General features: G+C 34.6%; 1 protein-coding gene across 1 annotated transcript; it reads right to left on the bottom strand.

The window, feature by feature from the left end:
* Nucleotides 1-32809: 32809 nt before the first annotated feature.
* On the bottom strand, nt 32810-36312 carry LOC131856671 (replication protein A 70 kDa DNA-binding subunit A-like). The gene is made up of 3 exons (XM_059208534.1): nt 36107-36312; nt 33213-34054; nt 32810-33105 (listed from the first exon to the last, which is right to left on the bottom strand). Exons 1-3 carry the CDS (start codon nt 36310-36312, stop codon nt 32810-32812), a joined length of 1344 nt encoding a protein of 447 aa, XP_059064517.1.
* Between the last annotated feature and the right edge of the window lie 35777 nt (nt 36313-72089).

Consider the following 72089-nt stretch of genomic DNA (forward strand, 5'->3'; position numbering starts at 1 on the left):
ATTCGGTTGATTACCAAATGTTTTATGATGATTGTATGATGATAACCAGTTGGTTTCTAGAGGTTCTAAGACAATAATATGATCTATTTCTATAATCTTTCTATATTTTATTATTGCTTTCGTTGTGTTACTCTTGCTGCATAGGCCGATCAGTTCTATTTTGAGGGTTTATTGGTTATGGTTGCATCACATTTCACCAATGTGTACATGGTGTTTCATTTCAATGGTCACATGCACAACACCACTCTCTATTGATTCTAAAAAACCAATTTTTTTTTTAGGACTGAATCAACTTCATCATTTTCTTCCATCTCTGCTTAATAACTTCACCATGCTTTGATACCAATTATAAATTCAAATGGGCAAAGATAACATTTAAATAACCCAAAACAAAAGAAAGTAAATTAGACAACCACAAAGACATGGACATAAATTTATAGTGGTTCATCATAAAGGCTACATCCACTCTCAAGTAGGGAAAACTCTTTATTAATCATTATATCAATACACTAGTACATAAGGATTTATACATTCATATGTAGAAGCGAAAAGATCATGGGAGAAGCCAAAGGGTCATGTGACTGTTGCACTTCACATTCCCAACAGAACATGTTTTCTTTGTTCCATAATTCCCATTGTCCACTACTAAAAACCAAAGCATGAGTCTATTATGTAGTGAAACAGGACAAGGGCTTATCTTAGGTGTAACAAATGGTAAGGAATTTAAATTGTTTGTTTATAAATTAGAGATTTTTTTGTCAAGAAATTCAAGTCCATGATTATTGGGGCATCTTCAAGCAAGTATTGAGTGACACTCTAAAATGTGTAACTTTTTAAGACTTTTGCACATAGAAGATCCTACAACATACATCATTACTACCCAGAATCCAAAAAATAACTATAAGGGATTAAGTCACATGCGAAAACAAAAAAAATACATAAAAATCCGATATACCATTTAAAATATTTAGATATGAAAAGTAAACTATAATGACTACTAATATACTTCTCCTATATTTTTTTGGCTGCATAAATGTTTCCCATTTTATACAGGGATAACTTTAAGAAACCCCCTGGGTAAAGGTGTAAAATCTTGGCGATTCTTTCAAAATTTTGGGGGAAGATATTAATTTTTTTGGCGATTTTTTTTAAATAGGGGAAAAATGTTAAATTTCGTTGGTGAATTTTTCTTAGTTGCGTAAGAATTATATGAAAATTATGGCAAATTTTTCAATCTTTTTGGGAAAAAATATCAATTTTATTGGTGAATCTTTTTCTTTTGCATGAAATATTTTGAAAAATTAAGGTGAATATTTCATTATTTTTGGGGAAAAATGATATTTACATTGGCGATTTTGTTCATATTCCATTAAAAATATGGAAAAATTAAGGCGAATCATTCATTATTTTTGGGAGAAAATAATAATTAAGGCTAATATTCCATTTTTAATTGGAGAAAAAAACTAATGTAGTAAACACATCACATCTTAGCTATAAGTGTCCTACATATCCATATGAAATCTTTTAGAAAGCCGCTTTTTGGCATGTATGAAATCTTGATCGAGGATTCTCTACTATCCTTTTGCATAGAAAACTCAAAACACTGCATGTGTTAGAGGAAGAATAATACGAAGGATAGCACAAATTTAATATTAAATAAGAAGCTACTAGTATTAATCTGTGTTGAGGTTTGTGAGTCATGTATAGGTGTTAGGACTATTGGAATGAAATATTTCTCGTGGAATGGAAGAAAAGTACATCTCACACAGATTAATATGGTATATGAAATAATCCAAAGTATAGACCTGGCAGTCAATTGCTGCCACTTCACAAATTGATAAATAGGGTCATTATTTGCATGTGGTATTTCAGAATGTAGAGGATAAAAGTTATATCATTTGCATGCTACATTTTAGAATGTAGAAGATAGACATTTTCTAGAGATAAGTTTTTAGGAAGTGTTGTTGTTTTTCTTGTAGAGCTTTTAAAATCAAGTGCATAGAAGGTGCAACTAAATTTTGGCATAAGGAGATATGGCTAAAGGTTTGCAGATGCCATGAAGTAAAGAAAATTAATGACTTACCCTGTATCCAAAGGGTTATTAAAATAGCCAAAGATAACTAGAGGGTTATTAAAAGGCTTGAGTGCAACTGTAGGCTTCACAATAAAAGTCCTATTAAATGTAGAATAATTAAGATGCATCTTTCGCATAAAAATCAAAGTCCAATTAAATGTAGAATAATTAAGGTGCATCTTTCACATTTTTTTTTGAAAATAACCCATATAGAAAGTGTACTGCATATCCATTGGAATTAGAAATGTACTTTTTAGCACATATGAAATCTTCATCTCAGATTCTAAGTGATCTTTTCGCATAGAAAACACTCCTCCTATCAAAGGACTTTATGCTTGTCATTTTGATGAAGAGTTGCATGGCTGCGAATGTTAGCTTGTTCTTAAAGAAAATATTGAATTGGCAGTTAAATGATTATAGTAGACTGGTGAGTTTTGATCCTTTCATTAGGTGGCATGAAGAGTTGCATGCCAACATGGAGAGTTCTGATTCTTTGGAAAGGCAAAAAGGTGAAAAGGAATATTTAGAACTTCTAAATTTAGAGCTTCGAGGTTTTTCATAAACTGGTAGCATTTGAGTTGATCAAGGAGCATTATAAATATTTCCCTCTACACTTGTTCAAGAACAATATCAAAAATGGAATGCCCATACGTAGATTTTTCTTGTGTGTTCATAAGATATAGGTTTAATGGCATTGGGTGGAGAATATTTTAGGAAGGCTATGTTTATAGCAGCACAACAGATTGCTTTGTAGCTAAAGGGACTTTCAAGTCAGAGGAGGTAGATAAAGGGATTTCAAAGGCCATCTACAGCTGTAGCTGACCTTTCCCTAGCTGCCTACATTTTCCCCCTCGTCTCTTGAAGCCTAAGAGCGAGAGGGAGCGGGGAGGAGAACAATGAGGACAGGGAAGAGTCAGCTCTAGCAAAGAGCCTATTTAGTTAAAATTGATAACTAAAGTCAGACCCCTGTTCTGATTATAATACCCATCTCTGGAGCTCATCCACTAGTTTTTATAGCTAAAATCTTGCATCTGTAAAACTACTCTAGTTTTTATAGTTAGAATCTTGCATCCATAAAGTTATCAGCAATGCGATGGTGGTGCAGCTCAAGCAGTTTAATTTCAACATTATTTTATTTCTCATAGTGGTCCATGATAGTTTCATGATAGTTTTAGTCATAAGGTTTGATAAGTTATCATGTTGTATTTTAGGTTTCATATTGGGAATATATCATTTCCATGCATATAAAACAAACATATGTCAAATGAGAACATCACAGTTGTATGTAGCTTGAAGCTTGTTGCATTTCTTGCTCTTATAAAAGGAATTCCAAGGCTGTAATTAAGAGTTTTTTTGGGAGGGAATCTTGGTCTCTTTGGAAAAGGGTATAGTAGTAGTGTCTAAGTTAGAATGTGGAGTCTTCCACAGTGAAGAATGCATATACTTCTTCAGCAATATTAATTAGTTTATGATCTGTCATGACAATTACTATAGATATAGTCTATAGAATGTACTTCTTGATCTCACATGAATAATAATATCAATGGTTTTGTTATTTGCCTTTGCAAATATCTTGTGAAAGTGAAATTTTGTTTGTGGGTTTATGTACTTGTATCAAAAATTAGATATATATACAATTAAAATATATCATGCAAGGCAACTTATGGTAAGTGTACATTTAATGAGACATTTATGCTAAAGCTGACTAAATGCCTTTAAATTGGGCATTAGGGTATTGCCATATTTTCACATTACATGTTCGAGTTGGAAACACTAAGGTGGGAGTGATGGACATGTCAATTATGCTTAGGGCAATGAAACCATGGACATCATTTGTAGGTGAAGTCACAGATAAATGGTTAGGCAGGGTCTTGGTGAATGGCCACATGTACATAATGCATGTGGTCAAGACAGTGCTAGGGTTGGAGTTTTTTATGGTGTATCACAAGCATAGGGTCAGTTTGGATATTCCAACCTTTTTTCTTGCCATGTTGTTATATGTCAGGTTTTCCAAGGAGTGGGTGAACAAACTCACCCATATGGTGTTCGAGCATGCATATTTGTGCAACATTGATGTGGTCATCAACAATGTGGATGAGAACCTCCTCATTCCCCTCCCACAAAAATATTACATTGGAAGGGTTTTTAAATTTATGATTGTGCAAACACAAGATGCATAGTTTTTGCAAGCACAAAGGAATGGTATACTATGCAGTATCAATTTCCTATGTATGTAGCCAAAATCAAGGAACCCAAGGAGGACAATTGGCATTCAGACTACCCGACCATTGAAGGGTTGGTAGATGAAGATGAAATTGATGAGGAGGATGGGACTGAGATTGTAGGGGCACTGGAGTTGGGGAGTGGATAGGAATGGATTGAGGATTATAGACATGGTGTGGAGGAAATTGCAGTAGGTGAAGCTCATGCTAAGTGAGGACATGGATCGCCAAGAAAGTTAGGGAGGAACGTGAAGCTGTGGAGGCGGCAAGATGGACTAGGAATGTTTCCTAGCCCTGAAGTATGGTGCAGATGCTTCATTTTGTTTTGATTCTTGAATTTTGTATTATGGTTAATGGGTTGTTATGGGTGATCATTGGAAATGCTACCGGGAATGTATTTTCAGGTACAAGCCAAATACTATTCTATCTTTTTTTAAAATCTTACTATAATGGGTGCTAGCCCTACCTAGCTATTCACTTATCAAAAAAAATTGTTCAAATGATTTATTTTGGTGAATCTTTCATTATTTTGAGGGAACCAAAATATATTATAATGGGTGTTGGCCTTGCACAACTATTTACTATTAGGGTTTATCGGATTGTCATTTTTCTGGACCTACTAGTAGGTAATATGATATTTTATTGATTTAAAGCTTCAAAAACAATTACAAAAAGATTGGAGTCATCAAATAACCTCCATCTAATCCATCTATCTATACCCACCACCACTGAAGCCAATTCTAAAATAAACCCTAATACCCACCTCCCATCCTCTTCTTGTGAGCTCTCTGCATCTCACCTTCAGCTCATCCTTTTGCCAATGAACAAAGGGTAGTGGGTCTGCAGGCTCCACTGACCCTTCAGAAATAATGAAACCCACTCCTGGAAAAACCCACTCCCATATTGAATCCATCCCTTGTAGGTATTCTGCAGCAATTAATGTTTGCAAGGCCCTCTTCACCTTGTCAGCATCCTCTTCAAATTCTAATCCCCATGCTTTGCCCTCAATGTGTTGTTTGAGCTTCATTCTATAATCAATCCACATGATTTGACATTAATTCCACCTCTATAAGTGCGAATGAGGCACTTTTTGATTTTAAATTTATTCATTAGTTGGATTTAAATACTAGAATAATTTATTCACTTGTAATATTAAACTACATTAAATTTTATCTTTAATTTTATTTCGGCTATCCATACAATGAGCTGCAAGTGCTAGTTAACTATAAGCCTGTAATTAATTAGTCAATCCACTTAATGACTGTTGGATGATCTCTTATTAACGACATAAGCTCTATTTCAGCCCAAAGTTCTGAAGGACAAAGGTTTCTTGAAAAATTCCCCGAAATAGAGATAGGTCTCAGCATTGTCTAATTAACTATTATAAATTATATTCTTAATTAATGAGGAGGATAGATTGGGCCAGATGTTTCCAATGTGTCCTTTGAACTCCAACATACATAATTTTATTGGTCCACTTAAGAAGAGTCTGACGTCAGCAGGGCCCATGTGCCATGTGTGCAGCGGGGCTGTGAAGTTAAGGTGAAAGAGCATCTTGATCTGAATGCACAGTCGCATGGAGATCTGGACCATTGATATCAAAGGAAGTATATGACAGGGTAAAATATGAAAGTCATTAATTTTCATTTTAATTATATTTATATTGTGAGTGTGATTCTCACCATGGTTTTTCCCACACTAGGTTTTTCGGGTAAAAATTATGGTTTTCATGTGTTTGGTATTTTTTGTTTCATCTTGCATTGATGTTTAATTTGTTAATGATAATTGATAAGTACTTGTGATTAAAGAAGTTTAGGATTTGGTTTAGACTAATTCACCCCCCTCTCAATCTTGTGGCGTTTTCAACATAATGGTTAGGTCATAATCCATAGCATCATATTCACAAGAATATGGATTAAAATTGTCAAATACAATCATCATAAATACATCCATAATCATCTATTACATCATAGTATAAAAATGTATATATATGTAACAATCACATAATAGGTACATACATCTATGTATGCTAAATATTGACCCATTTGTAAACCCTAAAGATCCAACCACTAACCCTAGATCTACAAACTAATACAAAAATTAACCAATAGAGAACTAAAAATAAATGCAAATAAAATGAAATAAACAAAGTATAAATTTATTAATTACTTAGATTTAAATATTAAATTAGTCAATCAACTTAATGACCATTGGATGATCTCAGATCAACGATATAAGCTCTATTTCAGCCCAAAGTTCTGAAGGACACAAGTTTCTTCAAAAAGTCACCGAAATAGAGATAGGTTTGAGCATTGTCTAATAATTAATTAATTATTACAAATTGTATACTTAATTAACTCTAAGTCTATACTTAATTAATTTTAATCGACGACATAAGCTCTATTCCAGGCCCAAGTTGTGAAGGAAATAGGTTTCTTCAAAAAGTCCCCGGAATAGACTTAGAGACACGTGTGAGCACTGTCAGGAATGAAAGGTTTTAATAAATGAATGTTTTTAATAAAATAAAGAACGAAAAAGAAACCAATTTTAACCACGAATTTTCCCTTTTAGGAAGCTATTGAAATTAAGGGAGATAGGTGTCGTGGAGGGTGGAGATTCATCTCTACTTCCAAGGCAGGGGATTGGTTAGCATCAACCATCCACAGTTGTTTTCCCCGGAGGATATGCTCAGGTTCAGACTGGAGAATAGGATTGGTGGAAGTCGGGCAAAGATGATCAAGTATGCGTAGGATTTGGACAGGGGATTTAGTTAGATAAGGAATAATAGTACCCCTATGGCCTTTCCTATTTTTGATAGTTGTATCATGAAGTTGATTATGGGCAATTTGGAAGGGATTTATCTAGATTTGGGTGTGCAAGAAAGTCATTTCAAATTCAATTTTTTTAGTATGATCCTAAGACAAATATAGAATGAACTCAACAATGCAAACAGATAGAGATGAATTCAAAATAATATTATAACACTTCAAAAATATGATCACTTACCTTTAGGTCACTAGCAGTTTCCAATGCAGTCAGCAACAATGGTTGTTCCTGGTCTGAAACTTTGCTAGTGATCCGAATCAAGAGCTTAGATTCAACCAAATTGTGTAGAGATAAATATAATCTTTGACTGTATTTATACCAATCCTTTTTTTTTTTTGATAGGTAATGGGCCGAAGCCGATAAAGTGTACATACCCTACCCCCTTGTGGGATTTGAACTTCTGATCTCTCTTTCAAGAGCACAAGTTCTCCACCACTAGGCCAACTCGGGTTGTACATATTTATACCAATCCTTATTTGGCGATTTCGACAGGAATTTTATATGGTATACAAATATTTGGCAAATCACACATTGTATATAATTTTTGAGATGATTATAGGTCATCCAATTAATTGGAAATTATAATAGAGTTGGCAAAATTTGGGATGAATTGAGACACGCTTCCGCAAAATTCTATGCTAATTGGGTTCTCTTGGCCAATAAATCTTTATATGGCTATTGGCGAATTATTGCCATCTATTAAGACAACCTCAGAAAGTGTAGGCAAAAATATTGAATTTAGCGTGTGGAAAAAAGTGAAATCTTGATAGAGATACAATTAATTACATACAACAATGGGCGATTGGGCCATGCATTTGATGGATATTTATAAAGTTCGGGCCCGATCGATACAATATATTTGCCATTTTCTAGATTGTCGACGTGAAATATTCGCCATTGGTGAATATTCTCCACTAAAGTAAACCCTGGTTTCATATATCTCCTCTCTTATAGTCATTCTCCAATAAAGTGATGTCCCATTTATGCCTACTACCCATTACTATTGACCGAGCTCTTAAAGCATGTGGGGGATGGGAATCTGAGATGAGAGAGGCTTGGTTCTCGGGGCACTCTAATCCAATAAATAATTTGCATATTCTCATAACAGGTACTTGTTGCATCTCGTTCTTTTCCCCATCTTTGTGAATTAAGCACTCAATCGTACAAGTACTCAAATAATGGGTAGGAAAACCTTGCTGAAGATTTTATCTAGCTAGGTCAATAATGATGGTTGGTACTATGTCTGTCTCTATTCAGAGTTGTGTAAGGAAAGTTACCCGCACACAGAGAATGCTGACATGTTGTGCGATTAAGAAAGTTGACTCGAGCGTACCCATTGTCTCAACCTTTCTCTTTTCTCAATGAATTTGGACATCCTGTCATCAAGGTAAAATAATAAAATTTAAAACTATAATATCTTTTCTCTTGCACCCACATTGCTATTCCACATCAGAATGATATCTATGCATAGGACGACCTATCACCTAAACCTGATAATCTGATGCCCTTGCATTTCCTTTGAGTTCCAAACAAAGTATATACTAGTAGTTGTAGGGGGAGTGCCTACAACAGAAGGTTGATAGGTCTGATTGCAAAGGCATTATAGCATTAGAAGTAGGTAAAGTAAATTTTGCAAGGAATTAGACTTATAGAAAAGTGTTTTGTCTTTGTAGAAGAATAATAATGAAAGAAAAAAATTGATGGAAAATATGAGTAATATTTATAGATTTATAGAATTGTGGCTGTACATAACCCAACCAATGTTTATAGTTGTTCCCAGAATATGAAGTCCACCACCCACCATCCCCCATGTTGTTGAATGTAGCATGCTGTACAGTATGAAAGTACCATTAAAAGTAGTTATTACAAATGGTTTGTATTTTAGACTGTATAAATCCCAACCAATACTATTTGTTGGACCCACAAAACTTTTGTTATCCACCCTCCAACCCCCATGCTAGCAATAAAAGCATGTTATACAGCCATTTGATGTATATATTTGCGATGCACAGAACTGATGTCATGTTAAACCTGTGAGAAATAACAATGTATTAGGAAATTGTAAATGTATGAAAGAACTTGTAGATTGAAAATAATATGAAAGGAAGGACTTACAATAGTTATTGATTTTGTATTGTCTATATGTGTTTGTTTTATTTTGTAGGTTGATTTGTTGCCTGCCACTCCATACCTATGGGAAATAACATTGTATTCCAAAACTTGAAGTGTATTAAATTACTACGATACCCTTGTAGGTTGTGTTGTTTAAAATGATGTCTTCTTTGATGCCTTGGAAGTAGAAGAAGACCTGCAAGTAGAAGAAGACGAGAGAAGTTTAGTAACCATTAGAATAAGCATAATTTGAAGGAAGGAAAATAGTTGAGAAGATAGTGGATGGGATTTGTGACCTGTTGTTCAATGAATGTGAACAGTAGTTAAAAATGCTTGTTGAGATATAATCGTTTACATTTCTTGTTGATCCTACAAGGCACAAGTGTTGTAATTAACTGAAATGAATGACAAAAGATATATGGAATGTAAAATCACATGGACGTTGTGTTTGCAGTACTTGCATTTTTTTCTTTTGCAAGTAATTTTCTTTTGTGATCTGAGAAAGCTTCAATAAACAAGCTTCTTCATTCTTTCTTAAAATGGTCGATGCACCACCTTGCAATTTTGAGTACCTCTAGTAAGTGAAATCTGAGTGAATCCGCAGGTGGTTAATTGATTTTACTTGAGAAAGTGTTGTAAATGTAAGACCTTGTTTCTTTGTTCTGCCAATGTCAATTGTTGCAAAGTCTAGTGTCAGACCCTGTGAGTTATGAATAGTAATACCCCATGCCATCGTTAATGGAATTTGTGTGTGGTTTCCTCTAGTAATTGGTGGAATGGGAACATGTTTTGGATTTGTTGGATCCCATCACTAATACATTTGGGGTCAAATTCTGACGGAGGTTTCTGATGGACAAGGAGCATTATGTGAAAATTTGATTTTTTTTTAAAAAAATGCCAGTGTTTGTCGGAATTCCGATGACCTCGAGCATTTTATTAAAAAAAAAAAATACAATGCATTTTCATTTTGAAAGCAAATCTTGCCTCCCTACCCCCCCCCACCAGAGCGATCTCTACACAAGCAAGGTAAGAACTCTTTGTTTTTCAATTTCTTTCTTAACTAATTTTTTCGCAATTTCATTTTCTTTCTTTCCCAGTGTATTGATGTGTCTACTCCCACCCGGTATTACCTGTCCTCACCCCCAGATGGCCGATCGAGGAGTAATGTGGTTGGGATATGGATTGACCCACACTGACTAGTATAGTTGACAGTAGGGAGGGCTTCTATTCTTGCTCACGGAGTTTCTAGCTACATCCGAATGGGCTTCTGTTCTCGCTCGCGGGGTTTCAATGAGAAAGAAAGCAGTTAACCCCGATGGAGCACCCCCAGTTCGAGTCCAATAAAATCCCCTCCCCTAATTAACGAGGCTGAAACCTACCTTCATTTCGCATGGGAAGAGGAGGATGGTAACAGTAGTATAATGAATGGTCCTTGCCCTCTCGATAGAGTAGGATAAGCAATATTCAGGAGTTGTCTTGTCCTTGTGATAACTCTCATAAAAAACCCCCTTTGATTATGCTTTGATGCTTGGACTTCTATGAAGAATAGGTCGTTGAATTTTGGGTGTATGGGTGTTTGGGCTATGGATGTTGAGGCCAGATATCGGGCTCGTTTGATGGTGGAGTGGATTTGGCATTGGAATTGCTTGTTGTGGGGATTGTGTGTGGTGTTTGAGTTGGGTCTGCACCTCAGAGTTAGGGTGAGGGCCGAGGAGGGAGGAGAGGATGTGTATGTGAGGGGAATGAGGGAGATTAGTAGTATGAGGTTTAGGGTAGAGATTTGTTGAAATTGGAGAGCTTGAAGAGATTTTAGATTGATCATGCTTAGATTTGTTGAAATTGGAGAGCTTGGATATATTTTCTCTATTTCAAGTTTATGGATCCAAAGATATTTAAATGAATAATGTATGCATGGACAAACATGTCTCTTATATGAGACATGATTGTATATGACAAATTATTTAGGGTGTGTGATTAAAAGTAGTTTACATTTGTTAACGCTCTCCCAAAAACTTTATTTTATTACACAACTTAACTAGATGATGGATGCCATCTATGAAAAATAGTTTTATTAGATTTCCATGTACAAATGGAGAACATTTAAGAAAAAAAACCTTCTCCAAAGTATACAAATGTAATCTTGTTTTAACACCCTTGATTATGTATTTTCATATCTTTCCTTTCAGAACATTGTCTTTCAAAATGACCAAAATAATTATAATACTATAAAGCCTTTCTTTTTCTTTGCTCGTCAATTATTCATAAAAATATGTCTTTCATAGTTTCATCAATAAAGAACATGATATTTGACAAGAGAAAAGTACTTTTCATCCAATGATGGCTTTCTTCAAAGTTGTCACCACCAATCAACTTTGTAGCGATAACAATCAATATACTATTTACCATTTGGAATGATTAGTGTAATAAAAAATCATAGATTTAACAATAATCTTTATGATCAATGCTACAAGTTTTTAGATTTAACAATGATCCCTACAACCAACACAATATTTTTTTAGATTTACCACCAATCTATGCGATCGAGCTACAATTTTTTTGGATTTAGCAACATTCTTTATAGTCAATGCTACAACTTTTTATATTTATCAATGATTTCTTTGATTAATATTATCTATTTCACATATATAATTACTTCAACTACAAATTTCATGCCTCCACATGGATATAATTCAAATGGCCCTTATAATGGTAAAACTATTATAAATTAAATTTTATAATTTTTAGTAGGATATCTACCCTTGCATGCTTTTGATGCTATCATAGACTTCACTTGTACAAAGAAAGAAGAAAATACAATAGAATGAATGGAGACAAGGATGACTAATATGGCCAAACAGTAAATCATATAACAATAATATATATTGCAATTAATTTTTTAATTAAACCTTCATAGCTTCTCAAGGTTGATCCTAGGCCAATCATGAATGATTAATATTGCAAGCTTCCTCATATTACAAAATCTAGATAGTCTTTTGAAATTATAACAACTTTATAGAATTATCAAATGTGATCATACTAAATGTAGGCTTCCTATTCAAGTTAAAAGGGGGCATTACCTAACTAGTTTGATGATTAGGTCCTATTTATGCCTTATCACTTAAGTTTACTTAGGTTTCACATGGGATACTTATCACTTTACATGCGATATTATCTTATCTCTTTATTTCTCATATCATAAGATTAGTACACTTGTCATAATCTTATGATATCTTACTCCTCATCTTGGCCTATATAACCAAGGGGTTTCCTTTGTCATCTCATTTTTATTTGCATTCATTGATAAAATATAGATTATTCTTGTCTATGAGTGTAGTCATCTAAGGATAGGAAAAATTCACCATTTGCGTAAGAAAGATGGATAAGATAAATGATTTATGTGAAATAGATTCACCTAAGAGAAAGTAGATTCACATAAGGATAGGTGGATTTTCCTAAAGATGAAGGGATAAGACTTAACAAAAAGAGGACTTAGGATGATGACAAGGAGGATTCATTTAAGGATATGGCATATTCACCTAAGGGATAGTGTATTCTCCCAAGAATATGGAAAAATTATTGATTGGTGGAATGACATACTAGATCAAGGAATGATACAAGGGTAGATTCACCTAAATATAGGGTAAATTCAGCTAAAAGGGTACCCACGAGATTGTGGTACTGAGTACCTATCTATGGATGGTGTATTTGGATACAAGTATGATGAAACCATGCTTGTGTATGATGAAACAAAGTCCAGATCTCTATTATAGGTCCAACATAATCTCTATTATTTGAGACACCATTTTATTAGCATATCCAATTAGGGTAATTTATGGGTTTAATTATGGATCATGTTGTCTATTTCCATGCACCATTGAACTTATTTGGATGTATTGTGATTATTTTAATTTTGAAGTTATAAATAAATTATGTTTGTACCTTAGAAAGGGTAACTCCAATTGATATTTGGGCAGTTTATTTGAAAACTTATGGTGATTATTGCCCTATGTTATGTAATGGAGTTATTTTTACACTAAGTAATTAACTAGAAAAATGAATTTGTATTGTTGTACAAGTATGATGAAACCATGCTTGTGTGTTTACATGTTTGTGCATCCTATTGAGAACCAACCTCGTTGTTGAGGAACTCAATAAATGTGGTTTTAAGTAGAAGATTGGAAAACTCAAGAAGCTATGGTGACATATTGTGGCATTAGTAGGGATTATCTCTATTGACCACACCTTTCAAAGATAGTATCCCCTAGTTCTCCTCATAGAATGGACCATTGGATGGCTCATAGTAATATCCTATCCTACATTTAGCTTGTTGGCATTGCCAATAGTTGGTATGTGGTTCTTGGTACGGGTTTCCTCTTACCCTATTATCTTATTTATATCTTTGTTCCAACATGTGGAGATTGATTTTTGTCATGCTATGATGATTTTCATGTTTGCATGTGTTTTGACATTATGCAAATAGATATGATGTCACACCATACTTATGTTTTGATATAGTGTAGGTGATGGTTACATGTTGTTGATGGTAGTGATTTGGGTTCAAAGACACAATTCCACACACACACACAAATATTTGAAGTTGCTTTTTATATTATTCCTTCTTAGTGGCGATTAGTGTTGGAAGATTTGCACACATGTAGAGAGGAACTCATGTTAGATACAATAGGTTGTGTTTGATAACATATGAATGTGCCTCATGATGTATACATATAGCTTTGGTGTGTGATATGCATGCACATTTTTCCATAAGACACATTGCTATGTGGCATGTGCCCTATGCATGTCTTCTTTGTGAGGCACGTTGCTATGTGCAATGTGGCCCTAGGTGTGTCTTCTCGATGAGGTGTATTGCCATGATATGTTAGGATTTGTAGTGTGCAGGCCACAAATGTATGCATGAGGGACTATTATTATAGTCATGTTTTTTGGGCATGTAGTGATAGGGAGGTAGGGCAAGGGGGTTGCCAAGTGGCTAGAATGTTTACTAAGTGATAGGTCCTTTTCTGTTTCAAGGTGTAGTCACCAAAATCAGAGTGCAACAAGTTTATAGGAAACCTAACAACTCTCCTTGTTCCACCTCCCTAAGTCAAACACTCCCTGGTTGCTCAAGGGCTTCAACTCCATTGTTTTAGTAATCCTTCACAAGTACTACAAAACTAACATATGGAGTCAAACTCACAAAATGTGTTTGATGCATGCAAGAACAACTTGTTTCAACTGGATTTGATGGGTTTTATGCTTTACAACCTTCCTTGGTATACCCGATTTGACAAAAACCATGTAAACCTCATTGTAATTGTACGAAGCAGGTAAACCTCATTGTAATTGTACAAATTAGATAGAACCAAATTGTTACATTATGATCTTTTCTTGAGTGTTTTTAAGTAATTTTGATAGTGTTAATTATATTCTTGTCATAGACAGATGTTCGGGATAAGGGAAATGAACCTGCAATACCTCAACACCTCCATAGGGATGTGGGGCACTCGACAGTGTTATGCACTGATGACATCGCACTTAGCGCAAACCCTATACAATTGGTACAAAAGAATATTAGAAAAATTGTCCAAGAGATTGTTGATTTGGAAACCATAAGCCCTCAGACTGATGAGATAATAGAGAGGGTGCAACTATTGTTGCGGACAGTGGAAAACTTGCAAGTAAGTAGTAATGAAAGCTTTAATCATAACAAAAGTTTAATAATGGTTTATATTTTTTTCTTTTTTATGTCATTAACTAAAATATGTATGTGTTGTTTTTACAGAAATTTATAAGGCCTTATCATCCTGGTGGTGATGATCAGGGTATTGCGGGTAGTTCAGGTGATGACCATGTTCTATATATTAAAACCACTCCTTTGGACTTGTGAACTTGCTTTTTTAATGTTTTACATATTTAATGTATTACTCTTCAGGTGCTGACATGGGTCCGAGGTCGACCCCAACTATATTACCGACTGCAATGTCGGCAACACGTAGCATGCAAACATTGTCTGTTGCACTGGCTCGTGTTGACCCGCCCACTGGTGGTAGATCCCTCTTTTTCTCTCTCTTTTGTTATGTGTTTATTACCCTTGAAGTGTTCTTTCTTGGAGGCATTTCATAGTGGATTCATTTACTGTGGCAGGAGATGCACATGAGGATGCGCCAAAGGCAACTACTGGTGATAACATACCATCATTTCCTAGATCTTCCCGTATTGCTAGTACAGGAATGTTGCAGGCCACATTGGTGGTGAGCGACAAAGAATTGATTCCCTTGAAGATACAGAAGGTTCTAGGTACTTTAAAATTATTATTATATATAGTCTAATTGTAATTTACTTACTGATCACTCATTTTGGACTAATGATCCCAAGTTTTTTTTTGCAAGAAATTATATTTTTTATAAAAATCTTAATGACATTACATTGCAGATATTTGGGCCCACCATACGTAAAAGGTGGAACATCATACGTGAACTAACCCTTATCCACTATTTTGATTTCATATCATTGCTAGAATAGTTTTCCTTTTATCCATTTCTTGAACTGTATCAAAGGTAGCTTCAGTTTCTTTCTAAATCTAACAGGTTTGTTTTTGCTTTAAAGGTGGAATGACCAAGAAAAAAAGTTAAAAGATGAACTCACAAACCGTATGGTAGGGTTGTTTGGAAATGACACATTCGACAAGACTAAGCTCCTGGAAAAAGCTGGCACATATCTAAAGTATGTGAGGGACCAATACAGGACACATTTAGAGAAGAACGTAAAGTATGAGCATCCCCCCATGATTCCAGAGAGGGAGTGGAAGGACCTGATTTTGGATGCAAAGGAGAGAATTGAAAGGAAAAAAGGAAATACACCACCAGACACCAGAAGAAGGTATGTGATATTATTAAGAATGTGAATATGTACTAATTATTCATTATTTTTTTATAATCTAACATATTTCAAACTTTTCATAGATTGAGTGACACGTCAAAGTCAACCAAGGCAAGACAAGAAAAGCATGGGCAACACAAACTCGGCTCTGGTGGTTATATGAAACTTGCCCCATGAATTGTAAGAATCAGTAAATTAAGTATCACATCAAAATATTTATAAATTGTAAACAATTGTTTTTTTATCAAACAATATAAGCAAAATTCACAATACTAAGCAAAAATGCAGGGCTCTGAATTCAATAGAGCACCCACAGAAGATGACAAGAGAATTGGCTACCAGCAAGGCTATATAGCCGTGGCTGAACAGCTATGAGAATTGAGTCGGCAAACATGAGATTTTGATGCATCTGTCATAACGGTAATTAAGCTAAATGAAAATTATTTCAAATTGAATACTTAAGCAATAATCTATTTGATGTTAAGTTTCAACATAAAGTGACTATTTTTTTTAAATAAGCAAGCAATGATAACACTGCATGTGACATTGGAATGCAGCATGATAATCGTGGAATAGAACCTGTACATGAAGGTCTGGATGTGCATCCTAGTAGTGGAGGTATTCATTTGCTATTCAGATTTTTTTATGTAATTATTAATACAATTAAACATCTTAAATTGAAAATTAGTGTAGTAATTAATGTAACCCTTATTGTTAATATTTTAGAGCATGTAGTCGGTGGTGACCAAGTGGAGCATGATCCGGGTAGACAACATTAGGAACGTGATGTTCCCTAATCAGGTAAAGAGGACCACTGTTATTCCTTTAAACAAATTTAATTGCAATTGGTGTATTGATTAATGTAATGTTTCGTATTTCAACTCCAGAGGATCTAGAGGGTGTTCAGCATGTCAAGATTGAGGCTAGACAAAATGATGTGGAAGATGATGTGGCCCCATCAGGTAAAGAGTGTAACGGTTGTGTTCTTTAAATTAATAAAATACTTGTAACAATAATAAAAAAATGTTTTGAATTTAACCCAATTCTTTGTTATTGCAGAGGACCCCCCTTTGGTTCAGCATCCTCATCCTTTGTATAGGACTAGGCATACATCAAGAGCATGAGAAGAGGGTAGAACATCCGAAGATGGGGGAAATGATGAAGAAACTGATGTTCCACTTAGTCTTTTCATAGCTTCAAAGAAAAAACAAAGAAAGAAATGATTGTAATCTACCTTATTTGATAATGACTGATTTTTATGTGTTAATGAATGTAATTATGTGCTAATGAATGTTCATGAATGATATGTGTTGATGATTATTGATGAATGTTGAGTTTTAATGAAAGTTAATGAATTTTATGTGTTAATGAACGTTATGTGATAATGAATGAATGTTATATTTTAATAATGGATGAAAGAATGAATGAATGTTAGATGTTAATGGGGAATTTAGAGTGATGTTAGGGAGGGGGGGGGGGGAGAGGGGCCAAATGAGGTTCCACCTTCACGTGGTTGGCCCTGTTAAGTAGAGAATATTAAACTATTCTCGAAACAAAGCGAAGCTCAATAAGATAACACACTTTTCAATATTTCATTATGTTGCATAGTTAATCTTATTGAATAATGTAAGTATATTGAATCTTAATTGCAGGGTCCAACAGAGCCAACACGAACAACACCATGGTGTGACTGCAAAAGTTGTGAACATGCCTCATCATGAATAAAGATGAATTAGCGCATTCTCTGTAAAATCTCAAATGCTCTATACTTTGGAAGTTTTGAAATTTTTATGATCATATCAGTCCCCTGCCTAAAAGCTTTTTTCCTTGATTTGTTTGTGATACACATTGAGAGATTTTTGTTTTCCTTTTATTTATGCATGTCTTAACCATTCTCCACATGCTTCCCATTCTTATTTAGATTGTTGTATTTTTACATATGTTGGAATCTGTAGTTCCACGTACATGTTTTCTATGTTCTTTGTAACTGTATGAAAAGGTGTAAAATATGGGTATAGTCCAAAATCTTGATTACCAACAAGCTATTGTTGTTTAATAGTTCCAGTGTTTGTATTAATTGAAATAGTTTAACCCTTTTAACATGTTTCATAGCAAACCTGCACTTTGTATGCAATCTTACAGTTCAATTACTGAGGTGATGTGATTTTCAAAAGTATTTCGACGAAAACAAAATTGGTTTTCATTTATGTATTTTATTAAAATTTTAGAGTTTCCTCGTGAACATTTAAACTTAGAAGGATTTAAAAATTCAATACAAGAGTACTAGACAACTATTTATGTCTTCCTGGGCAACTATTATGTCTTTGACATTTAGTTTTTCTCAGCTTTCTTCAATTTAGAGAAAAAAAGAAAAAGAATAGGTTAGATGGAGGAAAATATAAATCCATGATTTGGGTTAAATCTAGGTTACTGTTATATAAACAAAACAATGTATCTTTTTGTGGAAAAGTTAAAAGTTAAATCATCTGCACATTCTGACTATTCATGTGGGAGGATTTCCCATGTTAAGCATCGTACTCATCTACTTTAATGGTGTTCTTAAAGATACTTTGTCCCCATGTTCCAGCTTTCAGCTCCGATCTTTTCATCTATGTTGCTCAATTTTTTATTTTTTTTGTGAGTGCTTTGTAAAATTGATTTCTATGGTTCGAAGATTTCACAACATTATTATCTTTGCGAATCTTCCAACTCGAGCTTGAAAACTCTGTTCCAGCTGGAAAATCTCTTGGTATTTTATTTTGTTTTAAGATAGAAAATTGAATTTGTAACTAACAAATATTATGGTTTCAATGTTCACAGGTTATCTTTACTATTAAGTTAAGAATTCCCTCAAACTCCAGGATTTTATTAACATTTGAGGTAACACAATCGCTACACTTTTTTAAAATTTGATGTTTTGTTTCTTAATTTTTGAGATTAAATTCTGTATTTAAAGCACTACTGTGCAACATGATTGCACAAGATTGATGCTCATAAAAGTTTACATTGTACAGACTCTAGGCAAGGTACTGGAAATGTTTATATATTCATAACATGTCATGGAAACAAACTTCATAGTGCTGAGGTTGACTCACTTATTCTTTCTTATCAATAAGTTGATTATCTATTCTTTCTTATAATAAGTTTTATCTTACCGAAGCTATCATGCATTAACAGATAGGACATCAAGGATAATTACATCTGCATCAAGGAAAGTAGTTCAATCAGCATCAGCACTCATAAGAGCAGATCAACTCCTAATATATATATCAGCAATCAGGCAAACAGATCAGATATGAAATTATTGTTTACTAGAGGCAATAGTAATCTTACTCCATTTGTGGTATGCAGCATAATAGTACTCTTATGATTAATTATTCTCATATAGACATAGATAATAATATGCAATGCAATATTATACTTGATACATAACCTCCCCTACATTGGATATGAGAAATAATATTGAATATCTGATTCTTAAATTGCTGCAATCAATCATGAGGGGGTTAATAGGGGAATATAAGGAGGGGAAACTGTGACGAGGTCCTCTTCTAAGTAAACTACCCCATGGTGGATGACTGATGTGTCTGCCACATGTGGGCCAAGGGGGGCAAAGGTGTATCTTGCCCTTGGTCTTAGAAGGGAGGGATGCTCAGGACACCCTATTGTGGTTTCCCCATCAACCTCTACCATTGTGATTAAAGGGGTCTCAATCATAGAAGGGTGGATAAGGTAGCATGGATAGGGAGGGCAGGTACAAGTTTACCCACTAAGAACACCACCTCATATGGATGGTAGACTGCCACATGGGGCCAAGAGGGATGGTATATCCGCTCTTGGGCTTAGCATGTGGACAGCTTTGGGTGCCCTATCATGTTTCTCATCCAAGCCCTATTATGGTTTAACTCCAATTATGCATTATAGATATTGTGTAGTTCACATAAAATTGAAATAGTTATGAATATATGCTATCTAAACCTAGTTGAAATGGTTGCTCTATGAATTATACTTTCAATACTTGTCTAACATGATTGCAGGTTTTATCTTGATGAAAACGTTTTATTGATAAAAATCTGAACGAGGTGAGGCACACCAGCTAGAGGAATATGTCGACTGAAGAAACAAACCTGTGGATAAATCCAAACATGGCGGAATCCTTGCTCCAGCTTTTGTTCTCTGTAAGCATTCAGAAAAATGTTGAATTTGTGATCTATAATTTACGTATTTCTCAATTTGGTTGACATCTTCAAAATAGACTCAAAAACTTATTTTTAGTACTATGTGTTATTATACTTACCTTTTAATGTTCTTTAAATAAAGAATGGTTGCAGACAGCAAAGTTCCTTGCAAATAGAAGAAGCTCGGTTTTTCTTTTGTGACTTTGTCTCTTATGTCTGATTGTCAACAAAATACAGAGACATACTGAAGATGATTATGGTTCGTGGTTGTTTTTTCAATTGAAACCATTATTATGAATTTTATGAAATTTTTTTTTAACATTGACATGGTCAAAGCCTTAACTATGCATACTATTATCTTCAGATTATTATCTTACCCCACCTTTTCCATTTTAATTCATTTTTGGGTGAACTCACAAAGCTGGTTCCCACTTTTTGGTACATCCTGATTTTTGCTGAAATCATACATTTTTTGGAAAATATATTATTTAAGCTTTAAGAGGTCCCATTTGAAGTAATTAATTGAAGAGAGTTAGATCAAAGGCTCTTAGATCAAAATTTCTTGGATAGAACCTCTCTACTTCTAAATCATACTTGCAATGGAGTCTCCTTTGCATCTATCAAATGCTGATAAAAAACCAATTTTACCTTAGCTTTTGAGGGGTCAAACGAATTCATTTAGAAGTTTTGTTTCCTTAAGGATTTATTCCTTATTATAAGCTTTCCAAATCAAAGTTCCCAGACTCGGACTCGGCTCTGACTCGGCAAGGCTGACTCGACTCGTGACTCGGCTCGGACTCGGCAATGACTCGGCAACGACTCGGCAATATAAGAAAACCCTTGAAATTTAGAGATTTTTAACGATTTAAAACTTGTTTCATACACCCATTATTGAATTAAGCTTAAAGACACTATAACATCATCAAATAGAAGCTAATTTGATCACATACATAAACATACATCCATCACATGCGTAGAAATGTAAATTGTAGCTGAAGGAATTAGAAAACATAGATAAATAGAGTTATAAATGTTGTCCAATGTATATAAAATCCATGACTTCAAATGTTCCCAAACATATATGTAACTGTAAAGTGTAAACAAAAACAAGTCTATGGCTCAGGCTCTAGCTCAGCCTCGTCTATCTGCCTCCTAGAAAGGCGTCTAAGGTAGGTCCTGGATGACTGAGTAGCCATAGGTGTTGAGGACGAGGGGACGTGTTTCCAGGATGGGGGAACCAAGGGCCTAAGTTTGGGGACGGCAGGGGGACGGCGACGGGGGGGTGGTGGGGTGGTGGTGCTGATATAGTTATACATATACATATAGTACTTGAAAAACTAGTTTTGAAAAGATGTATGACAGTATTACAGTATAAGAATTACATTTTCAAATGAGACTATAGGAAATTTGAAATACTAAATCTAAATACCAATTACCAAGATTTCGAAGTTGCGTTGTTATATAGAGCCTAATCAAAGTCAGAGGTTAGATTTTCCCTACTTCTATCGGCGCAGTTTCCCCCTATATTTTTCAACGGGGGTTTGGGGGCAGCGCGGGTGTTATAAGAAAGGGAAATGGCGAAAAAAGTCATTAAAAATGTTATGTTTTTTTTTTTTTTTTACTGCACTTTATTAAGTGACTCCAGCCGGGTCACGACCCTCGGACTCGGCGAGTCAGGGAATGACTCACCTGACTCGGCGAGTCAGGCGAGTCACACCCTCTGACCCGTCCGAGCCCAGGTCAGGGTCACCGTGACCCGGCAGGGGTCACCCGGCCCGCTGACTCGCGTGACTCGCCGCGAGTCACGGAACTCTGTTCCAAATAGTATAGTTTTTAATATATTTTTATTTTATTTTTTATGAATGTAGGTTTTTCACCGAACATGAACTTCTTTGTTCAATGCATTGGGAAAAATACCAAACTAATTCAAAAAAATTCTGAAAAATATCTATGCCCTAGCTATTGATGTCTTCTTTCTAACAAAAAAAATAAAACTTAATTTCGATATATATAGAGCAAGTTATGTGTTCAAACGTACACCTATATCTAAATTATAATTAGTCAGACTCCAAAACTTAATAAAATAAAAAATATTCAACATATCACTATCAAACCAACTGCATGCCCTGGGTATTGATGTTACAAACCAAAATTTAAAAGAGATAAGTTTTTATCATTTATAGAAAAAAACTTATACGTTTCGGGATGCACATCACTCTTAAAAAAAATTGTTTCCTGTAAAAAACTACTTTTGAGGGAGACGGAAAAATCAATAAAATTTTATTCAAAAAAAATTGAAAAAAATATATTTAGAATTTACAAAAAGGATGTTACAAATCACTAGTTTACATCATCTTCAAATTCTTAACGATTTAAAAGTTATAGGTGTCAGAAAGTGAAGGTTTTTTGCAAAATGTTCATCTAAGTGTCAAAGTTGGTCAAAAAGTGGGAACCAGTATTGTGAGTTCACCCTTTAGTTTGATTCAATCTTTTAGTCAAGTTTAATGATAGTTTCTATTATGCCTTTTTAATAACAAAGATTAGATGTAGACATTTTCTTGTCCTTCTATGTTAGTGTGTTCTTACGAGGTCAATTCTTTCTTATCTCAAGAAACCTCATTGACCTACAAATTCTTATACTATGCTACTTACTACCACTGATATCTTAACAAAAGCACACAAACATGTAAGGTAAAACTCTCTCCAGAGAAGCCTGAGAAACACTGTAACTAAAATGCCTTGACCTCTTGCCAAGCATTCAATAGTTAAAAGTCTTAAATCCTATCCAAATCATAGGATAGACATTCAAATCTTGAGATCATTAACTCCCCTAATAAATGAATCCATGGTAGAAGCCTATAGAAAATGCGTTCCACAACAGAAAGGCAGATTCAAATTTAATTTCGACATTGCTCCAAAGGACAACCCAGGTATTGCAGGAAGTGGAGGACTCATTATGGATAGTGAATGTAAAGCCCTTCCCATTATTAAGCTTTAGCCCTCCACTTTGGCATTAGGGGACTAGAGATATAAGAACTCTCACTCCTTGTGATCAAAGGAATGCAAAAGAAGGGAGTGACCAGCAGGAGGTTATATAATATTAGAACAGTATCAGTGCTAAGCACAGACATAACTTTTGTACATTGTTATGAATAGGCAAAGTTGGCAAACAAACCAGCAGAACTCCTCATCTCCAGAGGAACCCTTCAAAGCAATCAAATAATTTACTAACGTCATTACAAAACTATCCAAAAGCAAACACTAGATTTCACTTATAAGATGAATAATTTCAATAATTTGAGCAAACAACCATCTGACATCCCATGTTTAAACCTTTCCCGCTAGCATGCAAATATGTAAACTAAGCTCTAAGGACCAAGAAAATAAACAACTATAAGCAATTTGTTCTGTACAATAGAAAACTAGGATCATATAGAACCTATGTTTTTGTTGTAATTAATCAGCCCTAAACAAATAAAAGAATGTGATAACATAGAACCTATTGTTTTATGCTCAGAAATGACAATGGAATTCAACTTGCAATACCGTTATTTCCAGAGTTTACAAAAATTCTTCCTGACTTGTTTAGATTTTGATGTTCATGAAATATGCAGGGTTGGGTGTTATTAACAATACAAGCACATTTTCCTTCACTAAAGCCTCCAACATTAGTGACATGGGAAGTGCATACAAAGTTGGGATTTGCAAGCAGGTGGAAGGTGGACAAACTATAATACTCTACACTGGTCTGTATGTCATGGCTCTTGGTGTTGGAGGCATTAAGGGCTCTTTGCTTGTTCATGGGGTAGAATAATTCGATGAGAATGATGGAAAAGAGAGAAAGCTGATATCAAATTTCTTCAACTGGTTTTTGTACAACATAAGCATTGCACTTGTATTAGCTTTCTTTCTATCATATACACTATATGCAAAATTAACTCGTTGTCTCAGATCAAATAACAGTTTGTTTGCATGATGACATTCCATAATGTACAATAATGGATTTATGCTTTCATCAGGCTTTAATTATTAGCCACTTTTCTACAAAACCTTCTTTTTGCAATCATTGACATATTTATAATGTTTATTGTAAAATTTACATAGTGTGGCAAAGTTTTATTTACAGTTGTTATACTTATTCTATACACATCCTTTTATAATTAATTTTTTAAGTTGTATATATATTTGCATCCCACCCCTCCCCCTTCGTTATCCCCCTGTCATCCCCAAACTTAAGCCCTTGGTATGTTAAGATATGAAAGCTCACAATAGTTTCATTTGATATGTTAATCAAGGAAAAACCTACAATATATAGCTTCCAAGATTCCAAATCCATGAGGATTATGAAGAGGTAGAAAACCAAAAAAAGAAATTGCTTATCCAAGTTTCCAAATTTGTGACAAGGAAAAAGTAGAATCTCAATCAAAGAAGGAGAATGTGCAACTCATTATCTTATTCTACCTAAGTAAAAATATTACCTAATTAAGCTTTTTAATAGTGGAATATCACACTTAGGATAAAACATATCCAAGGTAAATAAAATATTACATTGATAGGCTTCTTTGGTTGCTCTAAAAGTGGTGCCTTATGAATTATGTTCTTGGATACTAAAGTTTCCAAATTGTGGGCACTCTTGATAGCTTCTCGTAGAGATTGTGATTCGAAGGCTTTAACCAAACCTTTCAATGGTTTCTATTGATGTGTTTTTTATGCACTATGCAACACAAAATAAAATACTAAGCATTCTATCCTCTCTTGAACAAAATCCTCCCAAGTGCTAAACTACGTGATCAAATGGGATGACTCCAAGATTCCAATAGTCAAGTCTTGACTTTATATTGCAGATAGACTCAATGATTGTGATGTGATATCTGTTGGAATCACAAGGGGGACTTACGTTGCTTGGGTCAAGACCTATCCATTCTCATGTTTCATGATTGATTTACACTCCATGATTTAGGTCATCCTTGAGCAACATCTCGACTTAGCCAAATTTTGTTTTTTGTACCCTAATTCTTTAATTTTGACGCCTTACTAGAATTGCCTTAGGTTTTATTGGAATTCTTGCTTCTCTAGCATGGGCACATTTCTAGGGTTCATTCGCACAAATTGCTCTTGATGAGCAAGCTAGTATCATGACCATGACTTAAACAAAATTTTAACTTAGTCAAATTATCTCCTCAAAACTTCTATGAGTTCATCGCCTTCATTCTTCATCATTTGGATGTCTTTTGTCATTGGAAGGTAATTCTTGACCACCATACCTCAATCTTGACCTATGCTACCATAAAACCCTAGAACCTAGTCATGTTTACAATTGAGATCTTGGTGACTTGATCACTTAATACAGCTTAATCATGCAGGTCTCATCTAACTCCGACTCCAACACTTAAGAAAATCAACCCTAGCAACCAAGTACTTTGGGAAATATCTTGCAACTTGACAACATGGGTAATGATGGAAGAATGGAAGGTGAGACCTATAGAGGTGAGAGAGAGAGAGAGGGTGAGAGGAAGAGATAATGACCTAGAGAGGGTAGAGAAAGAGAAGTAGAGAGGGAGAGAAGAAGAGAGGGATGGAGAAAGAGACCTAGAGAGGGGAGAGAGAAGAGAGATAGTAGAGAGGGATAGAGAAGAGAGATAGAAGAGAGATACCAATGTCAATCTTTCTCTATAATTTTTTTTTTTTCTGAAAAAATCGACCTACCGTCGGAATTCTGACACCAAAGGGTAAAATTCCGACAGAGGAGTGTCGTCGGATGCACAACATCCTCGTCAGAACTCTCCTGCTATGCATCCGACGGCACTCCTCTGTCGGAATTCTGACAGTAGGCTGAGATCGCGACGGTATTCTTTCAGGGTATGAGCATCCATGGCGGCCGTCGGAAAGGTTGGAGGTGATGTCGGAATTGCGACGACCACAAGGAAAGTTGGAACTTTTGACACAAAGTTTTTGATGACTTTTTTTGTCGGTAGTGCGACGAAATTTCGTCGGAATTCCGACTATTTGCTGTCGAAAATTTGACCTGAATGTACTAGTGCATGGTGAGCCAGTGTAATGTTGGAAGAGGATCACCACATATTTTGGCAGATCTGGTGGGATAGATCCTGCATTGTAGACAATCATTTTGATTTGACCTAAAGCACCATTGACAAGGCTAACTTCTATCCATAAATTTGCAATAAGCATGACTTCCTGGTCTATAGAAAGAAGAATTTCAAATGAGAGTTGTTCATCTTGGCGAGTTTGTTTATCTTTGTGGTGTGCAATGATTGTTGTTGCATGTGCAATGGGTGAGTGCAATTGTTTTAACATCTTAATGTTGTGCGTGTTTGAAGCTGCATTGGTTGCAAAAAAATGTTTTTGCTAGTTGAAGTGGCTATTTTGATCAAGTGTCATAGCATGGGTTGACCAAATTTGTAGACTTTCCCAGTCTGTTTGCAATGGTGTTGTGTTGCGTATATTAAGCAAAATCTCATGGAAGTGCATCTATGAGGGGCATGTACCTTGTTGGAAAAAAGAAACATCCAAGGTGACAACATCATTGAAGGAGTTCCATAAAGCGAGTGTTGTTGAGTGAGATGCATACAATGGTTTATCCATAACTGGGGGTAGTTGTGCAAGATCACCAACCAAGATAACTGAGAGTGCTACAAATGGTTCATGTTGTCTGGTGGGAAATGCTTGTCGCAATATTTTATCAATCTTGATGAGTAATTGAGGACCAACAAAGCTCATTTCGTTAATCAAAATGTAGAGTAAATGTTTGCATTGCTCTTGAAACATTAACAATGAGTGGCTTGTTAAAGGTTTGTATTCATGAATAGGTATACAAAGGGAAATGTGGATTGTGGTAGCCTGTATATTATATGTGGATACACCTATTGGTGCTAGTACAAGCAATGGGTATTGGGTTGGATCTAAATGGAAATTTAATTGTTTGTGTATACAATCAATAAGAAATGATTTTCCAATACCTACCATGCCTTGAATAATTAATCATAATGGTGAGGAATTCAAATTTTGTGCAGTGTGGGAGGTTATAATATCAAGTGCACTTTTTTGGTTTGCTGCAAGCTCAAAGGTATTAGGGGCATTTGAGTCTATGTTGCCAAGGGTGTGAGATGATTGGCTTTTCTTCATTGAAATGAATTGAGAGGCTATTCTATGGAGTATTTCATTAGGTATGGAATCAATCCAATTAAAGTGAAGGTCAAAATCATGTTTCCCAAGCATGTGAAGAGTAGCAACATCAAAGCTGTTTGAAGCTCCCATTTGTGATAGGAACTCCCATTTGTAGAGGTCTTGATTAGTAGATTGTGGAATATCTTGCAAGTGCAGGTCTTCACTATTTTCTATAGTGGAATGTTCTTCAATGCCATTTACATGCCACCCGATGTAATGAGTACTTTGAAGTTGTTTCCAATTTAGTATTATTTCATCAGTTGAGGTACCTATATGTAGAGAGATGTTACGGAAAGGCTTGTACAAAAGCAATTCACTCCAACAGAAAGATTCAAAATTAGTGTCAACTTTTGCAGGTAAGAATTTAAACTAGGGGAAGACATTTAAAATTGTTGGTAGCTTTCTTTTTAGCCATTTACATGATTTGCGTTGTTGACTGTATGTATATTGCTGAGCTGAATGAAGCAATGTTAGGTTTGCTAACTCTAATGGTCTTTTCATGTAATTAGAAATGAAAGAAATGCATGTCCGTGAAGCTTCATCACAGTTTATTATACGTTGGAAGATATTTTTGCCATCATTGAGGGTGACAAACTGACGTGTGTAGGAGATCAAGGGGAGTTTGAGCAGCATGTGGCAAATTTCCTGAGTGCTAATGTCCCTATCAAAAACAATGCCCATCATAATTCTCTGATATGCTAAGAGAATTGTATCTTCTAAATTTCTCAATCCAACAATTCTTTTTAACATGTCAGTATAGCTCTCTGATTTACGTTCAATTTTGGATGCGTATTTAGAGATATATTGGAGAACTGCCTTTTTTTAGCACACTGCCTGACAATCAACATTAACCATCCATATGGATGGAATCGTTGGGTTAAGAACATTAAGTTGACTATCATTCCTTGCTAGCTTGTATGATGGGCTATTATTATGGTCTAATGTCAATGATGAGTTATGTTGTTTAGGCCAAGGTGCTTTGTATCAATATTCAAGAGTTGTGCTATTTTTTTTTCAAACTTGTAAACTCTGAACACTTTGTATGTTGTTGAACAACATTCACCAATTTAGTGTAGTCAGTGCAAGGATCAGATCTGAAAATGATATCTATATTTGAAAGACATGGATCTGAAATTGCAGGTATATACTGCCTGTTTGAGTGGTCCACTTCAGTGCGTGGATTCCATGCTGTGATGTAGTGGTCAAAGAAGGTTTTAACTGATTCAATGCTTTCATGGTCTATCCAATCAAGGTTGTCAATATTAGGTGCTTGTGGCAATCACAAAAAGCCATGAATGTGGGTAGAGCCTCAGTGTTGCCATTCATATCTGTACCAATGGTCAATGGCATGCAACTGTTTGACAATGATTTCATCATCGAAGATCTGAAATCTTAGGTGCAAGTATAAAGATGTTATATGCAGGTTATTGACTAAATTCTCAATAGATTGCCTTCTATTGGGTTGTAAAGTATTTGAGTGTAGTTTTGGGAACATTTTATGTAGGTCAAGCCATTTTGTATCCGCTGAGCTTAGCATAAAGAAAAGCATTGGTGGATCTAACTGTTCTATCATTATGGTAAGATCTCTGTGGGATTCACTCCAAAATGCATGTGTGATGCGCAAGGAGGAAGCATATCACATGATGTGATTTGGTAATTCATTTGATGGTGTGTTCTATAAATGCTCTCTTAGGGCATGAAGGTTGACTGGAAGAGAATCTTCTAAATTTGTCTTTATGAAAACAACAGTTGATTGTTGAGATCGATGCCTCATCATAAGATTATATATATAATATCTGAAACGGACATGCTGGCGAAATCTTTGATCATGATATTTTATTAAGTGCAAAGCATATTCATGTAAATGTACATATTTTGTTCTGTCTTGAAGTGGTAAAGCCAATCCATTAGGAAACAATGTTGGGAATTCCATTGTAGGTAGACCTTCTATATTATACTAATTAATAGGTGATGAACTGATTTATGGCCAAGAGACAACATTGTTGTCGGTATTATTCAAATGTAGGATAGTCTTGATTGCATCTAGTTCAAGCATTGAGGATGGAAGTCGTGGAATAAATGAAGAAGTGTTTTCTATTACTTCTTTTTCATTGTTCATGTTGGCTACATCAACATTCTCTTGTATAGGTTCTTCTTGAGGTGAAGCTACTAAATGTAAAAGTTCTAAAATGTCAGTGTTGGATTCAGGCACTTGCTGTAGTGCATCTAAATAAATGACTACATATTTATAGTATTGGTCATGCTTAATTTTGTAAGTCAATGCATTCATGACGTGATACCTATTAACGTAACAATCATAAGTTAACCCTTCTAAATTAGTTCTATGGACAATAAGGATTTCTAAATGTTAAATTTTTCATGGCAAGGACAACACAATTTTTGAAATATCCTATGGGAAGTTAATTGTGTGACCTGAATACTTATACTTCCCTCCCCTTACATGAGTAACTTGCAAAATATGAGCAATCCTTGCTATGAGAATTTCTTCTACTTGAGAAAGACACTTTAAAATATAAGGTTGCTCACCTAGGTCCATATTGTTTGATGAAGAGAAACGATGAATTTCTCTCTCAGTAGAACATCTCATGCATATAACTGCATGGTTGACATTTTTAATAGTCATGCCCACATATATTTCTCTACAAACATAACATGCCTCTGTGAGCTCCAGCATATCAATTTTTTTTCGGAAGTTAGATAATGTGTGTAGGAATGAAGGAGTCTACAGGGTGAGTTCAAGAGCAGTTGAATGTGTTTGGGGCACATTACTTGGCCGAGGGTCATTGGCTTCTATTTGTAATAGAGTGTGTGAGTTACTATCAGATGTTTGATGTGCATGATGCTTCATTTGCCATTTGTTGAAGATATTACCTCTATTCTTTGCATAGTAAGTTCTATTTGTTTGCTTCCTCCTGCATTTGATGACATCACCTTGTTGGGTGGAAGGTTCAATAGATATCTAATAGTTGTAAGAGAATAGAGGTGTGTTAGAATTATAATAATTGAAGAAAGAAAGCATTGAAGCATGTATGACAACAACCATACAATTACTTTCTCATGTTTTAATGGAACTGTAAGAAATTCAAGGCATGTACATAGGCATATAATATATAATTCTGAAGTTAGATAGTTGTATATAGATAAATACGTGTGTATATATATGTACTTGAAAATATATATACATGCATACATACATATGTACATAGATATATGTATGTATGTAAATACATTTATAATTTCAATGAGGCATATACATATATATAAATATGTTTAAATCTATATAAAGTTATGTAAGAAGTAATATATGTTTTTTTGTGCATTTTTTTGGGTGCATACAGACGGTCTTGGATTGTTACGTGTACAAATGCTTGGTTGAGTCGTATTCTGAAATGTATGGCAATTGAAAACTGGTTAATTTAATTTATAATGTTCTTCTATTTAGTTTTGTGGTGGTCATTTTGTTGTGAATTGTATTTGTTGTGCAAGACTTCAATTTAGTAATGTCTACTTTGTTGAGCGCAAACTTTACCTATGAGATTTTTTCCCAAAGTAATTATTGAAATATACATATACATAGATATATATAGTTATATATACATACAAATGTATGTATATATATACATATCAATGAACTGTGTGTATAATTGCATACATAGATACACACACACACACACACACACACACACACACACACACACACACACACACACACACACACACACACACATATATATATAACTATGTATAAATATATATTTGTATATAAATTCATTTCTATATTTGGTATTTTGTTTATAATTTTGGCTATGATAACATTTCAAGAACGTGATTATGGATATATATTGGTGCATATATATATATATATATTTATACATATATATAGATATATATACAAATATGCACATGTACAAATATATATATATATATATATATATATATATATATGCACAAATAGAAATACATATGTATGTGTATATATGTATAAATTTTCTATATATATTTATTTAGAGATACTTATATATATGAACATATCTTTATATTGTATTTTTTATATAGAAATATAGACAAGTATGTTTATATCATATAAAAAGAGTGTAATCAAAGATAAAAATGCAAGCAAAGACATGAATAGGAAAGTGTGTTGACTTTATAGAAGGATCATAATCAAAGAACTAATTGAATAAAAAATTGCAATGTATGAAAGGAATAGAAAACTGCAATGTTAGTGTTTCTTAAATATGAACAGTCAGCACTTATATATGAAAGAAATCTAAAGGAAACCAAATTTATTTTGGAAGGTAAGTAACCAACATACATGAGTATGCAGTCTCTATATAGGAATATACATAAGCATGTTTACATCATAGATGAAGACATCAATTAAAGCTAAGAATGCAAGGAAAGAAAGGTATAGAAAAGTGTGGTAACTTTGTAGAAGCATCATAGTTGAAGAAAGTAATTGATGGAAAATCATTAATGTATGAAAGGAATAGAAAACTACAATTTTTAGATAAATGTAAATATGTAATTCTACACCAAAATATGAACAATAAGTACTTATTTATGGGAGGAATCTCAAGGAAATCAAAATTACTCTACACCAAAATATGAACAGTAAGTATTTATATACGGGAGAAATCTCAAGGATATCAAATTTATTCTGCAAGGCAATTTACCAGCATAGATGAGTATGCAGTTAAACATATTGTTCAATGCAGCGGTGATTACTTCTAGAAGAGTTTTAAACCTTTTATAGCTAGTTGTCTATATACATATAAATTTATCTATATGCAGAGATACACATTCTTAGTGTTGAATATGCGATTGCAGATGTAAATATTGACTTGCGTGTATGCATTTTTAAATATGTAAACATAGATGGATATTATAGATAGGAATTTTCTGTTATAATATCTATGCATACATAAATGGACTAATTTTAATTGTAATATGATGTGCAAAACTAATAAGCATGACAACAGGAAAGTTTATGTGATAAGGAAGGAATTGCAAAGAAATAACAGTGAAATTTTAATGCAAGCAGTTATATATGTAAGAAAATATATATAGAGAGAGAGAGGTACTTGTCTATCGATAGAAATTAATCATGCATATTTGTAAGTACAATTATTTCAACATACAAAGAAAGGTCTGCATAATGTAGGATTGAAAGGAAAAGCGATAAGGTTATTAAGACATCCAAATGTAGAGTTATGTATAGGATTGTACTAATATAAAATATGTAAAATTTGGAATGTAATAAGTGTTTTATGAACCGAAAGCATTATAATTAGGAAGGATGCCTAGTATAGCTAAGCCTGTGTAGAGAGGCGAGCAATCTCTGCAAGTAACCCATCACACTCAGTTTTATAATCAACAGAGCATATTTTGTTGATTGTAACCTTTATCTTAGGTTCAGAGTTGTATGTGTCAGTAGAAACCAGCATAGTGAATGAGTAACGATGTGAAATAAGTGTATTAAGGATATAGAAATGTGTTTGTTCCATTGTGGCATCATTTTGCAGTGCGCAAAGCTCTTTTGTAGTTTTCTTTATCAATTGAGTTCCAACCTCATCAAAAACAGTTTCCCAAATAGTTCCTATTGCATCTTTTAGTTTCATTGGTAAAAGGTAACTATAATTGCATTCTACCATGGTAATTTCACATCTAGGACAAAAACATGAATCATCAACCTATTGAGTGCATTTTTTTTACAAGGTTTTCCATTTACTTTCAGTGGACAAGCTGCGTAATAGAAAGTTTTATCTGTTACGTTCACAAATCTCAGAACAACAAGTAAAGTGGTTTGAATTGTTTCTGGTTTGACAGTCATACGTTCATGAATTGATGAAATAGTCATCCTAGTGTATTTACCATCAATGTGAGTAAATCCTGCAGAGAGATCCTGAGTATGCAATGAAATATTTCCTCTTAACATTAGGGGTTCTGCCTCTGGGAAAGTAGGATTAATATTTAATGTTGTTGCAGATGTCATGTTAACAACCTTCCCATTAAAATACCCCACACGACCCTTACATAAAACAAGTATAAGAACACATTCAAGGGTTAACATATTTTTGAAATCTTGTCCTCTTTGTTCTGATGGTGGACCCCATAGATTGACATCAATTGTTGAGCCACAGAGATCATTAATTCTAACAACTTGCTTATTTGTTTCACTGCCATCTTTCCCATGGATTAGAATGATATCTCCAATATGTACAACAACACCAATGATATCAACTAATGTATTATTAGTTAGTTGAACCACTTCCCTAATAGGGATGAAAGGGGAGTGGACTTGACCTGGTTCATCATCATGGGTGCAGCATTTTAATATGGAAGCATCAGATAGGATGATCTCTAAATGCATGTTCAATTTATTGTATCTTGTGTTTGCCTCCTTAATGGACCCTTTAGAAATGACATAGTTAGCACCTACCTCCACACGATCAGAATGTAGTTGAGCTATTTCGTCAAAACATGTAACTCTAACTTCACAACCCTCAGTGTTGATAATTTCAAAACTAAAAACATGGCCATTCTTAGCAGCTATACTGTATGACCGTATTGGTCGTTTATCAATAAATTTGTCTTTGATTGTCCATTTGTTTTGGTACGGATTTAAAATTTTGATTGGGCTTATATTTTCTGAGGTTGCACTTTGTGGGGATGGTAATGCAGCAACAAACTAAAGGAAACATTTAGAGGATGATGGTGTTTGTTGGCTCATAATTTCTAGTTGTTGTTCTTTGAACAGGCATGCTGATTTACCAAAGAATCGACAATCACTTTGTTTGACTTGTAAACTAAGTATTATAATAGTCCTGTAAAATGAAAATACTTTTCTTTAAGTTTCTATGGATTGTACTTGGAAATGATTAAATAGAAAAGAAGGATATTGTATTTAATAAACATAGTATCTTTCCTACCTTGTGTTCCATATATATTTGCAAGTATAAGTCGACAACACAACTATTGAGCCTATTTTTAGAGCATCTGAATCTATCAAATTGACATACTTAGAAGGTAAAATTGCTAACTACATGTATGTGCCATTAGACAACACTAGTTTATATATGTCTGTGTCATCTTTGGTACCCCGCATTTTCTGAAATGATAAAACTTGGAGTAATGTTGAAGGAAGCTCATCCCCAACATTGATAGATTGAATTGCACATGGGATGGGGGCATACTCTTGGGCAATTTCATACAAAAAAATAATATCAATATTGAGGACTTAATGTGAAGGGCTACAAGGACATATATATGATCATTCCTTAACATATAGTTTATTGTTTTGGAGTGTATGCAATTAAAGAATCTAAATTACAAAATGCTTAACTATATTTGTGTATGTTAGAAAAAAGGGTGCATGTCAAAATGGAAGGGATGGAATAAAAAAAAGATATATTATGAAAGTAATGACAACAAAGTTGTGTTTTTGAAAAGGTACGATGTATTAGCTTACCGAAGTATCCATTGCAGATTGTTGTACAGATTGAGAGGTGATTGACACAGATGATATTTTGGATTGAGATCTTTAAATTTGAGAGGAATGGCAGCACTAAATGTATATGCTAGTACATGTTATTAACAAATAATTTTTTTTTGTACGTATAAGTTTAATTTATTGGAAGAATATAATATTGTACATATTATCCTCAAAAAAAGCTATTGACACGTAAAGATATGTTCATAAATGAAAAACTCAATGAGTTGGAAATTTTTTTGCATCTTTGGAAAAAATTATAGAAAAGGAGGCAATCATATTTGCAGGGAACAGAGATGTACATTTCAAGAGAAGGATAATTTACCTGTTTCTTAGAGTAGAAATGATTTCAGATTCAGTCTGATGAAAGAGTCTTGTCGTTTGGATTGGTATATTGCCTTGTAGAATAAAGTTGATTTTGATCCTATTATGATGTTTAAAATATTCTATTAGAAGTCATTGAACGACATAATGGATTGAGAAATTTTGTGCCGAGGATAAGTACCTAACTAAATCCTAGTGAATAGGAAAGTTGTAGACCAAAAATAATGCATAATTTGTAGTTTGTTATTTTTTTATTTTTTATTTTCTCAATTAGATGATATAGATTCTGAAATACAATAAAGAACTTTGTTGATTGCATGTGAGGTTTCATACAGTTGTATTTTTATCAACTATAAATATTATCCGACTATAATTTTAACACGACTTTTACTGTTTGGAATGTGAAGGGGCATCGTAAATTCGAATACACATATGAATGCATTTAGGTATTCATCAGGATGGAACAGGAGGAAACTAAAAAAAATTAACATAAACAAAAGCAAAACTGAATCAACATTTTGGGGCATGGATATTTCTATTATATTCCTTGTAATAGGGATACGAATACAAAAAATCAAAGTTCCAATTTATGATTGACACATATAACAATCATGTATGAAGATTACAAATATTACTTTGAATCTCAAAATATAATCAAAAGATGAGTTAAACCGATGAAAGAATAACTAATTAAACACAGGCAATATCTACCTAGGCAACCCATCCAAGTTGGTTATCATTCTACTTAAGGATCTTGTCTCCTAGCACAAAAAAACCTAGTGGATCTATTAACTATTCAACAGTTGGTATAGGAAGAGGGCATAATTCCATACTGGGAATGGTGGAAACAAGTGTGGCAGGAATAGGAGGAGGGTTTCTTGATTGCTTGGCCATTTTATGTTCATGCTGATGAATCAGCTTTCTCAGGTTCTCCTTTATCTTGTTGCTCTCTTGCAACAGCTTCACAATGACACTGTTAATGTCCTCTATTTCTTTCATTGCTCTATGCATTGAAAAAAAATAATTGAATTAATGTGGCTCTATTTTGTGAGAACCAACAAATGAAAATAAATAATTAAAAAATTTAATATAAGAGAAAAACCCAGCCAATGTGAAAGAAAATCAAAACATTGTTGGAAAATGCAAGAAAATAATTTATTGACTGGTTACAAGAACCATTAAGTGAAAACGTAAACAATTGAAAACTTGCAGGCTAGGAAGAATCCAGATGAAAATAAGAACCGAAAGAAAAAGAGAAGAAAATTATACATATGAATTTCATTTAATAAATTATACATTTCCTTTACATTTCAAAAAAAGTGAAATTAGAGATTATCATCACATTCAATAAATTACAAACTCGGTTAATATTACAGAAGGAAATGTCACCTAGCTAGTCAAAAAAATGTACGTTGATGACCTTGAGACAACCTATTGTATGTGACCTAAATGATGCATCTCAACAAAGGTCATTTTGCAATAAAAAATTCACTAAACAGACAGTTAAACACAACAAATGGGAAAGGAAACCATAATAAATATAAAATTGAATAATTATCAATAATTGTTAAAAAATTGATTGTACAAGTTATCACATAATGAGTGTTTGTTTTATAATGACTACTTACTATATCCTTTTATGTTTTTTTTACAATCTTAAGTGCTGGTTTGGTTTATTGATTGTTAACTATGTAATTTTTTTAATATTCATTGCAAGAATTCAGTTACTCTTTGTAAACCTTAATCAATTGAAAACTTGCACAATAAATCAACTCAGGACAACATAAAAGAATATTGCAGATTCAGATTAACCAGTTTTCATCGGTCATCAATTACTAATGGTAACCACCAAACAATTGAATTGTTCCAAAGCAAAAGCAATTGATGGAAAACACACAACAAAATAACAAATTAGGCTTAGGCACTGTGTATTCCCTTTCTTTTGGCGATTCCAATGTTTTTCGAGATTTGTGCAGTACACATGACACAGTCTAAGCAAACATTCACTTGCCCACGTGCCCTCCCCCTCAACACATGAAGACCGCTAGGAAAAGCTGTCGACTGCCAGCAACTAAGCACGGTGAAATGTCTTACACTCTGGTGGGCAAAAGCCCTCATTAAAAGCCTATTCCTTCCATACATAAATATGGCCAGAACATAATTATAGAGGGCCATATGAGGTTCATGATCAATAACAAATTTACCTAGATAAATGTATTGTATAAATCTTTATAGAGGGTCATATGAGGTTCATGATCAATAACAAAGTTAGCTAGATAAATGTATTGTATAAATCTGCAGGGTTGTGGCTAACTTTATTATTGATCATGAACCAAGTATGGCCCTCTATAATTATCTTTCTATGTATGTGTGTATGGATTGAAGTTACTATTGCCTATCGAAAGTAGATCGACAGGGCACTGCAACATTGTACTTTTCAATTGTTGTGCTGTAGTGCTAGGGTTTTGTGTTATCTGTTATTCTTTGCAAGGTAAGATTATTTTGGCTTTATTGCGGTTAGTTTTTCCCTATTTTTGTTTACTAATCTCCTTGTCATTGTCTTTCCTTTGCAGGTTGGAGTGCTTTTAAATTTTAGGGTTCTGTGGTGGTTGACGTCCAACAGTTTAATGATGTTAATTTGTAGGGTTGTGGCATAGTGTAGGGCCATTACAACAGCATAAAACGCTCTATGATCACGAACCTCATATGGCCCTCTATAACTATCTTTCTAATTAGTTGACATATTTTGATAGACAAAACTAGACTGAGGAAATTAACTAAAATTTTAAAATATATACTTACAGTTTACTTTCACAACATACATGTCCTAAATCTAAGATCTAAAGCCTTTTAAACAAATACCAAATCGCAGAAGGAAAAATAAGAAATGGATTTTTTACTTGTTTTTTTAAACTGTTGAACCTCATATAATATATTATCTGCCTAACTTTATTATTGACCATGAACCTCATATGGCCCTCTATAATTGTGTTTATAATTAGTTGACATATTTTGATAGACAAAACCAAACTGAAGAAATTAACTAAAAATTTATTTTTCCCCTATTTTTGTTTGCTAATCTTCTTGTCATTGTCTTTCCTTTGCAGGTTGCCAATGCTTTTAGCTTTTAGGGCTTTGTGGTGGTTGACGTCTGACATATTAATGTCGTTAATCTGTAGGGTTGTGGCATAGTGTAGGGCCATTACAGCAGTATAAAACTCTGTATGATTATCAGTATATTATCTGACTAACTTTGTTATTGATCATGAACTTCGTATGGCCCTCTATAACTATCTTTCTAATTAGTTGACATATTTTGATAGACAAAACCAAACTGAGGGAATTGACTAAAATTTTAAAATATATACTTATAGTTTACTTTCACAACATATAGGCCCTAAATCTAAGATCTAAATCCTTTTAAACAAATACCAAATCGCATAAGGAAAAATAAGAAATGGACTTTTTACTTGTTTTTTTAAACCGTTGAACCTCATCTGGTATATTATCGGCCTAACTATGTTATTGACCATGAACCTCATATGGCCCTCTATAATTGTGTTTCTAATTAGTTGACATATTTTGATACACAAAACCAGACTGAAGAAATTAACTAAAAATTTAGTTTTGCCTTGTTTTGGTTTTCTAATCTTCTTGTCATTATCTTTCCTTTGCAGGTTGCCAGTGCTTTTAGCTTTTAGGGTTCTGTGGTGGTTGACATCCAATAATTTAATGTCGTTAATCTGTAGGGTTGTGGCATAGTGTAGGGCCATTACAACAGTATAAAACTCTCTATGATTATCAATATATTATCTGACTAACTTTGTTATTGATCATGAACCTCGTATGGTTCTCTATAACTATCTTTCTAATTAGTTGACATATTTTGATAGACAAAACCAAACTAAGGGAATTAACTAAAATTTTAAAATATATAATTACAGTTTACTTTCACAATATACAGACCCTAAATCTAAGATCTAAAGCCTTTTAAACAAATACCAAATCGCAAAAGGAAAAATAAGAAATGGATTTTTTACTTGTTTTTTTAATTTGTTGAACCTCATATGGTATATTATCTGCCTACCTTTGTTATTGACCATGAAACTCATATGGCCCTCTATAATTATGTCCAGGCTAAAGAAATTAACTAAAAATTTAAAATATAGGAAAAATAAGAAATGTTTTTTTTAACTTCTTTTTTTAAACCGTTGAACCTCATATGGCATTATATAATTATCTTTCTAATTAGTTGACTTATTTTGATAGACAAAACCAGACTGACCAAATTAACTAAAAACTTTAAATATATACTTAAAGTTTACTTTCACAACATATAGGCCCTAAATCTAAGATCTAAAGCCTTTTAAACAAATACCAAATCGCAGAAGGAAAAATAAGAAATGGATTTTTTACTTCTTTTTTTAAACTGTTGTTGACATATTTTGATAGATAGAAGTAGGGTGAGAAAATTCACTAAAGATTTAAAATATATACTTACAGTTTACTTTCAGAACATGAAGATTTTAAAACTTACCTAGGATTTTTTCTAGAAATTTGAGATTCACAAACTAGTGCTTAGAATTTTGCAAGGCAACCACCATGAATTCCTAAACCTGCAATCAATCTCAACATACAAAGCAAAAAAAGAGTTAAGATGAGAGTTAAGGTCGGGAAACAAAATCTGAGGAACTTTGCAAAAAGAGAAACCCTAATCACCTAAACACCTGCACATTAATGGGTTGCAAACCTTACCACTATGCCACAACCTTGGAGATTAATGACGTAAAACAATTGCACGTCAACCATGATAGAACCCTAAAAGCTAAAACCACTCACAACCTGAAAAGGAAAGACAATGACAAGGAGATTAGCAAAGAAAAAAAAAAAAACTCAAACAGTAATAAAACCCAAAGAAACTTACCTTGCAGAGTAACACACTTCACGACAACAAAGTGACAGATCACACAAAACCCTAGCACTACGCCACAACCTTGCAGATTACGACATTAAATTGGTGGATGTCAACCACCACAAAACTCTAAAGATAAAAGCACTGGCAACCTGCAAAGGAAAGACAATGACGAGGAGATTAGCAATAAAAAACAAGGAAATCTAACTACAATAAAACCAAAACTTTACCTTGCAGAGAATAACAGATAACAGAAAACCCTAGCACTATGCCACAACCTTGCAGATTAATGGTATTAAATTGTTGGATGTCGACCAACACCGAACCCTAAAAGCTAAAAGCACTCCCAACTTGCAAATGAAAGACAATGACAAGAAATTAACAAACAAAAAAGAGGTCAAAACTAAGCGGAATAAAACAAATAGAACCTTACCTTGCAGAGAATAACAAATGATGCAAAAACCCTAACAAGCTGATAAATTGCAAAGGAACAAGAATCCACGGAAAAACTCAAGGAGATGACAGTTCATGGTAAACCCTAAAGAGGCGATAACTTACAGAGCAAAAAAATTGACAAAATAAAGATAACGAAAAATCAAATTAGGGTTAGGCGGTGACTATCCCTTTCTTTTGGCGATCACAAAGAGTTCGAGATTCATGCAATACACACAACACGACTAAGAAAACATTCACTTGCCCACGTGCCCTCGCCCACAAAATGTGATGACCGTCAAGAAAAGTTGCCGACTGACGAAGGCAAACTGCTAAAAGAAACATTCACTTGCCCACGTGTGCTCGCCGCCAACACGTCACCACCACTGGGAAAATAACTGGCAACCACTAGAAACTAAGCGGGATATAATTTTTTACACTTCGGCGGGCAAAAGCCCCCACTAAAAGCCTATCGACTTAATAATAAATAAAGTAAGGGCTGTAATGATTTAAATTTATCAGTGTTTCATACAGTAAATAAGAAAAGAATAGAAGGAAATGTTTTGAAGAAAGGAAAATATTTATATATTAATTTAATCTTATTTTTTCGAATGAAATAAGGTGATCAACAAATACATCTTGGGTTAGACATCATATGTAAGCAATACTCTAGATGGAGAATAGAAAGGATTGGTGGCATTTAGTTTCAATGTTTGCTGAGGATTAAAAGTAGTCAGGTCAAATCTATTTACAAAATTATTATTTATATTACATTAGGGGAAGAACACTAGTTACCGTTCATATTCCAATAGCCTTTCACTCCTTGCAAATCAACCCTCTAATTACTAGCTTAAAAAAATTAAAAAATAAATAACAAAAATCTCATTAATAAATTACACATGTACCAATAGCTTGCTCATTTTTTAGCTTTTTTGGACCATAATTGGCCCATTTGTGCACTTTTATTGGTACCCATAGCACACAATTACTAGGGCATTTATGCATAAGTATTGGCAATTTTAAGTGCATGGTTTTTTTATCAAGATAAAGAGGATTTGAGCGGACCAGAAACCCCATACAACACGTTTTAAAGGGACTTGAACCCCTTGTATTTTTCATGGATCCAAAACCACCAAAGGGATGCTGCAAAAGGATACAACAAAGACAAATAACAACATAGCCACATACACAAATAATGGATCAAGCATTACAATATTTGTGGCAAAAAAGATGCACAAACCAGAGCAGCCACAACCAAACCAACACCAACTCATTATTGGGGCATCTTTAAACATGTATCAAGTGACACTTTGAAAAGTATACTTTTTGATCCTTACGCATATAACGTATCCCACCGTGTGCATCGTTACTACCTAGAAGCCAAAACAATAGCTATAAGCAATTAAGTTGCATGCGGAGACAACCCAAAAGAATCTTCAAAATCCGATATATCATTTGGAATCTATGGGTGTATGAAGTTAGCCATAACGACTACTGATATGCTTCCCCTAGCTTCAATAATTATTTTTTACTATTGAAAAATTCATAAGCTCAAAAAAAAATTATAATGTTGTATTAAATTAAAGAAGTTATTGAAATGGAATATAGATACTTACAATAAGTAAGCATCATGTTGTGCATTAACTAGGTAAAAAAAACTTACTTAATTGTTTTTTATTTTAATAAAGTAAACAAATTAAATAAAATTAAAATGATCTAATTGATTGAAAGGTAATTAAATTCTTTATTTGAACATAGCTTATATGAGGAGCATAAGTAGTTTAAGTTATAGAGCTGCAAAATTCATTTTTGTAAGTGTGTGTCCATACATTACTTATGTAATTAATAAATAATCTTGACCTTTAATACAACAATCCAATTTATCATCTTGAGATAGTTTAATGTATATACTTTGATGAGGGGTTAGTTAACAAAAATAAAGTGTCACATTAATATTCAAGGCTGGGGGAGAAAACCACCATGTAACTATGTCTCGATGCAAGAAACCTAACATGCCCTCAAGAGGTGAATTGAAACATAAGTAATCTTGGTTAGATGATGTTTAAATTGCTTTTAGATTGATTAACACATGAAATATTTAATACTCAACCATCTAAACATCTAATGTTTGTGGAGGAAATCATTAACCACTAAAGCAATCAAAACAAATTTTAAGTTCTTGATTTTCAATTAGTTTTAAGATAGTTGATATCTTGATTTTACATGTAAATTATGAAATGCTAATAGTTTATACTATCAATTCAAATGAGTAAATTAAAAGTCAAACTATTCCTTATAATAATTATTATAGAAATATCACCTCCATCATTATTATATAATACTGAAAAAAATATGACAATTTTTTTCAAGAAAATGTTTGGTGATAAAAAATTGAGTATACAAATCCTTATTATTACATACTAAAATTATGAACTTTGATTTAATTGTATCTTAAAAATATTTGATGTCTTCTTGATTGTATCATTAATAATAAATTTTATATTTTGACAATATATACATATTACTAAGAATAATAATATTGAATTAAATAAAAACTCATGATCTAATGAGAATTTTTCATTATTCATGAGAAGGTGAGAAGGTAACATGTCTAGCCCCTTTGGAAAAAATCACCACTTCCAAATTTTAGTAACCAGTTTTTAATTTTTAAGTGTATTTTTTTTTATCTCAAAATGTTATTGAATTATTATATCACCAAAGAATTCATAAAGGAATTTATTTAATTCACATGGAATAATCACAACTTACTAGCTTTATATATAACAATAGGAAAATCTTAAATACTGAGTGCTACAAATAGTTAGCTTATTAGTTTAACACATCACACATGTTTCACCTAGATTAAATAACATAAATTACCCAAATCAAATATATCCACTAGTGTAAAGCATTCTTACACACTAAATTGAAATATTAAACATATCTATATAATTAGATAAAGTATGCCATATAAAATTAACCCACATGCAGTATATATATACAAATTAACATGTTGTGACCATTATATTCAACTATTAATCAATAAATTCTATCATAATTAAATATAATATAATGATGTGTAACTAAATGACATTTAAATACCAATCAACTAAGACCATATAATTAATAAAAATAGTTAAAATAATTAAATTATATTCAACCTCTTCATCTTTATATCTTGTCAAAATGTGTGAGAATGTGTGAGATGGTAAGCTATAGATGTATCTACATGCCACTACAAAAATTGGAACCACCCATTCTAGGCATAGTTGATTCCATCTTGGTAGAACACATCTTTTGTATGCAATGTACTTGTGTAAAATAGTCTTTTAGGTTAATATTAAGTGACAATTTCATAGTTCAATTATAACCAATAAAATTAAAAAAGATATCCAAATAGTTGAAAATTTGGAATGAGATCCTAGATACTTATTTAAAAATCATTATGAATTAATAAAATAAAATTTTATTTTCTTTTGAAATGTTAATGCAATTCAGTAGTATAACACTTTGATTTTCATGACAAGTTTAGAGATTCCTATCAGATTGTATGGAATTTGTGCAAAAATTTAATTTTTTTTATACACAAGGATTTGGGTATATTCGGCATTATCTTATATCACCAACCATTTATGTTCAAGTTATTCACACTTATGATGAAATAATGGTGAGGACCAAATACAAGATTTATTCCCTCTTAAAATGTTGAAAGAGTATGATGTAGACTCATATGCTTAGAATGATCTATATATTTGTCTAGTTGATAACTATATAGTCATCGTCATGCATTCTTTGCATACACATGGTACCAAAATATAAAAGAAATTCTCAACTAGGACCTTAGAGGTACTCACAATGATCATATTCCTATATATGCATGCTCCTCCTCAACCCCTTACTATTTCTCTTGCTTCCATTTTCACCTAGGAACTAGTGTCTCATTGACAACCTTTTAGTGATTCCATTTCCTTCTCTACCAACTCTCTATAATTTAGAATTTTAGATTTTCTTTTTTGTTTGTTATCTTGGCTTTAATGATTATAAATATTTTATCTCCTCACTAGGCTCTCTCACCACTATGAATATATGCAATTTCTTATATTTTTATAATAAATATATTTTGGTATAGGTGATCACTCTTTTATAAACAATTATAAAAACATTATTGCTAATGACATGCAACTTTTTTATTATGTTACGAGACATGATTTACATTTGAAAATGATCAAAACTATTTCTTATGACATTGAGATTTACGTTTTGTATTTATTTTGTTTTGCCATAGAAAAATAATATAGATATTTCTAGGATGCAACAAATTGCTTTTAAACTAGTTCTCTAAATATCATTTTCACCACATTTCTCTCTTTTATATTAGAAAAATAAATAAAGAAACATGGTCAATTGAATACAAATGCTTTTTCCAATGATTAGTGTGTAAGGTCTGGAAATATACTTCAAAAGTGAACCTGGAAGATTGAATAATTTTGACAAATAACTAGAGAAGCCTACAGAATACTCCAAAAGTTACCAATGAAACAAATAAAGGATTTAAAACTTATAACATTATACCTTCACTTACTACCCCATTGTGTCCTATCACCATTTGAACTTGGTTGTAGATTGGTAGGAATGTGAGAGAAAAAGGGGGAAGATGTTCCTCCTACACATGCAGGATGGAGGAAAGGGTGGAAGAGGAGTCCAAGTGGAAAGATGCTCATCTTGACTAAAGATGAAGACTCCAAGAATATCTATACACTCATGAGGGAGATTTTGAATAGAAACAACATGTAAACATATGCATACTTCATGGGCTTCAATGTAGATCCTTATTCTCTTGTTTAGACCAATACATCACAATATATTATTAACAATATATTATTAAAGGCATACACATCATGATCTTTATTCTCAATTGATGGGATGTATTTGTATAATTTATGTTTAAATATTAATGAAATGGGACCTATTCCCACTAGTAGCATTTTGCAAAAAGTATATATGAAAATTTTGGAAAGAATTTATAAGTAACATTGATAAGTCAAACATTTAAAAAGTTGAAAATATCAATATGTGACTACTCATTTGACTACTTGGAAAAAAATTATGTACTCAATAAATTCCCCGAACGGGATGGCCTAAGGTGGGATCCACTTACAAACGCCGCTTCTGTTAAGCCCATTTCGATGGCCCATGTGATTCACATTTACACTTTGCTTACCACTTGTATTAGTGTGTGGAATGCAAATTATTTGGTCGTAAATTTATCTCTTGACATTGTCGGCCACTTTCTTGGGGACATTAACTTTAATAAAGCTAAAGAGTTTTGTTTTTCGTGGAGTGCAACCTATTTTTTTCTAGATGGGTCATTTTGTGAGTTGGATAGCTATTTTCATTAGGTAAATGGCTGCAATAAAGAGTAAATGGTATATTTATTAAAAGAATAAACAGGCCATTCTGTTAGTTGGATAGTCATTTTGGTCATATCAGGCTTCCGTCAATACATTTTCTTTTCCATTCAAAAAACTATAATTACTCTGCTGATGCTAAAAATTACTCTAGTAATGCTAACAATGTTGTAAATATTAAAAAAGACAATTTTCAATTCCACTACAAAACAAAAGTTAGGGGAAGAGTTTTAGTAGTCATTATAGTTAATTTTGCGTACTTACAGACTTTAAAAGGTATATTAGATTTTGAAGATTTTTAATAATCATTATAGTTAATGCTTGTGTACAAATGGATGACTATTGATACATATGAAATTTATTAATAGATTTTTAGTTATCATTTTTTAATTTCTTTAAAATGAATGATTGAAAAATTAAATGAATAAAGAATTAACAATCATTAGAACTGCCTTGATAGACTACAAGAGCTTCGATCTGCAACGTTAATGGCAGGACCTTGATTTCCCTTTTGTCTCTTGTGCCTTGATCCCTATCATTTCCTTGGGATCTTGTTTCTTTCCCCTCCTTGAGGGTGGGGGTTTATAATGTTTAAGGTTGGGGAAGGGGCCCAACTGGACTCACATACTTTGGAACCACGCGTTGGTTCCTCTCTTGTGGAAGATCCTCTGGTGGCAGATTCTTCCTGTCGCATCTTTGTGCCTTAGTACCATCATGATATCTTTGTTGAACTTGAATTGAGGTCGTATGTTGATAAACTAAAAGGTGAAAGTCCCACCAAAATGGTGATTCACCCTGAAGGACCTTCCCCTCTGACTAAGTGTGTTGTTAGTGAAAATAAAGTTGAAGTACTAGATGTTTTAGTCAACAATGCTATTTTAGAACTAAGCCTTTCCTTGGTGGGGAATTTTGTGGCTTTTGGACCCACTCTGGAATTGGTGAAGAAATGGGTGTCCTCTAACTGGAAGTTAAAGGGGAGTGTCTCTTCTAGTGCCATGGCTAATGGATTGTTCCTCTTTAGCTTTACAAGTCAAGCTCACCTGGCCCATGTTCTCATGGAGGGTCCCTGGGTCTTTGGATCATCAAACTACCTCTCGCTATGTAAATGGAAACCAAATATTGACCCTTGGTCTGATATGTGTGCTATGGCTCCAACCTGGATCCACCTAGCGGGACTCCCTCTGGAATATTGAAATATTGAGATTCTGAAAGGGATTGTGAACTTGTTTGGTATGTATTTGTACATTGATAGTATTACAAAAAGTAAGTCAAGGCTTTTGTTTGCTCGAGTTTGTGTCTGATAACTCAATGATGAACCACTAGTACCAAACCAGTACTGAGAGGGGGGGGTGAATCAGTACAGACACAAATATAGTCCAAAACCGGTTTGATAGCAAACACTCACAATGATTGATAAATAGAGATACCGGTAAAATAGAGTGCAACCAGTAGCATCCAGTATAGCTCAATCAGTCATGAACTGGTCACTTACTAAGCTTTTCTCTTAGCTCAATACCATATTATCATAATATTCTCATGCATGAACTAGTAGACTTAACCATCAAATCTTCACAACAGTGAGTTCAATATGTTTTATAGACAGGCATAAAACATAGAAACTTCATGTGCATAACAGATAAAACAAATCATCACAAGACAAAAGCATTTCACATGACACACATATTTTTCACGTGGAAACCCAACTGGGAAAAACCACGGTGGGGATGAATACCCACAAGCTGCTTTTTGAACTCTTTAGAAGTCCACTCTGTTAGGAGCCTTGTCCGGTTAAGAACATTACAATAGGTTCTGGTAGGAACCGATCCTGTTAGGGATCACCCGGTTAAGGGTTAAACCTGGTAGGGTCACCTTGTTAGAGGATTTTAAGAATTCAATAGCTAAAAGGATCTCCTAAGCTTCTCTAGCTTCTCAAAACTCATTAGCTTTGAGTTACCCAGTTAAGGGATTTACAGCAAGCTGGTTAAGACCACCCGATTTAAGGGATTTTGAATCAAGCTAGTTAAGGCTACCCTGTTAGGGGATTTTACAACTGTTGAAGTGGTTAGAGATCAATAGGTATTACAATGATCTGTTAACAACACTTAATACTAATACAGATCCGTTTAGGCTCCTCTTTTCCTTCTGCACATACACTTTGCAGGTATCTCTTCTCTCCTATGGTCTGGCAAGAATCTTGTATCACTTTCATTAGATACACACTCACAAATTTTGCCAACAACTTCAGACAAAAACCTAACATCGACCTTATAAGGAACATACAAGTCGGTAGCACAAACCTTAAACCCTAAACCTGTTAGGTTGAGCAATTCAAACGGTTCGATCCTGACTGTTGAAACATACTGCATTAAATGCACCAGTCTTGAGTTGATCTCAAGACATTCTCCATCGTCCATTATCCACCGTTTTCATGGCAACTGATAACCCATCACGCGTTATCACCATTTGACAGACTTTGCACATTCTTGAGGTAGATAGGAATAGTCTTCTTCATGCAAGATCCTTCACGCACACAGAGCTTACGTGGCAACATGATCTGTCCTCCATCATACTGCTAACTCATCACACAAAGATCACCGATTGAGTCACACAGACTTGAGATACTCCAACCGGAAACCCCGAAGTGGAAGTTGCCTTACCAACCAGTAGTCATATAGTGCTTTATGTGCCAGTTCCCATAATTGCATGTCGGTTCACTTTGAACAAATGTGCCGCTTCACTTTGGCATATACCGGTTCACACATATGCCGGTATCTCTTTCTTCACTTATCTCATGTGCCGATTCACACTATGTCTCATATTGACATCAATGACAACATACAATATCATTATGTCTTCATGCCAGTTTACATAAGGCTCATGTCAGTTCACATAATGCCAACAGTGTCAATGTGGCCATTAATACGGTCTTACCCACCAAAATTACTCTATAGTCTAGAGTTGGGTCTTGGGTTCAACAAATAGAATATGAGAATACAAAGGCTTTCTATCAAAATTGTGGAAGATATGGTCATTTGAGTATGTCTTGCAATAGAAACACTACCAGAAAATAACAATTGACCTCTAACGCTGAGAAGACCCACCAGATGGAGGACAAGAATATGAAGGAACCTCCTCGAGCTAATAATGATCCAAAGGGAGTCTCCTCTCTGGGTGAAGCCCCTCAAAATTTGAATGTTTCCTCATGAGAGGACATTATGGCTACTCCATTCAAAGATAAGAGGAAGAGTGTGGATGACCTTTCAACTTCTACATCTGGTGTTGAGTTGCCTAGGATGTGTCCTTCTATCCCCTTGGAAGAACCTAAGAGTTTGATTCCCTCAACTGCTAGTGAGATTATTGTAGACTTGAATCAAAAGGAATGCAAGGAACAGAGTAAAAGAGAAAGAAAGCAAAATGAAACCTTTCTCAAGGAAAATGTACCCCCTATCTCTTCTGATTCAAATGTGGAAGTGAGGAATACTTTGATGGCGACTCCCAAAAAAATGTTTAATGGAGGTTTTGGTAATCTAAAAGAAAACCTATAGATGTTGGGTTTTTCTACTACTCTTCCACCAACTAAGACAAAACTCTGGTTTGAGGAGGATGAAAAAGAATACAAAGGATGGGAACTAGTGCCTATCAAGAAGAAGAAGACAAAGAAGAAGAAAGCTAATGTGGGAGGCAACTCCAAAACAGGCCGCCCTACCAACAAAGAATCTAGACAAAAGGATGTGGATCAGGACGTAGCAATAGGAAAGCAATTAACCTTGGATGAAATTCCAGAAAATAAGAAAAAGAGAAATTAACCCAAAGCATTGGGGTTTATTCCCTATTTAGGTGAGTAGGGTTCTCAACATTTATATCTCTATTATTATCTTTTGGAATGTTAGGGGCCTTAACAACCCTTTAAAACAACATATGCTAAAATGAATAAGGACAATTTTCAAAAAGCCATTAACTTTTTTTGGTCCTCGACTCACTTCTTGAATAGTGACTCTAATGGTGCCCCGGGGGGGATTGCTACCCTATGGAACCCTAATCTGTTTGAAGAAACTTTGGTTTCTTCTGAAAAAAATCACTTATTGTTAAACTGAAAAACATTAAGTCAAATTTACAATGGCTTTTGGTTAATGTTTATACCCCAAATGTCTGCAATATTAGAGCCAACTTATGGAGATCCATAAATTTATAGATTGAAAGTAGAGCTGATGAGTTATGGATGATTGTTGGAGACTTCAACTCTCCCCTCTTCCCCTCAGAGAAAACTGGTGGTAATGAAGAATTTTTGGATAGTATGAATGAGCTGGTTGATTTCATCTCTTCCTATGGGCTCTTGGACATCCCTCTTAATGGGTCTAAATTTACCTGGACCAACAAAAGGAAAGGGGTCCATTTGATTCAGGTGAGACTAGACCGGGTGAGGATTTCCTCTAATTGGAACTATCTTGATTCTTTCTATCTCTGGTCTTCTCCTCGCTCGGGATCTAACTACAATGCTATTCTCCTAAGATTGGATGAGCGTGGGATTAGAAAGACTTATCCTTTTAGGTATGAGTTGATGTGGGCTCAACATGCATATTTCATAAGTCTTGTTGAAGAATGGTGGAATACTCCTGTGGTGGGTACCCCAATGTTTAAAATTACCCAAAAACTCAAGATCCTCAAAGATAAAGAAGGGTTGGAATAGGTATTCCTTTGGTAATATCTTTGAGCAAAAGAAGCACATAATCAATAATCTATAGGTTATCCAATTGAGAATTGAAGAACAAAAAGTTATGGAGGAAGAATCCAAGGAGGAATTAGACCTAAGAAATTAGTGGCTTGCTCTCAATAGAAAAGAAGAATTGTTCTGGAAATAGAAATCGAGGCTTGAATGGCTAAATAAAGGGGATAAGAATACAAAGTTTTTCCATTTGTCCACTTTGAAACATAGAAGTCAAAATAAAATAAGATATATTCTAAGAGAAGATGGTACTAAGGTGGATGATGAAGATGATATTGCTTCCCTCTTCATTGATTCTTTTAATCTAAGTCAACTCTCGACTCAAAGTATGAGTAGTAATATGAACAATATGCTAGATGTTATACCTAAAGTCATTGAAGACTCAGATATCTTGGACCTTAATAAAATAATAACCATGTAGGAGGTGAAGGCGACTCTCTTCTCTTTCTCTCCTAATAAGGCCCTGGGCTCAGATGGATTTCTACCTGCTTTCTTTCAAGACTTTTGGGATATAGTTGGGAGTGACTTAGTCAATGCCATCAGAGACTTCTTCAAAATAGGTAACCTCCTTAAATAGCTAAATGCAAGCTCTGTTGCTATAATTCCAAAGAATGACAATATTGTTTCCACTAAAGATTTTAGGCCTATTAGTTTATGTAATACGATTTACAAAATTATTTCCAAAACTAGGGTCAATATGTTAAAACCTCTGCTTGATAAAATGATCTCCAAACATCAAAAAGGTTTTGTGGAAGGAAGACATATTTTAGATGTGGTCATTGTGGCTCATGAGCTTGTTCATTCCATGGATAGTAGTAAGAAACCTTTGATGGCTTTAAAACTAGACATTTCTAAGGCCTATGATAGAGTGTCCTAGGAATTTCTCTTTGATGTTCTAAAGAGATTTGTGTTGAAGGGAAAATTCGTAGACCTGATCGAGCAATGTGTTTGCACCCCTACATTCTCAATCCTCATTAATGGTTGTCCCTAGGGATACTTTTCTTCTGGTAAAGGGATTCGTCAAGGTGAACCCCTCTCCCCCTATCTTTTCATTATTGTTCCTGAAGTGTTAGGAAGAAATATTGAAAAACTAAGATATGAGGGTGTTCTAAAAGGTTTCAAAGTTGCTTCTTCTCTAAACCCTACTACCCATCAACAATTTGTTGATGATACCATCATCTTTAGTGAAGCTTATATTTCAAAAGCAAAGCAATGGAAAAAGACCCTGGACAAATATGCTAACATCTTAGGCCAGCATATCAACATTGTTAAGAGTAAACTACTTTTTCTAAATATCAAACCCACCCTCCAACTCAAAATTTGCTCCATTCTTGGTTGTCAAATTGCCACCCTTCCAGAATCTTATCTCGGGTTTCCCCTTGTTTCCAAAGGTCCTAATTTGAAATTTTGAAATGGTTTGCTTGAAAGATTTCAAAAGAAGTTAGCTCACTGGAAAGAAAAACTTCTTAGCTTAGCAGGAAAGATACAATTGGTTAAATATTGCCTTCAAAATATGTCCATTTACTACTTATATATGTTCAAGATACTTGGGCTGGTTGCTGAAAAACTTGAGAAGATCCAAAGGAGGTTCCTATGGTCTAGTATGGAAGAAAAAATTAGACTCTCCTTGATCTCTTGGGATATAGTCTGTAAACCTTGGAATTGCAGAGGACGAGGCATGAGAAAGATTAAATCTTTAAATAAAGCTCTCATTTCTAAAATCGGTTGGCAATTTACTAAGGACCATAAAGACTTGACTTAAATTTTGAAAGCCAAATAATTATAGTGTAACCAGGAGGATACATTCTTCAACCAAAAAGAGCTACCCATTGGTTCTTCTATTTGGAATAGTGTGGTTAAAATCAGACACGACATCAAAAGAAATGACAAGATGATTATAGGCAATAGAAGTGTAGCGTCCTAAAATTGCGACACTTGCAATTTCGACTGCATTTGGGTCTTCACGATGGCAACGCAACACCGAACCTGAATGGAGACCCCGAAACTTGTTCATGACATCAAAAACTGCATTTTTCAGCACCCTGGCCTGATCCTCCTTGCACCCTGCTGTCCCTGGAGGTGGGACCATGGCGCCCAGCGCCTTGGTCCTTCAGGACTAGGGCGCCCAACGCCCTGGTCCCCCAGGACCATGGCACCCAGCGCCTTGGTCCTTAAGGACTACGACGCCCAACGCCCTGGTCCCCCAGGACCATGGCGCCCAGCGCCCTGGTCCCTGGCCCTATTTTTGGGCCCGGTCTCTTTTGGGTCTCGGGTCTTTATGTTTGCAAATTGGAAAATAATCTTTCCTGGTCGACCTAAGGTCGGAAAAATCAGTCTATCAACCCTAATTGACAAGTATATAAACTACATTTCCTCTCCCATTTTTGGTAAGATGGAAAAAAGGTGGAAACAACATTCAAGCATTTAAGCATTCAAGCATTCCTTCAAGCAATTGAGCATTCTAAGTCTCCATTCAAGGCTAAGTGTTGCATTCAAGACAAGGATTCAACCATTGAAGAGGAGATCACATACAACATACAACATACAACAACATTTACACCTTCGCATGTAAGAATACAAACATTCTTACAACAAGGTATCAAGTACTTGTTTACATTACAATCATTTACATTTACAGCATTCTCATTTCTTGGTTAATTCCAAAACTGGGGTTTGACCTAAGGGCAAACCCCTAATCCCTAACCCCCCAATCGTCCTCTCTTTTTTGTGTGTAGGTTGCAAGTACGCGGCTGTAATTGAAGATCTGGAATCCTTATGCAGAGACGAACAAATCCCCCTTCATTTCGCGGATTTTTCGGAGGACTGTGTGCACGCCGGGCACCATCATCCCATCAACTTTCGCTCAAATTTGCAAGACAGCATCGTCTCGACATTTTACTGCTAATTCCAGGTCCGCAACTTCATCCTATATTCCTATCTCTATTTATAAGTGAATCTTTCTCACTTTTTAGGCATTCCTAGCTTAATCCTTCTATCTACATTCTTTACAAAAGAGGGTAGCCTTGTTGTCTTAACCCTTGAAACTCATTTAGAATCCAATCTTGCATTGTGTGGGATTGGATCTTGTGGGTTTCAACCCCTCTTTTGAATGTAAAGTCTCCCCTAAGTGAAAACCGTCAACCCTAGTGACCCCCTTTCTCTCTCTTTGGAGTGGTGGGGGGAACACTTAGGGTTCGCTCGCGATTTTCCGCTTTACATTTTGGTGAAGCTGACGTGAACATCCTTTCTGATTATTCATGGTTAGATCTGAAAATTGGATGCCTTGATTACATTTCCATGTTTGATCTTTTGCAAATTTTAGAGGTTAATTACATGAAAACCCTAAATTTTCTTTTTAGTAATTGATCTTGTGAAATGTTTAATTGTTAATGCTTGTTTCAGATCTACCCTTCTACTGCAAATTATCAAATCATATCTGTGCTTTAATTTTGAAAATTAAGTGGTTAAGTGTCAAAACCCTAATTTTTAAAACCCTCTTGATTCAACCTTTGACTGATAATTTCACTGATCAAAACATCTCCAAATCGGCTGTAACTTTGGATTCTGCAACAAAATCATAATATCTTTCATCCCTAAAAATTTGGAAAAAAGTTGCGAGGACCATGTGCACCCCGAGCGCCATCGTCCCCGACATTTTTTCTGAAATTTCGGGAGCTAGATCTTACTGTATTTTTCTGCTAAAATCCAGAATTTTGGCTGATTTTATCAATTACAACACTTTCAAAATTAAAGTCAAAGTTGGTCTAGTGATTGCTTGGATTAAGGCTTCTAATCATTCAAAAATTGTTGAAACTGAAATTCATGTCAAAATTGTGTTTCTTACTATCCTAAATCTGAAAAGTGTGTTGGTATTCATTCGAAATTTCAGTGCTTTATTCAAATTTTTGCAATTTGTGACTTTTGAAATTAAGTGTTTAATTACAACAACTTTGATTTCCGCTTTCAAAATTGAATTTTGCGTGAAATTGAGTCAACTTTTAAATTTCAAAACCTGCATTGCTTTCAGTATTCCCTATAAAATCATAAAATCCAAAATTTTAGTTTCCCTCTCTTTTTCAAAATTCAAATTTTGCATTTTTTCGACAATCTTGGTAGGGTTCAATTTTGAGATTGCAACTTTAATTTGGCCTATCTACAGATCATAAAATCACTCAATTTTTTCAGATTAGCTCTAAAATCATCATAACTTTCATCCCTGAAAATTTCAAAAAAAGTTGCGAGGACCGTGTGCACTCCGTTTGCCATGGTCCCAGACATTTTTTCCGAAATTTTGGGAGATTGTCCTGATTGCATTTAACAGCTTAAATCTAGGAGATTGGCTGATTTTACTGAAATTTGCTACCTCTAAAATTCAAAATCTTCTCTCTCTCTTTAGTGCATGAGTTTTACAACAATAAGCCCTACTTACACTATTCCCGTTAGACGAAGCCTTAGAATTAAGTCTTTCCGAGGTTTAATTACCGAGGAGATGGAACCTAATTTGAATAGCCTTTTTAATGAGGACATGGGTAATTCCTCTAATCCTCCTAATGATGAAGAAGCTCTCCATGAGGTTTCTGTAGAACAACTTTCAAAATTGGATAACCAATTTGATGATTTTCAGCAATGGATGTCTCAAGAGTATCCCGATAGCCAAGCTCTTCCTTTAATTGAGGGTCTAAAATGTATGGTTCAAAATGATAAGAATGGAATCGATATTTTGCGTAGTATTGCACACATTGTGGATTCGAATGTGATGCCTATGAAGAGTTGTGCTAAAACTTTGGGTTATACACAACCCCCTACTCAAGTCAATCATTCTATCCCTTTGACAACTTCTATTGCTAGTATACCTACTTTCACATCAAACATAATGACTACTTCAATACAAGACATTCCACCTATGATCACCAGTCATGGGGGCAATCCTTCTTCTTCAATTAACCCTCTTCCTTCATTTAATCTGACTTCTTCATTCATTCCTTCAATAAGTGTTCCTATTACATCTCCACAAATGAACCTAGCGCAAGGGGGCAATTCATTTAATCATTCCATTCCTCCTTGTAGTGTTCCTCCTTTCCAATCATCTCCTATGACTAACTATCATAGTGTCCCGCCACCTTACTCTCAATCAACACCTTCTTTCAATAACATAATACCTCCATCACAATCTAACATGTCTAATATGAGCTCTTCGACTGAAGCGACCATTAACAATCTTGCACAAACTGTCTCTTCTTTACAGCAACAAATTGCCTCTATGAATCAATCTAAGTTTAGTGTGCCCACATTTGATGTTGCGAGCCCACTTTCTCTTGACATTGTTCGAGCTATCCCTCCTAAACATGTTGAAATCCCGCATTTGGAGCTTTATAATGGTAAAGGTGATCCTCTAACACATGTTAAGACTTTTCAAACAATATGTACCGATTTTGCTTATGACCAAAGGTTGCTTGCAAAACTATTTACTAGAACATTAAGAGATAAAGCCCTACAATGGTATTGCTCGTTGCCTCCTTATTCTATTACTTCTTTCGAACAACTTGCAAATGCTTTCATTCAACAATTTCAAAACAATATAAGTCCTAAAGTTACTTTGATTGATTTAATGCATTGTAAACAAGGTGTTAAAGAAAAAGTGACTGATTTCATTGGTAGATATAAACATTTGTATGCTCAAATTTCTTTTCCAGTGCCTGAAAATGATATTCAAAGAATCTTTATTTCTAATTTACAAAAAGATATTCGTGACAAACTTATGTTTTCTGAGTTTACTTCTTTCCAACAGTTGTGTGCAACTCTTCACAATTATCAACTGACTGTGAGTCAAATGGAACAAGCAAATCCTATGGCTCCGAATGATAAGGGTGATAGTAGTCAACAACCATTTGGGAAGTTTAAACCGAACAGAGAGTCCATTAAGTTCAATGAAAACATCATCAACAACAATGTGAATGCAGCATCAGGTGTGCCTCCTATTTCTAAGTTTTTCAAGAAAGAAAGAAAGTTTACTCCTCTGAATGAATCATTGCATAGTATTATGAATAAGTTACTGGAACAAAATGTGCTTACTCTCCCTCCTATAAAGCAAATCAATCCTACAAAGATTAATTCACCCTATTTTGATAACAAATCTTTTTGTCAATTTCATCGTCAACCTGGACATGATACTGAAAAATGTTTTGCTTTAAAGGGTAAAATTCAAGATTTGATTGATAATAATACTATCTCTGTTTCGGGAGTGAATGATAAAGGCAACACATTTGTAGCTCCTCCTAACCAAAATCTTAAGATTTTTACTGATCCATTACCTTCTCATACCTCTAATGTGATTGAGACTAATGATTCCTCTTTCTCATCTGATGGTCTTGTGTCTATGACTCCGAATGTGATTAACTTTGGAGAGCAGCAGAAAAACCCTAAAGAACCTTCCATCACATTTGATTCTAGTGAAACTATCAGGGCACTTGATGGTCCTTTATACATAGTTGCAAAAGTCAAGAATACACCTTGCCGTGGAGTGCTTATTGATCCTTCGTGCATGGTTAATGTTATTACTGAAGAATTTCTTTTTACTTTGCAATTGAATCAAGTGATCTATGACAAAACAGATGTGATTGTGAAATTATTTGATGCATTTTCTTCTCCTGCAATTGGTTCTATTACATTACCTATTGAAGTCCATAACAAATCCCTTGATGTGAACTTTGCTATTATTCCTTCATCCGAACAATTTCGTGTGAAGCTTGGCTATCCTTGGCTATCTTCCATGAAAGCTATTGCTTCTCCTATTCACAAGTGTTTGAAATTTCCCCATAATGGTGAAGTTGTTACTGTCAATCATAGTCTCTTTAAACCAGCTGAAAGAACTTCTAGCGTTCCTATTGATTATTTTTGGCCTAAACAATTCCAATCTCTTCCTCCGCGAAGTGATCATCTTTTCAAATCTTATCAAAAGTGGAAAACAGATATGATCCTATCTCTCAGTGAACCTAGAACACCCAAACTTGATATTCCTATCATTCTTGAGAAGGAAGTTCTTCCTTTGAAAGATAAAACTAATGTCTTTCCTCAAGAAGATTCCCAATCCATTCCTATGGATGTGACTATGTCTATGTCTAATAAACTTTCTAAAAGTAGGCCTATACCTCCTCGTCATGATGGACTTGGTCTCCTTCCTAAACCAAATATTCCTCCTTTATACGGAGCAGTTCCTCCTCCTTCCTTTTATAAAGAGAAGAGACCCTCCTCTTCTCCTATTATCCAGCCTAAGAGACCACAACCTAAACACCCAAATAATAAGGATGAGAACATTCCTCCTCCTCAATCTTCTCCACTTCCTACTAAGACTAGACGAAATCGTTCTGCACGTGAACGCTGACGAAAGCGTCGTCTTAGAGCTCAAGCAACTGCTTCTCAAACTTTGCAATCTCCAAAAACACCTTCAACAAGCATTATTCCATCTTCTCCAAAATCTCCTAAACATAAGATGCATGATGGTCTTGATCCTGTGCGAGTTAAAGATCCTATTTTTATAAATCTTGATGATGATATAGATGAAAATGTTACTTCTCTTGCTTCTGATAATGAATATAAATTTGTTGATATTGATAACCATTTATCTAACGAATTTTCTAAAGCACTTATCCTAGCTCCTAGACAAGAACAACGTGGCTTGGAACATGAACATAGCCCTTGTTTGGATCTTGTGATAGCTCCATCTGCTGTGTTGGATGTTCCTCCTCTAGCGTGTTCCCTGCCTTCCCGAAACATTGATCAGCAAAATCGGGGGGTAGATGACGTGCTAGACTAGTTTCATTAGCATAGCAGATTCTTTCCTCCTCTCTTGTGTTACTTCTTCTATGTGTTATTCTCATTCTTCTATTTGTTGTCCTTAGTGTTGTCTACTTGAGGACGATGCAAAGCATTGAGATCTCTTTTGGTCTCTCTCATGTTGACTCAAAAGACACATGTGTTCCCTTCTTCTAGGTGACCTTCCTTGATTGGGGAATGAAGAACAATTATGCATACATACATATGATATACATGAATTGTCATATAGCATACTGACCCCGAGGAAAGAGAAGTCACCTCGTGATTCGTGTTTTGTGTCTATTATCCTTGGGTTTATCTCACACTTGGGGGCTAAATCTCTGTGATAACGTGCTCCTTTCCCTTCTCATTTCTTATGTATCACTACCTTAAAGCAATCACCCCCATTGAGGCATGTGCGATCGCTTTAACCTAGGGGGGCATACACCCCGTCTATCCCTTCAGGATACTTGAAAATTTCTTGGCGAACTTAGCTTTGCCTTGAAAATTTTTGGTATTTCTCTTCCATGACTCATAGTGAGGGAACCTTACTACTGACAATCATGGTTCTCCCTCGTGATATTCCCTTTTACTTTGTCAATCGAAGTCGTAAGATCCTTAGTCCACTGGGGGCTTGGTGTGTCTTGCCTCCTTGACGTAGTGAAAGTCTTTCAATGTTGTTTCCTTGTACTTTACCGGAAGTATGAGCGTACGCTTATACTCCTGCTAAAGTGGGGGCTAAATGTAGCGTCCTAAAATTGCGACACTTGCAATTTCGACTACATTTGGGTCTTCACGATGGCGACGCAACACCGAACTTGAATGGAGACCCCGAAACTTGTTCATGACATCAAAAACTGCGTTTTTCAGCACCCTGGCCTGATCCTCCTTGCACCCTGCTGTCCCTGGAGGTGGGACCATGGCGCCCAGCGTCCTGGTCCTTTAGGACTAGGGTGCCCAGCGCCCTGGTCCCCCAGGACCATGGCGCCCAACGCCCTGGTCCCTGGCCCTATTTTTGGGCCCGGTCTCTTTTGGGTCTCGAGTCTTTATGATTGCAAATTGGAAAATAATCTTTCCTGGTCGGCCTAAGGTCAGAAAAATTAGTCTATCAACCCTAATTGGCAAGTATATAAGCTACATTTCCTCTCCCATTTTTGGTAAGATGGAAAAAAGGTGAAAACAACATTCAAGCATTTAAGCATTCAAGCATTCCTTCAAGCAATTGAGCATTCTAAGTCTCCATTCAAGGCTAAGTGTTGCATTCAAGACAAGGATTCAACCATTGAAGAGGAGATCACATACAACATACAACAACATTTACACCTTTGCATGTAAGAATATAAACATTCTTACAACAAGGTATCAAGTACTTGTTTACATTACAATCATTTACATGTACAGCATTCTCATTTCTTGGTTAATTCCAAAACCGGGGTTTGACCTAAGGGCAAACCCCTAATCCCTAACCCCCCAATCATCCTCGCTTTTCTGTGTGTAGGTTACAGGTATGCGGCTGTAATTGAAGATCTGGAATCCTTGTGCAGAGAAGAACAGATCCCCCTTCGTTTCGCGGATTTTTCGGAGGACCGTGTGCACGCCGGGCGCCATCGTCCCGTCAACTTTCGCTCAAATTTGCAGGACAGCATCGTCTCGACATTTTACTGCTAATTCCAGGTCCGCAGCTTCATCCTATATTCCTATCTCTGTTTATAAGTGAATCTTTCTCACTTTTTAGGCATTCCTAGCTTAATCCTTCTATCTACATTCTTTACAAAAGAGGGTAGCCTTGTTGTCTTAACCCTTGAAACTCATTTAGAATCCAATCTTGCATTGCGTGGGATTGGATCTTGTGGGTTTCAACCCCTCTTTTGAATGTAAAGTCTCCCCTAAGTGAAAACCGTCAACCCTAGTGACCCCCTTTCTCTCTCTTTGGAGTGGTGGGGGGAACACTTAGGGTTCGCTCGCGATTTTCCGCTTTACAAGAAGAAAGACTAAATTTTGGAAAGATACTTGGGTGCTTGATCATTCTCTATATTCTCTCCCCCATTTGATGAATATCAAGAACTTCCTAATTAGACATTTGGGGAAGAAGGTGCATGATTTAATAATTTGGGACAGGGGACATGCTTCTTGGATTGATCTGAGCATTTTTGTCTCATCCAAACCAGAGATTCACCCCACCATTAGAAGGCTTATTTTGAAGGAAGTTGTCGATCTCTTTGTCATGCTTCCTTACTATTCTCTTTACACTCTTAATGGGAAGGATGAATGGATATGAAAATAGAGTGTGTCAGGGAGTTTCACTATGAACTCTGCCTACCACCTGCTGAAGGAAAACAATGACATAAATTTATTATGGAAGGTAATTTGGATTAAGTGGCTAATCCCAAAAATCAATTGTTTTTGGTGGGCGACTTCTCATGGTCGAATTAGTATTATTGATAACCTAAATAAAAGGGGGTTTTCTTTGGTAAATAGGTGTGAACCCAGTTACACTGAATCACAAAGCATTGATCACATCTTTCTACATTGTAGCTTTTCTCTGAAGATTTGGGAAGAAATATGGAAGAAGCTTAATATTAATTGTGTGCAACTCAATTACTTCAAAGACTTCCTAGAGGCATGACAGGTTTCCCCTTACTCCCACCCGATTCCAAGAGTATCTGGTATCAAACTTCCCCCCTTCTTGCATGGAATATATGGAAAGAATGAAACAATAGGATATTTAGAGAAGAGAAGAGAAACAGTAAGCTCTTGGCCACCATCATTATTCAACAAATTAAGGAAAATATTAATGATGAGTCTATTGGTTTCTCTAGAATCCTTCCGTCTCTTCTGGATCTCAGATTAAATTAGGTTTGAGGAATTAGACACAACTTCTTGAATATTAATTGGCAAAGAATGATCTTGATAAATTCTCTGTTTTTGGAAATCTCTTGAAATTGGATGGATTAAGTGCAATTTTTATGGTTTCTCTAAAGGCAACCCTGGGATCTTGGGTGCATGAGGTTTAATTTGTGATCATAAAGGCTTCTTGGTTGCTAGGTTTAGCTCTGGTATGGGGACAACTACTAACAACAAGGTAAAAGCTTGGGCAACCTAGATGGGTCTTCAGTGTCTTTATGATATCTCTAAAAAGAATGTAATTCTGGAAGGAGATTCCAAACTAAATATTGACTGCCTCAATTTTGTCATCTCTCCTCCTTGGGAGATTAGAGAGATAATTGATAAATGTAAATGGCAGATTGGATTGTTTGAAAATACCAAAATACAACATACCTATAGAGAAAGAAATAGGTCAGCTAACCTCATTGTCAATCAGAGTCTTCATATAATGGATGAGAAAATCTTTAAGTTTGAACATAGCTCTATAGAGTTGAAATAATTCTTCATGCATGAAAGAGGAATTTTAAAAAAGAAAGCAGGAAGTGGGAGTACTAACTTGTTTGAATGACTTTGGTTTTATTTTATTATGCCCATGTTTTTTGTAATTTTCAATTGTCAGTTGGGCCCACACAGGTGGTGGGATTATGAGGAGATGACTCAAATCCTTGTGGATTGGAGTTCCATCAATTTTTAGATGACTTACATGGACAATGTCCTGGAAAGGATCTTTCTTGATAAAAGCATGATGGTGACAGATGAGCTTTGTGCCAAAGCGTTTGGTATTGTTGTGTTTTTTCCTTTGATAAGATGGGGGGCCCTCTGAAAGACACTAAACTGAGTAACTATGTGGATTTAAGAGACAAAAAAGAGCTATGGGATCTCTTTCAAACAATGGGCTTCACTCAGTTCTTTCTAGAAATGAAGGACTACAACAAGGAGCTCTCAGCCTGGGTTTGTAATTCCTAACAGAATGGGGAGGTAAAGATGGGAAGAATTACCTTTATGGTGATGCTTGAGTAAATAGTCGAGGTGACAGGATTGTAGAATGAAGGAGAGAAAGTCAAGAAAAAGAGCATCGGGGACTACAGAGGCATCATGAAGAAATTCTTTGAGAAAGGCAAAAAATCAGTTCCCTTCCAAAATGGGTATGATCGTTCGACCCTCCCTCAGCCTTTTCCTTTGGTTAGCTATCATGTTATGAATTATTTTACCCTAGAGGGTCTATATCCCACCATCCATGGCTATCACTTCCCCATTTTGAACCACATTAGGCACCATGTCAAGATAAATATGCTTTTGTTTATGTTCTTGTCCCTCAGTGCTTGTATTCAAAATGGGGTAAATCTACCCTTACATCAGGGTTTAATTTACCTAATGTATAAGTATGTCATTGATCATACCCCCACCGTTAGCTGTATTGCCTCGGCCTTTGGTAGTGAGGGGAACTGTAAGAAAACCCCCCAATATAATCCTAGTTTAATCTCTGAGAACCCTAAGGAGATGTCTATACTCTTAGGTCCTGGTTAAAGCATGGGAAAAAGCCCTATTATGACCTTGGAAAATAATTCCTTTGAGCTGGCCTTATTGGATTTAACCCCAGACAAAAGGAAAAGTGAAACGCCTAACAACACCCCAAGAAAATATAAGAGGTTTGGTAGTGAGTCTGCTGGAAAGAGCCTAACCATTGACCTAGAGATTCACAACTTGGAAGAGGAAGATGTTAAAGGAACAGAGCAAGAAAAAAATTAGAGCAGCTCAGGGGAAAGAAGATCAGCTAGGCTTCATGCCAAGGAGAGGAAACAACTTTCCAATATTGAGACTAATTTGTATGAAATTTATGATATTGAAGATGAGGCTGACTCTCGAGATAGCTCTTAGGATGAGGATGTCAATGCAGATGAGGAGGAATAGATTGAAATCCCTAATAAGAACATGGACGAAGAAGATGAAATTGAGGAAGAAACCAACAAATTGGAAAGTGAACAAGAGTCTCCTTTCAAAGAGAACAATATCCCAGTCTCCTCTGAAGATATGGAAATGGTGCCCTATTTGCCTTTGGGGCAGACCCAAGAGGATAAAAACATTGTTGAGGAGCAAGTGAAGGATATGAAGGAGAAAATTGCGTGGCTGGAAAATAATTATGAAGAACGGGATAGTAAGATGAAAATTCTGTGTGACGCTTTCAATTCTCTCTACAATATCACAGATGGGATTTTGAAGAATGTGGTCTTGGGCATGGTTTTTGGTAAAGGTAGACTGACAAAAATTAGGAAGAAGGGAAAGAAGGGTATAAGAGAGATGACAGAGGAGGACGAAGATGATCAGTAGGAGGCATGGAAGTAGAATGTCGATAGGCTTGAGTGAGGATAGATTATGATAAAGAAGAAGTAATGGTCTCCTAGCTTGTTTCTGTTTTGATCTTTTGGTCATGTTTTGATTCAGATGGTTATTGGGGACCTATGTGCCCAATTTGACAAACTTTATGTTAATTAATTTTACTAAGACTAACTCGGGTTTGGTTGATATGGATAATGCTAGAAACAACATTATTAGTATAGCTTCTGTTTATAGCTATTATGATACTTATGCTATTAACATTGGCTATGGTACTAGCATCCGTAGGAATAGTTTCAAGGGTAGGAGAATTTTTTATCATTTTTTATTAGTACTAGTTCCTTTTTGCTAGCTTTTTTATAGTTGATGTTTGGTTTATGATGTAAGTCTTCTTCTCTTTCGATCAGGACCATCTCCCTGCTAATGTAATAAAAAACAATCATTAGAACATATATGATAACTAATAACTAGACCCCTTCCCCTAAAATAAATTATTGACACAACCTTCAATGTTGATTCTCACACATACAAACATGGCAGAACAAGGAGTAGAAATTTCGGTGAGGAGGATGAGTATGGTAAAATCGGCAATCCCACCTCCAACGAAGATCATGTTCCTCTCTAACCTTGATCTTTTTTGGATATGATTCGATAGAGTTCAAGTCTTTTTCTTCTACCAACTCTCTCCTTTAATCGAATACTCTTCATTAATACAAGGCCTAAAGAAAAGCCTCTCTTCAATTCTGGTTTACTTCTATCCTTTAGCCGGTCAATTGAAAAAAGGAGAAGCGGGCAGAGCAGAGGTTGATTGCAACAATGGAGGAGTGGAATTTAAGGAGGCGAAATTTAGTGTACCGTTCAAAGAATTCAAAAAAGATGGATTTTGGCGTAAGCCCTTTTTCCAAAAGCTTGCCCCCGAGTTCAATCCCTCTGCCTATGAAACCTATAGTAGACTACTTCTATCAATACAGGTATTTCAATAAGTCTTTTCGTTTTCCATTGAATACGAAATCCTTATCACATTATTTTCTATTAAAGGAAATTGTTTGTTTTAGGTCACAACATTTGAGAGGAGTGGGATGTGCATTGGAAAGATCTTTCATCACGTTATGGCGGATGGAATTTCTTTCTACTATTTCATGAAAGTGTGGGTCAAATGTAGCAGAGGTCTTCCCATTGGAAAACCTCCTCAACATGACAAAACATTTTTCAAATGAGAAAAGAACAACTGCCAATCAATTTCCTACAAATCCCACGATATTTAAGCTGATAGGCTTTTAGTGGGGGCTTTTTCCCACCGAAGTGTAAGACTTTCCTATAGTTCAGTTTTCGATGGTCAGATATTTTTTTGCCAGCGTTGGTGACGTGTTGGCAGCGACCGTTCGTGGGCTTCTCTCTGTGGGTCAGCACGAATCCCAAAATCTTTGTTGTCTCGGTGTTGGTGCGACGACCGTACTTCATCTTGGCTCCATCGGTCGACACGAATTCCAAACTATTTGTTGGATTGGTCTTTGTCGATGGGCATGAATCTCGAACTCGTTGTCATCTCCAAAACAAAGGTATACTGCCGCCTATAAGAGATTGAAATTTGAGAAAATTAAAAGCATACACTATAATCTTAAGATTTGATGGTTTTTAAATGGTTTTCCCCATTGTAACCATCTAATATTTTCTTTCATGTTTAGAAATGAACAGGGTGGCTATCGAATATTTGGTTGTCTTCATTCTGTCAGTTGTTTTTCTTTGCAAGTTATCACGTTGTTAGGGTTAACCGTGAACTGTCATCTCCTTGAATTTTTCCATCGACTCTTATGGTTTTGCCATGAAGTCTGTTACTCTGAAAGGTAAATTCATTGTGTTTTATTAGTGTTCTATTTTTTTTTATGTTGTACAAAATGTGTGGAATTTATTTTGGACCTCTTTTGGGTTTGTTGTTTTCCTGTCATTGGAGTTTCTTTGCAGGTTGTGAGTGCTTTTCCATCTCCAAAACAAACGTATACTCACCACCTAACCTTAATTTCTTTTCATTTTTGTCAACTCTGTTACTCTGCAAGGTATGTTTCCTTGGCCTTTATTAGTGTTTGCTTCTTGTTTGTCTGCAAAGTAAAGTTCATCCTGTTTTAATGGGTTTAGTTTTGACATCTTTTAGGTTTATTTTTTTCTTGTCATTGGATTTTATTTGCAGGTTGCGAGTGCTTATAGATTTTAGGGTTCAGTTTGGGTTGAGTTCCAACAATTTAATGCCATTCACCTGTCGGGTTGTGACGTTGTGCTAGGATTTTCTGTCATCTGTTATTCTCTGCAAGGTATCCTTGTTTTGAATGCTTCAAAGGTAAGAAAGTTTTGGTTATGAAATTTTATAGGGTTTATAAATTTATTACTAATTAGGACCATGAGTAAATTAATGCTTGATGTTTATGCTTAACAGAGAAATTTTGTAAATAGAATCCTTTCGGAAATTTTATAGGCTTTGTAGTTTTTTTCAAATTAATAGAGGAATTTTGTAATTAGAATCCTTTTTGAAATTTTATAGGCTTTATAGTTTTTTTTCGAATTAAGGCCATGAGTAAATTTGAAATTAATTTTATATGGTTTATTGTTTTTTTTCAAATTAGGGCCATGAGTAAAATTGAAGGAAGAGGTTTTCTTCGTCTTCTTGTGCAGTGCAATTAATGGGTTGGTTTTTTGTTAATGTAAATTCAAAATTGATTGTTGCTTAATGTTGTTCATCTGCAGGGTTGTGGCGTAGTGCTAGGCTTTTCTGTGATTTGTCACTTTCTTGTCGTGAAGTCTTATACTCTGCAAGGTAAATTTCTTTGTGTTTTATTAATGTTTGATTTTTGTTTTTTTGCAAAGTAAGGTTATTTTTGTTTAATTCGCCTTAGTTTTGAGCTCTTTTTGGTTTGTTGTTTTCCTATCATTGACTTTTGTTTGCAGGTTAGGAGTGGTTTTAGGTTTTAGGGTTCAGTTTGGGTTGATCTCCAATAGTGTAATGTCTTTAATCTGCACAGTTCTGCCATTGTGCTAGGCCTATCTATTATACGTTATACTCTACAAGGTAAGCTTCTTTTGAATGCTTCAAAGGTAAGCAAGTTTTTGATTTTTAATTTATGCTTTTAGAATCCTTTATGAAATTTTATATGGTTTATGTTGTACATAATGTGTGGAATTTATTTGAACGTAGCATTTTCAGTATTTTCTGAGAATGATTGATGTTGCTTAGTAGAGGAATTTAGGGTTTATCATGTATGGTTGCTATTTAATTTATAATTAGAAATCTAGTTATAGAGGGCCATACAAGGTTCACGACCAATAAAAAATTTAGTCAGATAATATACTCATAATCATGCAGAGTTTTATACTATTGTAATGACCTTACAATACGACATAACCCTACAGGTAAATGACATTAGAGTGTTGGATGTCAACCACCACCGAACCCTAAGATGTAAAAGCACTGGCAACCTACAAATATGAATGAGGGTGATTAACATACATGTTGTTCTCTTCAGTCAGGTTTAGCCTATCAAAATTTGTCAACTAATTATAAACAAATTTATACAGAAGCATATGAGGTTCATGGTCATTAACCATTTTATGCAGATAAAATTTGTCAACTAATTATAAACAAGTTTATAGAGAAGCATATGAGGTTCATGGTCATTAACCATGTTACACAAATAATATATATTCCAAACATTAGATAATTTATTGATAATTATACAAAACTTTATACTGATGTAATGGCGATGCACTACGTCACAATCCTGCAAGTTAAAAGCATTAAACTGTTTGACATCTTTTGGATTTGTTGTTTTCTTGGCATTGGATTTTCTTTTCAGGTTGGGAGTGCTTATAAATTTTAGGGTTCAGTTTGGGTTGAGTTCCAACAATTTAATGCCATTCATCTGCAGGGTTGTGACGTTGTGCTAGGCTTTTATGTTATCTGTCATTCTCTCCAAGGTATCTTTATTTTGAATCCTTCAAAGGTACTTAGTAGAGGAATTTTATAGGGTTTAAAGTTTTTCTTGAATTAGGACCATAAGTACAAACATAGTTATAGAGGGCCATACAAGGTTCATGACCAATAAAAAATTTAGTCAATTAATATACTGATAATCTAGCAGAGTTTTACACTTTTGTAATGATTGTAGAGTACGACACAACCCTGCAGATAAATGACATTACAATACTAAGTATAAACAATTTTATAGAGATAATATATATTCCAAACATTAATAGTTGGTTATGGTCAATGTAGTCACATAAATCTATCCACTTAATTAAATGAATACTTAGTATTTATTTGATTATTTAACCATCAATTAATAATTAATTAAATTAATATTTAATTAATTCATCTTAACCCTCTTCTCCTATTCATTAAATAAATTATTCAATTTATTTGATTTAATTCACTTAACCAAATTTAGACCATTAATTAAATAAATAAATCATATTTATTTAATTAAATATTCTCTCACATTTAAATAAATTAATATTTATTTAAATCCCCCAAAATCCCATCTCTCACATTTAAATAAATTAACATTTATTTAAATCACCTTTATCCTCCACCCACTTGCATTTTCCTACAAAAGCAAGTTGCACAATTATTTTAAATAAATAATTTATTTAAATCACCTTTATCCTCCACCCACTTGTATTTTCCTACAAAAGCAAGTTGCACAATTATTTTAAATAAATAATTTATTTAAATCACCTTTATCCTCCACCCACTTGTATTTTCCTACAAAAGCAAGTTGCACAACTATTTTAAATAAATTATTTATTTAAAATCCTATTTATCCTCACCCACTTGAAACCTTTAATGGTTTCCCTTAAAGTCTTCAAACTTGATGGCTTTAAAGTCTTCAAACTTGATGGCTTCCTTCTATAGTCTTCTTAAGCCTTTAATGGTTTCCCTTAAAGTCTTCAAACTTGATGGCTTTAAAGTCTTCAAACTTAATGGCTTCCCTTAAAGTCTTCTTAAGACTTTAATGGTTTTCCTTAAAGTCTTCAAGCCTTTAATGGTTTATCTTCCTTTTTCTCATTTAAATAAATTAATATTTATTTGAATATTTATCCAAATGCAAATTACACCATTTAATTGAAATAAATGATTTTATTTTAATTGAAAATACCAAAATTCCTCCCACTTGCATTTTCTTACAAAATCCACTTGCATGCCTAAACCCCTTCTAGATTCTTCTAAACCTTTCCTAATTAACCTAATCCATCCCCTAAATATTGTCACATTCCTAAGCAAATTGAAGTCACTTCCCAAAGACTCCAAAGTCTTTGAAAATCAATTAATGCTTTGTGTGTTCAACAAATTAACCTCTAAAGTCTTCCAAACCACTTATGGCTCTTACATGACCATTAATGGTTAATTCCACTTGCACCCATGGTTAAGGACTTTGACCCCTAACTTAACCCTCATGTAACCCATGTGTCTCTTCAAAGCATTTATTTCTTTGACTAGGGTAACCATCATGTCCCCTCAAGCATTTAATGCTCCTTATCTCTCCTCTCAAGCCTCCTCATGGTGACACTTGTCAACATGGGATTGGGTTGAAAGTCTCACATGGATTGAATATCTTTCAATCCTAACCCTTGTTAAGATTACTCAATCTTAACCCTTCATTTCCCCATTTCTTCTATAAATAGAACCCTTCTCCTCAAGCAAAAAAAAAAAAGAAGCATTAGAGTATTGTTATTATACTGGCATTAGCATAGAGCTTTTTCATAGCATCACTATCTACTCTTGCATAGTATTTGCTTATCATATTCAACCATCTTGAATCTCCATATGGCATCCATGGCTAGTGCTAAAAGCTGAGAGCTACACTCATTTGGGACTTGGAGAGGAGAGGAACAAGGGAGGAGCAACTATGAGCATCCTGATTAGCTATTTTATTCTACGTTTATAGGCTTTCTATTTCATGCTTAATATCTCTCTTGATATGCCTGTTTAGGATAATCTTTTGTTGCTAACACTAACATTTTCTTCTTGTGCTTTTGTGTGTGTTGCCATCAAACAGATTTTCTAATTCTTTTTGCAGAGCATCAGTCAATAACAAAGTTAGAAAGATAATTTACTGATAATTATACAAAACTTTATACTGGTGTAATGGCGATGCACTACGTCACAATCCTACAAGGTAAAGGCATTTAGGGTTTATAGTTTTTCTTAATAGGACCATGAGTAGAAACATAGTTATAGAGGGCCATACAAGGTTCATGACCAATAACAAATTTAGTCAAATAATATACTAATAATCTAGCAGTGTTTTATATTGTTGTAATGGTCGTAGAGTACGACACAACCCTGCAGACAAATGGCATTACAATACTAAGTATAAACAAATTTATAGAAAAGGATATGAAATTCATGGTCATTAACAAACTTACAAATATAATATATATTCCAAACATTAAAAGTTGGTTATGGTCAATAACAAAGTTAGGCAGATAATTTACTGATAATTATACAAAACTTTATACTACTGTAATGGTGATGCACTACGTCACAATACTGCAAGGTAAAGGCATTAAACTGTTGAGCATCAACCACCAGAGAACCCTATAACCTAAAAGCACCATAACTTGCAAAAGAAAAACAATGATAGAGTGATTAGTTTTATACTGTTGTAATGGGCGTACAGCAGGGCACAACCCTGCAGATTAACAACATTAGAGTGTTGGATGTCAACCTCCATAGAACCTGCAGCGGTAACTTCAAGATATGCATACATACAAAGAAAGATAATTATAGAGCACCATAGTTGGTGCATGATCAATAACAAAGTTAGACACCCTACAGATTTATACAATACATTAATGTGAGAAACATTGTATTGATCATGAACCTCATATGACCCTATATAAAGATTTATATAATACATTTATCTACCTAACGTTGTTTTAGATCATGAACCTCATATGGTCATTTCAGATACAAGGTTCATGATGAATAACAAAGTTAGGCAAAATTAAAGGAGATAATAGATCATGTTTAACTGTAACAAGGTGATAACTTGCAAATCAAAACAATTGTGAGAATGGATTCAATGAAAAAGCAATTAGGGTTAAGTGATGAGTACTGATAATCATGCAGAGTTTTATATTGTTGTAATGGCCCTACAACCCTGCAAATTTATAGAGTACATTTATCTGAATAAAATTTTTATTCATGGACAATAATAAAGTTAGGCAGATAATATACATTCCAAACATTAATAGTCGGTTATGGTAAATAACAAAGTTAGGTAGATAGTGTGCTGATAACTATACAACTTTTTATACTGCTGTAATAGACCTGCACTATGTCACACCCCTGCAGGTTTAAGGCATTAAACTATTGGATGTCAACCACCACATAACCGTACAAGCTAAAAGAACTGAAAACTACAAAAGAAAAACTACGAGAGGGAGATTAGCAAACAGAAAAAATAATAGAAAACCAACCGCAATAAAATCAAAATAAGCTTACTTTGCAAGAATAACAAATAACACAAAAACCTAGCATTACGTGACAATATTTGAAAAGTAAAATGGTGTAGTGTCATGTCAACCTGCTTTCGATAGGCCGCACCAACTTCAAGTTATGCATACATACAAAGAAACATAATTATACAGGGCCATAGTTGCTGCATGATCAATAACAAAGTTAGCCACAACCCTGCAAATTTATACAATACATTTATCTGGGTAACTTTGTTACTGATCATGAACCTCGTATGACCCTCTATAAAGATTGATACAATACATTAATGTGCCTAACTTTTTTATTTATCATGAACCTCATATGGGTAAGTGCACAAAGATGGTCTTCAACAAGGGGGGTATAAGTGAACACTTTTTTTTTTGAAATCAGGTGAACCTAAACTTGGAGGCAAAATTTGAAAGTCATCCACTCAAGATATGATGATAATAAAAGAAAAAATATTGTAGTACTCTGAATCTAGTTTCCAAACTACTAAATGTTTTCAAAATTGGATAAGATTAAGGGGGTCAAATCCTTCATGCACGAAAAACTGACCTTGATTTTTTCTGAAAAACATAACATAGTGTCTGACGTGTGCATCAAAAAAGTCATAGTTAGATTTAATATTTTGACACATCCTTTGGCAGAAAGATAGTTCAGAGTGAGCACTAGAAGATGTGTATTTTTTTGTTATTTTTTATTCAGTATTTTTTTCTTATGATTTTTCCAATCAACCACATCCTGAAAATTAGGTACCTGTTCGTGCGCGAAGCATAAGTT

The sequence above is a fragment of the Cryptomeria japonica genome, chromosome 7 (assembly GCF_030272615.1).
Source record: "Cryptomeria japonica chromosome 7, Sugi_1.0, whole genome shotgun sequence".
Taxonomy (NCBI): Eukaryota; Viridiplantae; Streptophyta; class Pinopsida; order Cupressales; family Cupressaceae; genus Cryptomeria; species Cryptomeria japonica.

Excerpts from the sequence above, each read along its gene's own strand:
- LOC131856671 (XM_059208534.1), bottom strand. The coding sequence starts at position 36,312 with ATGAAAGAAATAGAGGACATTAACAGTGTCATTGTGAAGCTGTTGCAA. Across the intron at positions 34,055-36,106 it reads CCTATACCAACTGTTGAATA|TATAGCTGCTAAGAATGGCC; the intron begins GTTAATAGATCC and ends ACGGTCATACAG. Across the intron at positions 33,106-33,212 it reads GAAAGTAAATGGAAAACCTT|ATGCAATAGGAACTATTTGG; the intron begins GTAAAAAAAATG and ends TGAAACTAAAAG.